This window comes from Nelumbo lutea, chromosome 1 (assembly GCF_056320005.1).
Source record: "Nelumbo lutea isolate HS-2025 chromosome 1, American lotus-T2T, whole genome shotgun sequence".
Taxonomy (NCBI): Eukaryota; Viridiplantae; Streptophyta; class Magnoliopsida; order Proteales; family Nelumbonaceae; genus Nelumbo; species Nelumbo lutea.
The window spans coordinates 41,054,584-41,126,672 of record NC_142684.1 but is presented as its reverse complement, the minus strand read 5'-3'; the positions used below and the strand labels follow the sequence as shown (position 1 = coordinate 41,126,672).

General features: G+C 40.7%; 1 protein-coding gene across 1 annotated transcript; it reads right to left on the bottom strand.

Moving 5' to 3' along the window:
• Nucleotides 1–26,649: 26,649 nt before the first annotated feature.
• On the bottom strand, nt 26,650–60,707 carry LOC148874380 (MICOS complex subunit MIC10-like). The gene is made up of 3 exons (XM_088961971.1): nt 60,293–60,707; nt 29,323–29,465; nt 26,650–26,909 (listed from the first exon to the last, which is right to left on the bottom strand). The coding sequence occupies exons 1-3, from the start codon at nt 60,420–60,422 to the stop codon at nt 26,895–26,897; spliced, it is 288 nt and encodes a 95-aa protein (XP_088818097.1). The 5' UTR covers nt 60,423–60,707; the 3' UTR covers nt 26,650–26,894.
• Nucleotides 60,708–72,089: the final 11,382 nt, after the last annotated feature.

Here is a 72,089-nt window from a genome sequence, read left to right as displayed (position 1 = left end):
CACACCCAATGAAGGATCTAAAGACTACTCTCACTGAAGATGGTGTAGTGTAGGATGGAGCAAAATCAATAGTGTTCTTCTCCAAAAACCTATTCCTTCGCAAGAAATAGCAGGATGGCACGTGAGCACAACTTCCTATCAGTCCCGTCACAAGGAACAAATATCAAGATCGAATCTTGATTTCTCCCAATGAAGAGGAGGTTGAACTGGCAGGTGAAGCAACGGCAGGAAAGAGGCGACAAGAGAGTATTTTCGTAGGGTATGCTGAATACTCTTCTTCTGTGATTTCAACTCTAAAGACTTGCAATGATCTGATGATCTTGTGATCTCATCTAAAGGCTGCTGCCCCAGAAGGGATAGGATATCCATCACAAGGACGCCCAAATCTTGTGGAATGGACTGGGCGAATTTCAAAAATTTCTCCCATCTTTACAGGGAATCAAATTCCCTATTTTAGAAAAACATATTTTTCAATGATCAATCTAGAACCGTTAACCAAACCAGATCTGAACCAAAAGGAGTAGGAGGGAGGATGTACCTGATACAGAGAAATAATATCTCCCAATGGAGGTGTTCACGCCCAAGGAAGGATCCAATGACTGCTCCCACTGAAGATAGCGCAGTGTAGGATGGAGCAGAATCAGTAATGTTATTCGAAAGAACTTGACCCTTCGCAAGAATCAACTGGATGGCTTGGAGGTACAACTCCAATCAATCTTTCCACAAAAGATTGATATCAATATCAGATCTTGATTTCTCCCAAGAACTGGAGATCAAATTGGAGATAATGGCGGCGGCAGGAAGGAGGCAGCAAGAGAGATTTCGTAGGGTGCAAAATTCATTCTTCTTGTGATTTCAGCTCTGAAGACAAGAGTTTTTTTGTTGCATATCTAAAGGCTGCCGCCCCCCTCCTCCTTTTATAGATTTAAAGGGACCAGTTCCTAATCCTATTAGGAGCTGCTGATCCAAATTATATTTGGATTAGAAGTCCCTTTAAGTGATAAGGAAGAACCCTTATCTTATCTGCAGATCAGATCAACCATCTCCTAATCTAATTAGGAGGCTTCCATATCTAAATTTTATTTAGGTCTTGGACTCTCTAAGTGGATAGGGTCTAGGCCCAATCCTATGAGCTGATCCACCTCAGAATTCACCCCTTTTAACTGATTAATCAAATCAACCCAGTTCCAAATGGGCTTAAGGCCCAATTAAGGTTATGTACTCACTCAGTCTTCCAAACTACTGCCCAGTTAGGCTTTCTTGTATGGCATGGGACCCAAATATTGATCTACACATCAGCCACCTGGGTTCAGCCCAGCCTTTGTTACAAGGCCTGGCCGAATACATTGTTATGGACATTGCACCCCCTGAAACCCATCTTATGGGCTCTATGGGCCCAACACTTACCCTAAGTGGTCCCTGGGCCAAGCCACCTTGTAAAACCCAGGGACTGTGGGCAGATGCAAAATTAGCCCATCAGGTATTATCCTCAATGGTCTTACACTTAACCTCTCAGCCAATAATGATAATATACTGTCCGACAAGAGATGACCTCTCCCTTGGCTGCAAGGAACAATGTTGCACCCTCTGCTTACATGGATCCCAGGAATTAAAACCTTTTGCAAATCATTTCAAAACCATAATATATTTACTTTGATATCTCATATAAAATATATTTTGCAAAACAAATCTCAACGATGAAAATCGGTTGCCGACAGTCTTCATTTCCATCAGTGAGAGTGCATCCCCGATCATTACCTTTGTCCAACAAAGGGGCTAATCCTGTCACTATGTTCACCCACTTAGATGAATTCTCAAATTGTCCCAACATACCAAGGTTTTGACCCCCGCTAAGGATCTCACTGATTGGTATATCAAAGACAGCCCAATCTGACACCTAGTGCAATATCATAATCGAGTCTAGGGGTCGGGTGCAATACTGGAAACCTGGTCCAGTTCATAGATTCAATTAATCCTACACTGTATGTGCTTAGGGTCTCACCCTGGCAACTAAGAAAGGCCACCCCAACCGACTTGGTGGCACCACAGTGTCAGCCTTGTCAGGATAGGTCATCCCAGACTGACCCACTAGCTGTGAACATTCTAAACTAACACGAGTCTCATTAAGTGTCCAGTTTAAGGGTATTACACAGAAACATACTGAGGGAACATGAATCAAATATGCACTTTTATTCATTTACAATAAACTCATAAAGTACATCATTATGATTGAAGCTAAGGGCATACAAAACTGTATAACAGCCCCTTCCTTCTTTTGTAACCTTAAAGGATTAGCTACTAATCCCATTAGGAGTTGCTGATCCAATTCATATTTGGATCAGACATCCCTTCAGGTGAAAAGAATAAGCCCTTATCGTATCTGCAGATTAGATCAGCCTTCTCCTAATCTTATTAGGTGGTTTCTAGATCCAAATCATATTTAGATCTAGACTCTCTGAGTGGATAGGGTTAAGACCCTATCCTATCTGCTAATCCATCTTAGAATTCGCCCCATGTTTAACTAATTAAATAGCCCAGTTAAAAATGGGCTTTAGGCCCATTAAGGTCCAATGCTCACTTATCTTTCCTAACTGCTGCCCAGTTGGGCTTCCTTGTATGGCTTGGGACTCAAGCATTGATCTACACATCAGCCACATGGGTTCAACCCTGCCTTTGTCACAAGGCTTGGCCGAATACACTGTTATGGACAGTGCACCCCTGAAACCCATCAAATGGGCTCTATAGGCCCAACACTTACCCTAAGTGGTACCTGGGCCAAGCCACCTTGTAACACCCAGGGACTGTGGGCAGATGCAAGATTAGCCCACCAGGTATTATCCTCAATGGTCTTACACTCAACCTCTTAGCCCATAATGATCGAACACTGTCCGACAAGAGAGGACCTCTCCCTCGGCTACAAGGAACAGTGCTGCACCCTCTGCTTATAGGGATGCCGGGAATTAAAACCTTTTGCAAACATTTTAGAAACCATAATGTATCTATACTTTTATATCTCATATAAAATATATTTTGCAAGACAAATCTCAACGATTGAAATCGGCTGTCGGTAATCTTGGTTTCCATCAGAGAGAGTGCATCCCCGATCATTACCTTTGTCTGACAAAGGGGCTGATTCTGTCACTATGATCACCCACTTAGATGAATTCTCAGACTGTCCCAACATACCTAGGTTTTGACCCCCGCTAAGGATCTCACTGATTGGTACGTCAAAGATAGCCCAATCCGACACCTAGTGTAGTTTCATAATCGAGTCTAGGGTTGGGTGTAACTTTCCAGTTTTGCCCATTAATCTCCAAGGTCCAAGGCAATACTGGAAATCTGGTCTGGTTCAAAGATTCAATTGATCCTACACTATATGTGCCTTGGGTCCCACCCTGGCAAATGAGACAGGCAACCCCAACCGAATTGGTGGCACATCAATGTCAGCCTTATCAGGATAGGTCTCCCCAGACCGAGCCATTAGTTGTGAACATTCTAAACTAACACGAGTCTCATTAAGTGTCCAGTTTAAGGGTATTACACAGAAACATACCAAGGGAACATGAATCAAATATGTACTTTTATTCATTTACAATAAACTCATAATGTACATCATTCTGATTGAAGCTAAGGGCATACAAAATTGTCCAACAGTATTGATTGAAATAAGCTGGTTTCATGCCGAAAAGTATTGATAGAAATGGTTTTTCACTAATATTTAATTTCTAGAAATTACAAAAGATTGGCAAAATTTATTTTGTGGAAATGGGATTGGATGGAATCGAAAGGGAACATGATAGCTATAAATATAACCCTAGCAAGTGCACTAGTTATCAGGTAGTATAAAAATACCGTTCCTATGAGGATTTAACAAAATAAGTATTAGAACTATAGCCTTCCCTAATTATTTGGACAATCCTTTTGGTTCAGATCTGGTTCAGTTTAAGGTTCAAGATTGATCCTTGAAAATATGATTTTCTAAATAAGGAATGTGATTCCTAGTTGAAGGGAGAGAAAAATTTTTGAAATTCGCCCCTTATTCCACAATCTTTGAGCGTCCATGGGATGGATCTCTCATCCTTTCAAAGGATTCCCAGGGAGCTCGGCCGACAGGACACTCCGATGCTTAAGTTAGAACTCGGTGGAGAACTGAGCGAGTTGCAATGAAAAATGAGGGCTAAGAGTGAAGATGCGCAATTACCTTTTTCCTTGCGAGTTGGAGCCCTTATATACTAATGCCCTGTCAAATCGGGTGTAACCGCCTCTGATCCTCCGTCGCAGTCGTTATTTGCCAGGGCTGAGCAGGTGGGCGCAGGTAACCGTCATAGGATGCGGCCCTGTTAGGCAGGAGACATTTTTCGGAGCTAGCATGCATGACGCCACGTGATGAGAGACGTGCGCACAGTCCTCTGGATTGGCAAGTGCTGTGCCATCAAACAAGGGACATGGGAGCAGTCTGATGGGCATGGTCTTGTCAGATAAGAAGCTTCCCGAAACTCTTGGATTGCTCAATAGCAAGCTACTTGGTAGTGATCTGCCTTGTAGTGAGTTGCCTTGTAGCAAGCTGCCTGGTAGCGAGCTGCCTTGTAGCGAGCTGCCTGGTAGCGAGCTGCCTGGTAGCGAGCTGTTAGGCTGGGTTTTAGCGAGCTCATTACGCCAAGTTGTACCTAGGTTGTCATGCTGAGTTGTCACTTACGTTGAGTCATGTCCACGTGTCGCCTAGTCAGGGGGTTGGGTCAATTCACCCTCCATCAATTATCAAAGGATGAAGCTTTTTCCGATCAAGCTAGCAGAACTTAAAAGTTGAACAGAGAGAAAAAGAGAGACTTCGATACATGCCTATAAATAGCATTAAGGAAAATACTAATAAGAAACGTCACTTTGTTTCTCCTTCTCTTGTGATTCGTCCTCTATATCCTTCTTCCTCTTCTTCTCTTATTCTGCCTTCCCTTATTCAATGTCAGATCAGCTCCAACCCCTCAAGATTTTTCATCGAATCAGTTTCCAAAATTCTTACACGAATTTCAGAGATTCCAACATTTTGGAATGTCATTGAAGTAGAATAGCTTGCTCGCTGCTAACCAAGCTTGGAGGAAATGCTCGTTCGTCGTTTAACTTTATTTTCTTGAATATTTTTAGATTTTTTTTTTAATTTTAATCTCCAACCTTTAATTACTAATACATTATTCTATTTTTGATGGTATTAACTTTTTCTTCGACTTCGGTCTAGATTGAAGTTAGCACAGGTAGCTATTAGCTGGTGTTAACTTTTTCTTCAACACCCCAAAAAAAAGCCTACAAAACCACTTTTGCCTTGCTATAATCATTCAAGTTCAGATCCATTTCTTTTCTCCATAACTGACGTGCTTTAGGCAGACAACTATGATTTCAGGCTCTGAGAGGAATTGAAACTCGGTGGTGGAGGAGCTGGTTGGGGTGGGTCTGGACAGACAACTAAATGAGACTCATGTTAGTTTATAATGTTCACAGCCAGTGGGTGGGTCTGGGGAGACCTATCCTGACAAGGCTGACACTATGGTGCCACCAAGTTGGTTGGGGTGGCTTGTCTCAGCTGTCGGGGTGAGACCCTAGGCACATACAGTGTAGGATTAATTGAATCTTTGAACTGGACCAGATTTCCAATATTGCCCTGGACCTTGGAGATTGATGGGCAAAACTGGAAAGTTACACCTGACCCCTATACTCGATTATGATACTGCACTAGGTGTCAGATTGGGCTGTCTTTTATAGACCAATCAGTGAGATCCTTAGCGGGGGTCAAAACTTGGGTATGTTAGGACAGTCTAAGAATTTATCTCAGTGGGTGATCATAATGACAGGATCAGCCCCTTTGTCTGACAAAGGTAATGATCGGGGTGAAAGAATGGTAGGATCCATTTAATGGACGCCAAGAATGGTGCGGAATGGAAGGCAAATTTCAAAAAAAAATTCTTACCTTCTTTCAACTGGGAATCATATTCCCTAAATTTATAATACATTATTCAAGGATTCTACTTGAACCATAAACAAACCAAATCAGAACCAAAAGGAAACAGAAAGGATTATACCGGATTCAGAGAAATAATATCTCACTGATTTGTATGCCCTAGCTTCAATGAAAATTGATGTACTTTATGAGTTTATTGTGATTGAATAAAAGTGCATATTTGATTCATGTTCCCTTGGTATGTTTCTGTGTAATACCCTTCAACTGGACACTTAATGATACTCGTGTTAGTTTAGAATGTTCACAACCAGTGGGTCGGTCTAGGGAGACCTATCCTGACAAGGCTGACACTGTGGTGCCACCAAGTCGGTTGGGGTGGCTTGTCTTAGCTACCGAGGTGAGACCCTAGGCACATATAGTGTGGGATTAATTAAATCTTTGAACTGGACCAGATTTCCAGTATTGCCCTGGACCTTGGAGATTGATGGATAAAAGTGAAAAGTTACACCTGACCCCTAGACTCGATTATCATACTGCACTAGGTGTTGGATCGGGGTGTCTTTGATGTACCAATCAGTGAGATCCTTAGCGGGGTTAAAACCTAGGTATGTTGGGACAATCCGAGAATTCATCTGAGTGGGTGATCATAGTGACATGATCAGCCTCATTGTCGGACAAAGGTAATGATCGGGGATGCATTCTCACTATTGGAAACCAAGACTGCCGGCAGCCGATTTCAACCGTTGAGATTTGTTTTGCAAAGTATATTTTATATGAGATATAAAAGTATATATCTGGTTTATAAAATGTTTGCAAAAAGGTTTTAATTCCCAGGATCCATATAAGTAGAGAGTGCAACACTGTTCCTTGTAGCCAGGGAGAGGTCTTCTCTTGTCGGGCAGTGTATGATCATTAAGGGCTGAGAGGTTAAGTGTAAGACCATTGAGGATAATACCTGATGGGCTAATTTTGCATCTGCCCATAGTCCCTAGGTGTTACAAGGTGGTTCAGCCCGGGGACCACTTAGGGTAAGTGTTGGGCCCATAGAGCCCATTCGATGGATTTCAGAGGGTGCACTATTTTTAACAGTGTATTCGACCAAGCCTTGTAACAAAGGCTGGGTCGAACCCATGTGGTCGATGTGTAGATCAATGCTTGGGTCCCATGCCATACAATGAAGCCCAACTGGGCAGCAGTTAGGAAGGTTAAGTGACCACATAAGCTTAATGGGCCTAAAGCCCATTTCGAACTGGGCTATTTTTTTAGTTAATTAATGGAACTGAGATGGATTAGCAGATAGGATAGGGTCTTAATCCTATCCAATCAGAGAGTCTAGATCTGAATGTGATTCGGATCTAGAAACCTCCTAATGGGATTATGAGAAAGCTAATCTAATCTACAGATAAGATAAGGGTTTATCCTTATCACTAGAAGGAGGGGGCGGCAGCCTTTGGGTGGAATACATCAGCTCCTTTTTAGTGCTGAAATCAAGAAGAGAGAATTCTGCACCCTGCGAATACTCTCTTGCCGCCTCCCTATTCTTGCCGTCCTATTTGCCTGTATGATCTCTAGTTGTGGGAGAAGTCAAGATTGGATCTTGACATCAGTTCTTTGAGAAAGGATTGAAAGGAAGCTGTGCTGACGTACCATTCTATTGATTCTTGCGAAGGACAGAGTTCTTGGGGAAGAACACTGCTGATTCTGCTCCATCCAGCACTGCGCCATCTTCAGTGGGAGTAGTCTTTGGATCATTCTTTAGGCGTGAACACCTTCGTTGGGAGATATTACTTCTCCGTATCTGGACACTCACCGTGGACACTCACCATCAGGAAATAGTTTTTGATGAGGAGAGCTCAGGAGTACTAGGAGATGTTCCACAAGTTCCAGGTAGTGACCAACCTAGAAGGTGCACCCGGGTATCCAGACCACAAGTCCGATATGGTTATGACCAGGATACCTACCTGGTGGAAGCCTTGACTAGTGAAGAGGATCCCGATGACAGGATTGAGACCTATAAAGCTCGCTTGGTGGGGAAAGAGTATACTCAGAAAGAAGGCATCGATTATGAGGAAACCTTTTCGCCCGTGGCCATGCTTAAATCCATTAGGATCTTGCTAGCTGTAGCAGCATTCCATAACTATGAGATTTGGCAAATGGATGTCAAAACCGCGTTCCTGAATGGAGATCTTAGTGAAGATATCTATATGCAGCAGCCGCAAGGCTTCATTGCTGCTGGTCAGGAACATATGGTATGTTAACTTAACAGATCCATATATGGACTTAAGCAGGCTTCTCAGAGTTGGAACATCTGTTTTGATTCTGCTGTCAAAACATTTGACTTTGAGCAGAATCCGGATGAGCCCTTTGTTTACAAGAAGTCCTGTGGGGGTAAGATTACTTTTTTTAATCTTGTACGTGGACGATATCCTACTCATTGGGAATGATGTAGGAATGTTGACTTCGGTCAAGGTATGGTTGTCATAGCAATTCTCCATGAAAGATCTTGGAGAAGCTTCATACATATTGGGTCTTCGACTCTATAGAGATAGATCAAAGTGGATAATTGGATTATCACAGGCTGCTTACATTGACAAAATTGTCAAAAGGTACAGCATGGAAAACTCCAGGAAAGGAAATGTTCATTTCAGACATGGAGTAACTCTCTCCAAGAAGATGTCTCCCAAGACTTCTGAGGAGATTGAGGGCATGAGAGACGTTCCCTATGCCTCAACTGTAGGGAGCATCATGTATGCCATGTTGTGCACTTGCCCGGACATAGCTCAGGCGGTGAGTGTGGTAAGCAGATTCCAAGCTAACCTAGGGCAGGAGCATTGGACTGTTGTGAAGAACATACTTAAATACTTTCGAAGGACAAAAGAGTTTTGTCTGGTATTCGATGGTAGTTCACTACAAGTTATGGGGTATACAGATGCCGATTTCCTGTCGAATCCAGATGATAGAAAGTCTATGTCTGGATAAGTTTTCACGATAGGATCGTGTATTGTTTCCTGAATGTCAGCAGATAGGGGTCCTGAGTAGCAAATTAATAGTCCACAACCCAAGCCAAGCGCATTGCCATAAGTGAGGTTGCCTTATGAATGAAGGTGTTCATTCCTGAATTTGGAATTCAGTACATCACCCATTCCACTGTTGTATGACAACACTGGACCTATAGGAGGATGATATTAAGAGGTAGCATCAGCGGACAATGTGGTAGACCCATTGACTAAGCCACTGACACAGAAGGTGTTTGAGAACACGTGGAAAGTATGGTATTACGATTTGTACCAGATTGGACCTAAGTGCAAGTGGGAGTTGTTAGACAGTCTTGTATGCCCTTAGGTTCAATCGGATTTGATGTACTTTTGTTATTTAGTGGAAATAAATTAAAGTGTATGTTTGATTCATATTATTTGGTATAATTCTGCGTAAGACCCTAAAACTGGACACTTATAGAATCTTGTGTTAGCCCCATATTGGAAAGTTACTCCTGACCCCTAGACCTTGGAGACAGATGGGCAAACTAGAAAGTTACACTTAACCCCTAGACTCGATTATGACACATCACTAGGTGTCGGATCGGGTTATCTTTGATGTCTCAATAAGTGAGATCCTTAGTGGGGGTCAAAACCTGGATATGTTGGGGTAGTCTGAGAATTCATCTGAGTGAGTGAACATAGTGACAGGATCAGCCCCTTTGTCGGACAATGGTAATGATCGGGAATGTACTCTCTCTGATGGAAACCAAACTGCCGGCAGTTGATTTCAATCGTTGGAATTTTGTTTTGCAAAATTAATATGTATATGTATATGTACGGTTTCAAAAGATTTGCAAAAGGTTTTAATTCCCGGGATCCATGTGAATAGAGAGTACGACACTGTTCCTTGCTGCCGAGGGAGAGGTCTTCTCCGGTCAGGCAGTGCTTGATCAATAAGGGCTGAGAGGTTAAGTGTAAGACTATTTAGGATAATACCTGAGGGGCTAATCTTGCACCTGCCCACAGTCTGGGTTTTTATAAGATGGCTTGTCCCAGGGACCACTTAATGTAAGTGTTGGGCCCATAGGGTCCATGTGATGAGCTCAAGGGGGTCACTGAGTCTTTTAGTGAATTCGGCTAGGCCTTGTAACAAAGGCTGGGCCGAACCCATGTGGTTGGTGTGTAGATCAATGCTTGGGTCCCACGCCATACAAAGAAGCCCAACTGGGCAGCAGTTTGGAAACTGGTTAAACACTAAACATTTAATGGGCCAAAAGCCCATTTCGAGCTGGGCTGATATGATCACTAGTTCATGGGGCGAATCTGAGATTAATGTTAGTAAAAGGATTGGGTCTTTGACGTTATCTGCTCCAAGAGACCAAATTCAAAATAGATTTGAATATGGTAACCTCCTGATAAGATCAGGAGTTAACTAACTTAATCTGCTGATAGGATTAAGAGTAAGCCCTATCCAAATACTGATTTGGATTGGGATAACTCCAAAAATATTAGGAGATTTCTTAATCAAGAAGAAAGAGGAGAAAATCTTAGCAGAAATATCAGATTTCAAACTAAGGGGTTTGGGGCAGCAAGAAACACATCCTGCAATCTGAGATCAGATCTCTTACTGACTCCAAAGAGAAGAGACAGTTCTACCCTCTTCGTCCCTGGACTTCTCCTCCTTCAGCCGCCGCCACTCCCTGTTGGAAGATTGGATCTTTGAGCAACAGGAAGTCAAGAAAGCAGTTATTGACAATAGTCTTGCAAGAAAGACAAAAGGATTCGGTGTTCAAGGTTTCCAAAGGGTTCTTGTGAAGAATCCAGTGTATAGGACGCACCCTGCTGGTTCCGTTCCATCCACAGCTGTGTCATCTTCAGCAGGAGCGGATCTTGGTTACTTCTTTGTGCATAAACACCAACTTTGAGAGATATTATTTCTCTGAATCATGTATAATCCTTCCTGTTTCCTTTTGGTTCAGATCTGGTTTGTTTATGGTTCAAGTAGAATCCTCGAATAATGTATTATAAATTTAGGGAATATGATTCCCAATTGGAAGAAGGTAGGATTTTTTTTTTGAAATTCGTCCTCCATTCCGCACCCTTCTTGGTCCATTAGATGGATCCTACCATTCTTTCAGTAGTATCAGAGCCACATGTTCGAATCTTGAACCAAAAGAAAATCAGATCTGACCCTGAGCAGATGAACAAAAAATGTTCTACCAAGATCTGCGCTAATTGCTTTCTTTTTTTTTTAAGAAATGGTTTCTTGTTAAGGGCATTTGATCTGAAATTAATTTTGTTAAATCAAAAAATTTATTTAGAATTGTTCTTTATTTATTTTTGATTTAATGGACTGTTCGAACCTGGAGATCGCAGTGCAGATTTGGCGCAGATAGTTTGCACACCCTTTTTCTTCCTTTTATTATTATTCTATCTGTAAATAATTTTTTTTTATTTTTTTAGACTGAATGTATAGGATCTGGTCAAGAATGTAATTAATTAATAGAAATAGGATTTCTTTTTTTTTTTTTTATTTTCTTGATTAAAGAAGAAGAAAGAAGATGGCGGCACTGGATATTTGCAGATGGAGAAATCGCATACTGCGATTTACAGTTTATGAAACTGTAACTTTTGTGATTAACTTCTGTTTTGCAGGTGGTACGAACAGTCCATATTTTTGATTTGTGATTGTCTAAAATAAAAAATTATTGATTTCAGATCTCTCTTGAATTAATTCTTGAATTGAAAATCAGTTTTGGACCATTTCGGACTAGATTGGACCAAAACTGTTTGGGCCGAATCTAAGATTCAATGGGGGCTGTTTTTTAGTCCATATTTTTCACACTGATTATTCCAAATCTGATGTTCAATTTTTTTAGTCCATATTTCTCACACTGATTATTCCAAATTCGACCCACCTATAAAGCGCAGTTTTAAAGGGTTAAAACTGCAAAAGCCCATTGTTGTGAGAATAACTGTATGGGCCGAACTGCTAACTACAATTTAGCCCATACACCTAGTAAACATTAATTGTTAATGCTTTAAGTTTTAAATGGGCCATTCAATGGGCTTTACAACAGTTAATTGATTGGATCATTTCTTCTTTTACATGTGATGTTTAGTTGTATGATGTGCTGCGACCATGGGCCATAAGCACTTGGCCCATGTTAATTCGTTAGTGGCTCTTGCGCACACCATGGCTGAATGCACATCATTGCCATGGTGTCCCTTAAGGCCATTGGATGACTCCTCTCCACTTGGTGGGCCCCATAACCCTGAAAAGGGATGCGTACGGAACCCCTAGCCGATTGAGGCCCACCAAAATTTTGGCTTTATGAAAGTCAGTGGGAGCCACTTTGGTTTGACCTAAATTAGAACTAGGGCGTAATTTTGTTCCCTCGAGCAAATATGAGTGCGTGTGATAGGGAGATCCATTTGATGTGAAGGGTTGAGAGATCCATCAAATGGACGCCCAAAGATTGCAGAATAAGGGGCGAATTTCAAAAAATTTTTCTCTCCATTCAACTGGGAATCACATATTATTCTCAATGGTCTTACACTTAACCTCTCAGCCCATAATGATCATACATTGCTCGACAAGAGAGGACCTCTCCCTCGGCTGCAAGAAACAATGTTGCACTCTCCACTTATATGAATCCCGGGAATTAAAACCCTTTTGCAAACATTTTAGAAACTATAATATATATACTTTTTGAAAGAATGGTAGGATCCATCTAATGGACGCCATAAAGGTTGCGGAATGGGTGGGCGAATTTCAAAAATTTCCTACCTTCTCCCAACTGGGAATCATATTTCCTAAATTTAGAATACAATATTCAAGGATCCTACTTGAACAATAATCAAACCAGATCTGTACCAAAAGATAAATGGGAGGAATATACCTGATCCGGAGAAGCAGTATCTCCCAAAGTTGGTGTTCACGCCCAAAGAATGCACCAAGATCCGTTCCTGCTGAAGATGACACAGCTGTGGATGGAACAGAACCAACAGGGTGCGTCCTACACACTGGATCCTTCACAAGAATCCTCTGGAAACACTAAACACTGAATCCTTTTAGTCTTTGTTGCAAGACTAATGTCAAGAACAGATTTCTTGACTTTCCTTTTCTGCAAAGATCTAATCTTGCAAAAAAAAAATGGCGGCGGCAGGAGGAGAACTCTAAAGGCGAAAAGGCTGAATTGCCTTTTTCTTTTCTGGAGTATGAATGAGATCCTATCTCAATTCGCAGGAGATATCCTATATCTCTTCAAGGTGGTTCAAAATCTGATATATCTCTTTCTTGGTTAGGGTTTCTCCTCCTTTTTTCTTGATTAAGAATCCTCCTAATTAGGAGTTATCCCAATCCAAATCAGTATTTGGATAGGGGATAATCTTAATCCTATCTGCAGATAAAGTTAGCTTACTCCTGATCTTATCAGGAGGTTACCAGATTCAAATCTAATTTGAATTTGGTCTCCGAGAGTGGATAAGGCTAAAGGCCCAATCCTTTTACTAACATTAATCTCAGATTCGCCCCAAGGATGGGTGATCATATCAGCCCACCTCGAAATGGGCTTCTGGCCCATTAAGTGTTCAGTGCCTAATTATATTCCAATCTGCTACCCAGTTGGGCTTCTTTGTATGGCGTGGGACCCAAGCATTGATCTACACACCAGCCACATGGGTTCGGCCAAGCCTTTAATACAAGGCCCAGCCGAATTCACTGAAAAACTCAATGAACTCCTTGAGTCCATCATATGGACCCTATGGGCCCAACACATACATTAAGTGGTCCCTGGGCCAAGCCATCTTATAAAAACCTAGGGACTGTGGGCAGGTGCAAGATTAGCCCATCAGGTATTATCATCAATGGTCTTACACTTAACCTCTCAGCCCTTAATGATCAAGCACTGCCCGACAAGAGAGGACCTCTCCCTCGGCTACAAGGAACAGTGCCGCACTCTCCTCTCACATGGATCCCGGGAATTAAAACCATTTGCAAACAATTTGAAACCGTACATTTATATATAAATATATTAATTTTGCAAAACAAAATTCCAACGATTGAAATCAACTGCCGGCAGTTTGGTTTCCATCAGAGAGAGTGCATTCCCGATCATTACCCTTTGTCCGACAAAGTGGCTGATTCTGCCACTATGATCACCCACTCAGATGAATTCTCAAACTGCCCCAACATACCCAGGTTTTGATCCCCGCTAAGGATCTCACTGATTGGCATATCAAAGACAGCCTGATCCAACACCTAGTGAAGTGTCATAATCGAGTCTAGGGGTCAGGTGTAACTTTCCAGTTTTTGCCCATCTATCTCCAAGGTCCAGGGCAATACTGGAAATCTGGTCCGGTTCAAGGATTCAAGTAATCCCACACTGCATGTGCCTCGGGTCTTACCCTGGTGGCTGAGACAGGCCATCCGAACACTTGTGGCACACTAGTATCAGCCTTGGCAGGATAAATCTCCACAGAGTTATCCAACGACTGTGAACATTTAAAACTAACACGAGTCTTTATAAATGTTCAGGTTTAGTCCACTAAATAACAAAAGCACATCAAATCAGATTGAAGCTAAGGGCATAAAAAATCTGTCTAACAGTTTTATATCTCATATAAAATATATTTTGCAAAACAAATTTCAACGGTTGAAATCGGTTGTCAGCAGTCTTGGTTTCCAACAGTGAGAGTGCATCCCCGATCATTACCTTTGTCCGACAAAGGAGCTGATCCTGTCACTATGATCACCCACTCAGATGAACTCTCGGATTGTCCCAACATACCCAGGTTTTGACCCCCGCTAAGGATCTCACTGATTGGTACATCAAAGACACCCCGATCCGACACTTAGTGCAGTATCATAATCGAGTTTAGGGGTCGGGTGTAACTTTTCAGTTTTGCCCATCAATTTCCAAGGTCTAGGGCAATACTGGAAATCTGGTCCGGTTCAAGGGTTCAAGCAATCTCATACTGCATGTGCCTTGGGTCTTACCCTGATGGCCGAAACAAGCCATCCCAACACTTGGTGGCACATCAGTATCAGCCTTGGCAGGATAAATCTCCCCAGAGTTATCCAATGGCTGTGAACATTTAAAACTAAGACAAGTTTCTATAAGTGTCCAGTTTTAGGGTCTTACACAGAATTATACCATACAATATGAATCAAACATGCACTTTAATTTATTTCCACTAAATAACAAAAGTACATCAAATCCGATTGAAGCTAAGGGCATACAAGACTGTCTAACACGGGGATGCACTCTCACTAATGGAAACCAAGACTACCGCCAGCTGATTTCAATTGTTGAGATTTGTTTTGCAAAATATATTTTATATGAGATATAAAAGTATATATATTATGGTTTCTAAAAGGTTTTCAAAAGGTTTTAATTCCCAGGATCCTTACTTGAGAGAGTGCAACACTGTTCCTTGCATCCGAGGGAGAGGTCCTCTCTTGTTGGGCAATGTATGATCATTATGGTCTGAGAGGTTAAGTGTAAGACCACTGAGGATAATACCTAATGGGTTAATCTTGCATCTACCCACAGTCCCTGGGTGTTACAAATTGGCTTGGCCCAAGGAACACTTAGGGTAAGTGTTGGGCCCATAGAGCACATGAGATAGATTTCAGGGGGTGCACTGTCCATAACAGTGTATTCGGCCAGGCTTTGCAACAAAAGATGGGCCGAACCCTTGTGGCTGATGTGTAAATCAATGTTTGGGTCACACGCTATACAAGGAAGCCCAACTAGGCAGCAATTAGGAAGGTTAAGTGAGCACATAAGCCTAATGGGCCTAAAGCCCATTTCGAACTAGGCTATTTAATTAGTTAAAAATGGTGCGAATTCTGAGATGGATTAGTAGATAGGATATGGCCTTGACCCTATCCGCTCAGAGAGTCCAGATCTGAATGTGATTCAAATCTAGAAACCTCCTAATAAGATTAGGAGAAAGATAATCTAATCTGCAGATAAGACAAGGGTTTATCCCTATCACCTAAAGAGAGATCTTATCCAAATATGATTTGGATAAGCAACTCCTAATTAGATTAGGAGCTAATCTTTTGGGTTAACAAAAGCAGGAAGGGGCGGAAGCCTTTAGAAAATATCACATTCAGATCCTCTTAAGTGTTGAAATCAAGAAGAAAGAATTAAGCATCTCAGTAGAATTATTTTCTTGCTGCCTACCTGTTCTTGCCGCCCTGTTTTGCCAGTTCGATCTCCAGTTGTGGGAGAAGTCAAGATTTGATCTTGACATCAGTTTTTTTAGAAAGAACTGATAGGAAGTTGTGCTCACGTGCCATCCAGTTGATTCTTGCGAAGGGTCAAGTTCTTTTGGAAGAACACTACTGATTCTACTCCATCCTGCACTGCGCCATTTTCAGTGGGAGCAGATTTTGGATCCTTCCTTAGGCGTGAACACCTCCGTTGGGAGATACTGCTTCTCCGTATCAAGTATAATCCCTCCCTACTCCTTTTGGTTCAGATCTGGTTCAGTTTTTGGTTCAAGATAGATCCTTGAAAATATGATTTTCTAAATAGGGAATTTGATTCCCGGTTGAAGGGAGAGAAAAATTTTTGAAATTCGCCCCCTTATTCCGCAATCTTTGGGCGTCCATGTGATGAATAACCTATCCCTTCACAAAGTCAAGAAGAGTGAACTACAACTCGCTCCCAAATCTTACGGGCAACATTACTGCTGAAAAACCCAGTCGCCTCTACGGCATGAACAACACAACTGCTTCAGACCCAGTCGCCTCTTTGGCATGGGCAAAGTCAAGAACAGCAGACTATGAGTCGTTTCCAAATCCTACGGGCCACACTACTGCTTAAGACCCAGTCGCTTCACCAGCATGGGAAAAATCAACAAAAGTGGACTATAAGTTGCCCCCATACCCTAAGGGCTACAGTACTGAACTGACAGAGACCTCCGCACCTTACAGGCAACTCACCACATACAGGCAGCTCACAGTACTGAACTGGTAGCTCCCAGAGTCAAAGAAATTGGATGTACTCCCTTCGCCGAGTTACTCTCAGCTCGGGAGTGGGGGGCTAAGGATGAGGGCGGATTTGGCCCTCCAGTGAAATTATGACACTTGGCACCTCATGCTAACTAAATGCAGCCTCTTAACAACTAGGGACCTCGCCACTTAGGGGCAACTCAGCACTTACAGGCAGCTCGGCATAGGCAACTGGCTACTTCACAGGCAGTCGGGCGTCTTACGAAGAGCTTGCCACTTAGGGGCAGCTTGGTACTTACAAGCAGCTCGGCATAGGTAGCTCGCCACTTAGGGGCAACTCGGCACCTACAGGCAGCTCGCCACTTACAAACAGCTCGGCACTTATAGGCAGCTTGCCATAGGCAACTGGCCACTCCACAGGTAGTCTGACGTCTTACGAAGAGCTCGCCACATAGGGGCAGCTCGGCACTTACCGGTACCTCGGCATAAGTAGCTCGCCACTTAGGAGCAGCTCGACGTATCGCAAGAAGATTTCCTACCTGACAACCGTACCTACCAGATCTGGAGACTACACCTAGGTCTCTAGCCAGAAGGCGTCATGCCTGTCAACTCTGACAATGCCTTATGTCTGACAAGGCCGTACCCTGAAACGGTTACCTGCGCCCACCAGCTCAGCCCTAGCAAGTAACGGCAGCAGTAGAGAGTCAAAGGCTGTTACTCCAAATCTGTCAGGACACCGCTATATAAGAGCTCTGACCCCTAGAGGGGAGGAAGATCAAAAATGGAGGTAACCCATGCTCTCTAGCTCTCTCATTTCTCTAATATCATCTTCAAACTCTCTACTATCAGAGTGCTAACTTAGCCATCGGAGTGGCCCTGCCGGGTAAACACCCTCGGGTCCTCTTATTCAGTTCTCGCAGGTTCATCGACTCCCGCCGACTACAAGGAGGAGCAGATCATCTCATGCAGATGGCAGTCGGGTTGCACTACACTAGGAGGCTCACCAACAAGGCAACGCACCCAGCAGCCCATCCAAGTAGCTCAATACCAGGGAGCTCGTCACCAAGTAGCTCACCACCAAGGAGCTCATCACTAGGTAACTCACCACCAAGGAGCTCGTCACCAAGTAGCTCACCACAAGGGACCTCGTCACCAAGTAGCTCACCACCAAGGAGCTCATCACTAGGTAGCTCACCCCCAAGGAGCTCGCCATTGGATAACTCACCACCAGGGAGTTCGTCACCAGGTAGCTCACCACCAGGGAGCTCGTCACCAAGTAGCTCACCACCAGGGAGCTCGTCACCAGATAGCTCACCACCAGGGACCTAGTCACAAAGTAGCACACCACCAGGGAGCTCATCACCAAGTAGCTCACCACCAGGCAGTTCGCCACTAGGGAGCTCCATCATCCTCTAAGTCATAGGCCACCTGGAAGCAAGTCAAATGACAAAGTACTTAGCAAAAAATTGATACATCACGAAAAAAAATTGGTACATGACCAGAAACGGTTACATCAATTGGCGTCGTCTGTGGGAACACGCTACAAAAAACTATGTTCTCATCCTACGAAAGCTAAGTTCTCACCCTACAAACGCTAAGTTATCATCCTACAAAAAGCTAAGTCCTCTCCTCCCAAAAAGATAAGTCCTCACTTTTTAGAAACTGAAGCTCTCGCTTTATAGTTTCCATTTGGTATGAACTCAAAGACTATGCAGGGAGGTAACAGGATAAGTAGCTCTACCAACTTTACTTTCAATTCAGATAAAACCTCGTCAGTCCTCTTCGTGAGGTCCCCCTACAAAGATGAGTTCTTCGTGCCTTCCGCAAAGTTGGCAGCCAACAGACTGCACAGACGCCCTTGCTGGTCGAGCCTTCCAAGGCTCCCATGTGAGTTGGCGACCTAAAGTTAGTAGCGCTGCCTACAAAGGTTGAGCTCCTAATAGCTTCTTGTAGGAGTAGGTGACCGGCAATACGAGGCTGACACAGCACAATTATAGCTCAAAGGCACCCACCTGGTCAGCTCGGTACCCCACAGGTAGCTCGACACCTAGCCAGTTCGGCGCCTCACAGGTAGGTCAGCACCTGGTCAGTTTGGCACCTCACAGGTAGTTCGGCACCTGGTCAGCTCGGCACCTCACAGGCAACTCGGCACCCGGTCAGCCCGACACCTCACAAGTAGCTCGACACCTGGTCAGCTCGGCACTTCATAGACAGCTCGGCACCTGGTTAGCCCGACACCACATAAGTCCCAGTTGCCCCTTCAGCATGGGCAAAGTTAAGAAGAGTGGACTACAAGTCGCTCCCAAAGCCTATGGGCAACATTACAGCTGAAAAACCCAGTCGCCTCTACGGCATGGGCAACACAACTGCATAAGACCCAGTCGCCTCTTTGGCATGGGCAAAATCAAGAAGAGTGGACTACGAGTCGCTCCCAAATCCTACAGGCCACATTACTGCTTAAGACCCAATCGCTTCTTCAGCATGGGCAAAATCAACAAAAGTGGACTATAAGTTCCCCCTAAAGCCTAAGGGCTACAGTACTGAACTGGCAGAGACCTCATCACCTTACAGGCAGCTCGCCACTTACAGGCAGCTCCCAGAGCCTAAGAAATTGGATCAGCACTTAGTAACTCATCGACTTACGGGCCAAGAGGAGAAATCTACTCCATTCACCGAGTTACTCTCAGCTTGGGAGTGGGGGGCAAATGTTGAGGGCGGATTTGGCCCTCTAGTGAAATTATGACACCTGGCACCTCATGCCAACTAAGTGCGGCCTCTTGACAAATAGGTACCTCGCCACTTAGGGGCAACTCGGCATAGGCAATTGACTACTTCACAGGCAACCTAGCGTCTTACGAAGAGCTCACCACTCAGGGGCAGTTTGGCACTTATAGGCAGCTCGACATAGGTAGCTCGCCACTTAGGCGCAGCTCAGCACTTACAGGCAGCTCGGCATAGGCAACTAGCTACTCCACAGGCAGCCTGGCGTCTTACAAAGAGCTCGCCACTTAGGGGTAGATTGGCACTTAAAGGCAGCTCGGCCTAGGTAGCTCGCCACTTAGGGGCAGCTCATCATAGGTAGCTTGCCACTTAGGGGCAGCTCGCCATTTACAGACAACTCGCCACTTACAAGTAGCTCACCATAGGCAACTGGCCACTCCACAGGCAGCCTGGCGTCTTACGAAGAGCTCGCCACTTAGGAGCAGCTCAGCACTTACAGGCAGCTCGGCATAGGTTAGCTCGCCACTTAGGGGCAGCTCAGCATATCGCTAGAAGATTTTCTACTTGACAACCGTACCTGCTAGATCTGGAAACTGCACCCATGTCTCTAGCCTAGTGGCATCGTGCCTGTCAACTCTAACAACGCCTCATGTCTGACAGGGCCGTACCCTGCAATGATTACCTGCGCCCACCAACTCAGCCCTGGCAAGTGACGGTTGCGGCAGAGGGTCAGAAGAAGGTTACACCAGATCTGTCAGAACACCACTATATAAGAGCTCTGACCTCCTAAAGGGGAGGAGGATGAAAAATGGAGGTAACCCATGCTCTCTAGCTCTCTCATTTCTCTAATATCATCTTCAAACTCTCTACTATTAGAGTGCTAACTTAGCCATCGGAGTGGCCCCGTCGGGTAAACACCCCCGGGTCCTCTTAGTCATTTCTCATAGGTTCATTGGCTCTCGCCGACTACAAGGAGGAGCATATCATCTCATGCAGACGATTGTCGAGTTGCACTACACTAGGAAGCTCGCCAACAAGGCAGCGCACCCAACAACTCATTCAAGTAGCTCACCACCAAGGAGTTCATCACCAAATAGCTCACCACCAAGGAGCTCATCACCAGGTTGCTCACCACCAAGGAGCTCGTCACCACGTAACTCACCACCAGGGAAGCTCATCGCCAGGTAGCTCACCACTAGGGAGCTCGTCACCAAGTAGCTCACCACAAGGGAGATCGTCACCAAGTAGCTCACCACCAGGGAGCTCGTCACCGGGTAGCTCACCACCAGGGAGATCGTCACCAAGTAGTTCACCACCAGGGAGCTCGTCACCAAGTAGCTCACCACCAGGGAGTTCGCCACCAAGTAGCTCACCACTAGGCAGTTCGCCACCAGGGAGCTCCATCATCCTTGGAGTCACAATCCACCTGGAAGTAGGTCAAATGAAGAAGTACTTAGCAAAAAAATTAATACATCACGAAAAAAAAAATTGGTACGTGACCAGAAACGGTTATATCAATTGGCGCCACCTGTGGGAACACGCTACAAAAAGCTAAGTTCTCATCCTACAAAAGCTAAGTTCTCATCCTACAAAAAGCTAAGTCTTCTCCTCCCAGAAAGCTAAGTCCTCACTTTTTCGAAACTAAAGCTCCCACTTTATAGTTTCCATTTTGTATGAACTCAACGACTATGTAGGGAGCAAACAGGCTAAGTAGCTCTACCCAACTTTACTTTCAATTCTGATAAAACCTCGTCAGTCCTCTTCGTGAGGTCCCCCCTACAAAGATGAGCTCTTCGTGGCTTCCGCGGAGTTGGCAGCCAACAGACTGCACAGGCATCCTTGCTGGTCGAGCCTTCCAACTCTCCCGTGTGAGCTGGCGACCTAAAGTTAGTAGTGCTGCCCCCGAAAGTTGAGCTCCTAGTAGCTTCTTGTAGGAGTAGGTGACCGGCATTATGAGGCTGATGCAGTGCAATCATAGCTCAAAGGCACCCACATGGTTAACTCGGTACCTCACAGGTAGCTCAGCACCTGGCCAGCTCCGCGCCTCACAAGTTGGTCAGCACCTGGTCAGTTCGGCACTTGGTCAGCTCGGCACCTCACAGGCAGCTCGGCACCTGGTCAGCCCGGCACCTCACAAGTAGCTCAGTACCTGGTCAGCTCGACATCCAATCAGCCCGACACAACACAGGTAGCTCGGCACCTCATAGGCAGCTCGGCACCTAGTTAACTCGACACCACATAAATCCCAATCGCCTCTTCGGCATGGGCAAAGTCAAGAATAGTGGACTACAAGTCACTCCCAATGCCTACGACAACATTACTAATGAAAAACCCAGTCACCTCTACGGGATGGGCAACACAACTACGTAAGACCCAGTCGCCTCTTTGGCATGGGCAAAGTCAAGAACAGTGGACTACGAGTCACTCCCAAAGCCTATGGGCCACATTTCTGTTTAAGACCCAGTCGCATCTTTAGCACGGGCAAAATCAGCAAAAGTGGATTATAAGTTGCCCCTAGAGCCGAAGGGCTACAGTACTGAACTGGCGAAGACCTCCTCACCTTTCCGGCAGCTCGCCACTTGCAGGCAGCTCCCAAAGCCTAAGAAATTGGATCAGCGCTTACTAGCTCTTCGACTTACGGGTCAGAAGGAGAAATCTACTCCCTTCGTCGAGTTACTCTCAACTCGGGAGTGGGGGGCAAATGATGAGGGCGGATTTGGCCCTCTAGTGAAACTATGACACCTGGCACCTCACGCCAACTAAGTGCAGCCTCTTGACAACTAGATAGCTCACCACTTAGGGGCAGCTAGGCACTTACGAGCAGCTCGGCATAGGCAACTGGCCACTCCACAAGCAGCCTGGCATCTTACGAAGAGCTCGCCACTTAGGGGTAGCTCAGCACTTACAGGCAGCTCGGCATAGGTAGCTCGCCACTTAGGGGCAGCTCGGCACCTACAGGCAGCTCACCACTTACAGACAGCTCACCACTTACAAGCAGCTTGGCATAGAAAACTGGCCACTCCACAGGTAGTCTGGCGTCTTACGAAGAGCTCACCACTTAGGGGCAGCTCGGCATAGGTAGCTTGCCACATAGGGGCAGCTCGGTGTATCGCAAGAAGATTTCCTACTAGACAACCGTACCTGCCAGATCTGGAGACTACACCCACGTCTCTGGCCAGGCGGCATCGTGCCTGTCAACTCTGACAACGCCTCATGTCGGACAGGGTCGTACTCTGCAATGGTTACCTGCGCCCACCAGCTCAGCCCTGGCAAGTAACGGCTGCAACAGAGAGTCAGAGGCGGTTACGCCAGATCTGTCAAGACACCGCTATATAAGAGCTTCAACCCCCTAGAGGGGAGGAGGATCAAAAACGGTGGTAACCCATGCTCCCTAGCTCTCTCATTTCTCTAATATCGTCTTCAAGCTCTCTACTATCAAAGTGCTAACTTAGCCATCGGAGTGGCCCCGTCGGGTAAACACCCCTGGGTCTATTAGGAGGCTCGCCAACAAGGCAGCGCACCCAAAAACTCATCCAAGTAGCTCACCACCAGAGCGCTCGTCACCAGGTAGCTCACCACCAAGGAGCTCGTCACCAAGTAACTCAATACCATGGAGCTCATCACCAGGTAGCTCACCACTAGGGAGCTCGCCACCAAGTAAATCACCACCACCAGGGAGCTTGTCACCAAGTAGCTCACCACAAGGGAGTTCGCCACTAAGTAGCTCACCACTAGGCTGTACGCCACCAGGGAGCTCCATCATCCTCTAAGTCACAAGCCACCTGGAAGCAGGTCAAACGACGAAATACTTAGCCAAAAATTGATACACTGCAAAAAAAAAAATATTGGTACGTGACCAAAAAAGGTTACATCATGAACAATATAATTTAACGACTTGATATCACTACTTCAATTGGGAGTTGAGTTTCTACTATTCCATGTGTAGCTACAGCATTGGAGGAAAGACTGTGCAATCCAATAGGTGGCTCAAAATCCCTTCTTGCAACATTTCACACACACATTGTTGAACCCAATTCCTCAATCTTTTCTTGCAACATATTAAGCACACATCATAGATCCAAACCCCTCAATCTTTTATTTTGACTTCCTAGAGGCCAAATAATGTGCACATAAGATATACCTATTTTCCAGGACCCCTCTTACTTTTTTTCTTTTGAAACCTGATTAGGCAATTTCATTAATTATTCAGGGAAGATTCCTTCTGCATACAAGAAGAGAGATAAGATGGAATCACAGTCCAAGTACGAGTCCGATGGATAGATGGACTAAACCGTGCAATACAATGTGTTGCTTTGTTTACAGATCTAGGAATGAATCTCAGAGGTAGAGGAGATGTGAGAGATAAAAAGGACTCTGCAGTAGGCTAATAACTAACGATTTTTTCATGGAGGATTTGATGTTTTTCTAAAGAGCCTGAATAACACAAAGAGCATCACCCTCCAGTATAACAAATTAAAGTTGAAGCTCCAATGCAAGTATAGGTTTCAGTCTCTACTCTAGTGATGAGCAATTTGCAAAACGACATGCTCTCGTATGCACAAGCTGATCGAGATGATCTCAAATAATGAGAACTGCACTCCACGTGGCTAACGTTGCACCATCAAAATTAATCTTGAAAACATTGACAGGACAACAATGCCACATGCATGGTGAAGAAGTGGATATGACCGGCCTACTAGCAGAATTGTGCCTCTTAGGAGATGATTGTTTCTTGGGATGAAACCATCGTCACCTCAACGGCAGGAATAGATGATTGAACCGATATAGTGGCATTTTCTATAGCAGCCTTACAATGACACTTCAAAATGACCCAAGCTATAATTATGCATTTAACAAAAAGGGACATATATTCACTCGGATTGCACAAAGTCTATCATCCTATGCCCAGAGAGCTAGTTAGGCCCGTTCGTTTTTAGAGAAGTTACCTATCCAGTAAATGCATTTACCCAAATAAGTATATTTACCTATATTCTTTTATTTTTCAGGCAAATAAGACAAATGACTATTTTAACCATAAAAACTCATCATTAAATGGGACAATTTTCTCCCATCCAAGTGTGGACAGCTTTCTACCATATGGGAAAGTTATTTGTCCACCTAAGAGGTGGGTATCACTAATCCATATGAGTGATAATATCCAGGGAAAATAAATTTTCAATGAACCCCACATAAATCTTAAAAAATATATATAGACATATTGGTCAATGGGAACCAAAATCACAGTGACCAACTTTACCCCCTCACAAAATATAAAAAACAAATAAGGGTATGGTATCTTAGTGCTATCAAAACATAAACCCATATTGGTACCAAAACGTATGGCTCTTGATGTGGAACAATTAAATAAGACAAGGTCTAAAGTTTCCTCTTCAGCGTTGCATCTTGGATATAGGCAAGTACCATATGATGTCATATAGACAATTCCAAGTAAAATAAAATATCATAGGCAGAACATTTTTTGCTTGCCACAACTTGGACCATGTAACAACACCAAAAGTCGGTGCTATGGGTACCTCCTGTAGGCTCCGGCAGTGGTTAGTTGTCCATTATGAGAATAAAGTCCAGATCAATTTATCATCTTCCACAGTAGGGTCTAAGGGGATATAAATATGGTGGATAGCATAATCTTATTCCATTGAAAAATACAATTGTGGAGAATCAATCAATAAATGGGAAACCCGAAGGTTGTGGTTGACATTTGATGTTGGTTGCAGGTGTACACCATGTTGGAGATCGTCCAAAAAGACTTTCCATTAGGAATCGCAAGACTTGGAACCATAGATTAATGCTATGGTTTTAAACATAGATCCCAGGAGGCCCATCTTCCCAATTTAGTCAAATGATTGGTGACGATTCTAAATCTGTCCAAGTGAACTGTTTTTCAAAGTTTAGGGTCAAATACATGAATTATGTTTAGCCAATCCATTCTATTTAAGGCCAATATATGACATCATATAATTAAAATTTAGGGCATGTTCATTTCCTCTTAACTCTTATCCCTGAAGATGAATCTTTTAACTTTAAAAGAAAATTGGTTGTTTGTTTCCTCTTATCTCTTATTTCTTAAAGTGCAATCATACAATTTTTTGTTTTTCAATGATACCCCCAAAAGGACAAGCAAAAACTCTCATATATGGGATTAAAATGAATATTTGATCATTTTCAGAATTCAAAATTCAAAACATTCTTTGCATTAGAAATAAAAGTTCACCAATACCAATATACCTCTTAATGTAATTATTGCACTTTCAGATGTCATACTTCAAAGCAGACAAACAAGTCCTTAATTTGTATTGGTAAGTTCAAACTATGACCCATGAATGGTTCACTAGTTTGACTATCTTTTTTACTCTAACATGCCCATCATTTTGTCTCTATGTCAACAATGGGTCATTGAATTTGACCAACTGAGTCAATGGCAAGTTGTGAATATAGATTCCATCTTTCTATTTGATTTTCTTGATTAAATTTAACCAATCAACTCCAGTGGATCCACAGTTCAATAGAGGAATTTATGTCAGATGTATTGTTCATAAGAGTGGCAACAAGACAGGTTTGAAGAGGGTTTTATAAATTCTAAACCCTACCCACCTTTCTAAACCTCCTGACATTTTACCTGCACCAAAACTCATAATGGGTTGGAATTTTGAAAATTCAAACCCTCCTCACACATGCAAATGCAAAACTCTCTCCAACCCTACCCTCGCATTCAAGGGTCCACATCTAATTTCCTATTATTTCTTGTTATATATAAGCATTAAATAACTAAAATAAATGAACAAACAGCAAAATTTCCAATTACTTGATTAAGATATGTAAATAACACAAACTATAATTACCCACCGGGTAGGGTAGGGTAGAAACTAGAAATTGCCATTCCTAATTGTTCATTTTAAACAATTCAGAATCATGACCGCTGCTCATATTCTCCCAAATTACATCCTTTCTACCTTTTCCAGATAATATCCAGAGTCATTCTAAATTTGAAAGTTGTATGTCTAACAGGCAAAGAATGCAAAACAAACTTTTACTTCCCACCTGTTTTCCACACTAATTATCCAGATCCACAAGCAAAAGCTATGGTGTGTAAAACGTGTCCAGGCATATTCAGTGAAAGGTTAATCCATCGAGAGTACCCACGTCACAACATCAATAAGCATTACAAGAGAAAAGAAGCAACAATATTATTAACTTACAAAAATGCCATTAAGAATTAAAAACCCAAACAGCTTCAGAGTTCCTCCAATAGCCACTTTACTCAGTCCTGCTCATGCTGGAAAGAAGAAAAGATAATTAATAACCTGTCAATGCAGTCAATATCCCAAAGCAGGAAAAAGTTGTGGGTATGATGACTTTTTTCAGTACCCTTATATAGCACATTATCATCTAGAAGCACAATATCAAATGTATCTCCCTGGTTGCTTCAAAAATGTCCAGTAAATAGTCCACCTAGCTTGGTGGTTATTATCCAATTGGAAATGTTGTATATGTGCATATGCATGAACGAATACTCAAATACATATATTGTTTTAAATCGTAAGTATTAGATGGAGGTATCTTTCTGTCCTTGTACTCATTATTAACACTCTTAAGAAAAGACTACCGAGTTGGAGCTACCAGTCACTGATATTAATCAATAATCTTTGATCTCTCTTTGCTCTCTTTTCTCATTCTCTAGAACTGATCTATGAAGAAAACACTTCATCATGGAATTATTCAATTTGTCATAGAATCTGTTTGATAATCTACTTTCTCTGTTCTCTCTTTTATTTTCATCTTTGTTTACTTAATCTGAGAACCATATTGTGCTCATTAATTACACCAGAAAACCTGTTTTTCTTCTTTATTGCTTGGTGGTATGACCAATATTAATTCTTTGTGGGTGGCTCAGTTTCCTATGAGGATTATTTAAGGGATTCCACAGCGTAGATCTAAGCTGTTCAGATCACATGATGATTGCTTTGTGGAGTTATATTTGTGTGGAAAAATCATTCAAGGGAAACATAACTGGCTCATTCCTATGTGGGATATTTTCTTTCTTTTCTTTTCTTTTTTTTTTTTCTTTTTTTGAATCTGGAGATATCAGAACAAGGAGACAATTTTCCTGATTGAATCTAGAAGCATTTCCGGAATATATAACAAACCTGTCTTCATTCCCTGGTTTGCATGGACTTAATCTGTTCACAGCAGTATTACCATCTGTAATTACTGATAACAGCGGGCAGTAAGGTCAGTTGCTATTTGTGGGTGTGTTCCCTTGTTTCACTTTTATTAGTGGTCACATATTGGTGAATAATGAGTACTGATGACACCCACACCAGGATTCTTCAGGAATTTATTCTAATTCAAGTCAAGAAGAAATGATTTAAGCACTCATAATTTAACAAATAGATAGGGCACTACATAACAGAATGGCAAAATAGGATTCATGGATATGGCACTCTATGACTCCATAAAGTTGTGACAAGGATTAGAAGACGATGATGGTGATGATGATTCTAATTCAAGTGGAGGTGTAGAGAACTTGAATATACAGCATCTATTACACCATTGTATGAATTGAACCATGTAGAATAGCCAAAATCTGTAGGATTGTTTGTAGTGTTAGTTCCAGGCAAGAAAGAGGAAAAACAAGAGAAGAAACAGATTGGTGGGGTGTGGTTCAGTGAGTGCCACACCCAGTGTGAGTGGATAATCCTGTTCTTACAAGAATATGTAAAATACAACAGTATACAAGGGCTGTAATATACATGATGCAAAAGAAAGATAAAATTACAATATTAACCCCCATCTTTCTACACTCCCCGTCAAACCAATGCTGGGGCAGAAGCATCAGTTTGTCCATAAGAAAGTTGTCTAGCACAGGTAATAACTGAAGGCCAAAAAAAGACATGGGGAAGAGTGATGTGGCCCACAATGAGGAGATCTCTGATGAAGTGGCAATCCACTTCATTGCACTTATATTGTTAGCAAAGAGAAGAATGGGAGACAAGTGATCAGGTTAGAGGAAATCTTCATTGCACTTTATAGTTAGCAAAGAGAAAAATAGGATCTGAGTGATCAATGGCAAGATCATGAAGTAAGGTCTTAGGTCAAATAATTTCACTACAGACAAAGGACATGACACGGTATTCAGCTTCAGTCGAAGACTTTGATACAGTCTGTTGCTTCTTGCATTTTCAATAAACAAAAGAATCACCAAGGAAAATACACCAACCAGTAGTGTGACGCCTAATATCAAGCCACCCTGCCCAGTCAGCATCAACATAAGCAGTCAACTAAGTGGAGGAAAAGGAGAAGAGCCCACGAGACAAGGTTCCCCTGACATATCTAATGATACAAAGAACTGCTAAAAAGTGAGGCTGCTGAAGTGCAAGAAGAAACTGACTATCAAAACTTCGTAGGATATGTCTGAACGGGTCATGGTGAGATAGATAAGACTGCAGAAAAGCTTCAACCTATTTGGAGTCAGTAAGATTGGCCATTGAGCTACATATAAACTGACCAAGACAGACATGCATATTTAATCAGCTTGCACATTTTAAACGTTAGCATGTATTTTAAACCAAAGTTTACATGAAAAGAAAACATGCAGCTAGAACATTAACTCCAAACTTTTTGTTTCAAGTCTCTTAACATATAACAAATGGTACAACTAATTCATCCATTATCCATATTAACCTTACCTGAGAAGCAGTAGCCACAGAAATTTTAGGTGCTACCAACTTTGGTGGAGAATTTTCATATTTAAGAGAGCACTCATTATATGCTGATCCAAGACCTACACCAGCACCAAATGCTACAGATGCCCAGCGTGTGACAGGACTCCCTGGTTTGAGAAGCAATGATAAATTGATTAGCTCACCATGAAAATACCTATAAGAGCAGACTCATGTGATTTTAAAATCAAATAATAAACACATAAGTAGGATGCCATAATAAAATGTTTTATGTTCTGGAATGTTAAATTGTAATCGGCCAAAGTATAAGTGCTATTACTAAATCCAGCATTTATGATTCAAATTTAAGAACACTAAATTTCTTTCTTAGGATGATATAAAGCAGCAATACTGAATTAAATTTGATGTTGATGCAAAAGAGAAAATAATATAACTGATTTTGCTTCTTAAACCAGAAAGTACACAAATAAAATTAGTTCTCTGAGTTAACATTGCCTGCAACCAATGTTGCAGAACAACTCAGCAACTCCAAGTGATTATTGAGCATGCCAGTGTGGTGAAAAAGACAAAATATCACATCAAACCAGTACCTGATTCACACACTGGCGTGTTCAAAAATCACTGGGGGTCATTGAGCTGTTCTGTGACGCTGGTCGCAGGTAATCTTTTCTCTAGTTGCCCCATTGAAGATACAGCCAATAAATGATTATTGTACATTAACATGCGCCTGCTGTATTGTATCACTTTCTGCATTTACTTTTCAGTCCCTTTATTTTCTATATTTCCATTTTAATCTCTGCATATGGATGTCTCTTTGTTTGCCCTCACATAAAGGTCTTTTTGCAATTATGTGCAACTTATTTTAAATTGCTTTGGGGCTGATGAATAAAATAGATACCACTTATATGCTTCTCTGGTTCTCATTCTCTTTTCTTTCAACCAGATTCAAGTCTGAGAGTGGCCACTTTGTGCAAAACAATGCCTGGGAATTCTGACCATATGGAGGAATGAGGAAATTGAATGTCTGGAAGAATTGATTGTCCAGTATTCAATCTCCCTAAAAATTAAAAGAAAGTCGGACGGAAGAGAATGGGCTTTAACAAATGTTTATGGCCCTAATTCTTACAAAGAAAGAGAAGCTTTCTGGGAGGAATTATGTGCTATCAAGGGATTGTGGGATAGCCTGTGGTGTGGGGGGGGCGATTTTAATGTCATCAGATATTTGGGGGAATCAAACAACCCAAACCAGGGATTTACTACTAGCATGAGGAAGTTCAATAAGCTAATAGATTCTTTGGAATTAAGAGAAGCCCCTGCTTCAGGTAGATTATACTTGGTCAAACTTTCAATTCCCCCAACCTGCTCCAAACTAGACAGATTCCTCATATCTCCTGAGTGGGAAGAAATGCAGGGATCCTTGATAGCGAGAGGCTTACCTAGAGTTTTCTCAGACCACTGGCCTATTTGTATTGAGAAAGAAATCCCAGGGGGAGGCCCTTCTCCTTTCAGATTTGAGAACATGTGGTTCGAAGACCCTACTTCTAAGACTAGGCTAAAGGAGTGGTGGGAGGCACTCGAACCTTTAGGGCAGTTGAAAATGGTAGGTTTCTCTAGAAAATTGAAGAGGCTAAAAGAAAAAATAAAAGAATGGAATAAAGCCCATTTTGGAAGGGTAGAGGAAATAAAAGATAACTTGGTGAAAAGGATTGAGGAGCTAGATAGGAAAGAGGCTCTCAGAGTCGTTTCAGAAGAAGAAAGAGGGGAAAAATGGAATCAAAAGCAAAAACTAGAAGAGATAGTAAGAAAGGAGGAGATTTGTTGGAGACAGAAATCAAGGTGTCAGTGGTTTGCAAAGGGGGATGGAAACACTAAGTTTTTTCATTATCTTGCAATTGGAAGGAGAAAGAACTTAATCCTGAGTGTGGAGGAAGAGGAACAAGTGGTAAGAGAAAGTCAGGGGATTACAAGGATTTTTGTAAATCATTTTAAAGAAATTTTCTTAAGCCCACACGGAGTGTTGCCAAAATTGCCAGAGATGGAAGGGGATGTTCTGTCAGAAGAACAATCTCATGCCTAGAAAGGAGATTTTCTCTGCAAGAAATCAAGGAAGCTATTTTTTCAATGGACATATCTAAAGCCCCTGGGCCAAATGGCTTCTCCATGGCCTTCTATCAAGAGCGTTGGGATATGGTGAAATCAAACATCCTACAAGTCTTTAATGAATTTTTTTTCCAAAGGGGAGGTATCACGAGGAGCAAATGCCACATTTATCACTTTGATTCCAAAGAAGAGGGAGGCCAAAACTTCTAAAGACTTTAGACCAATAAGTCTCATTGGGAATGTTTACAAAATTCTGTCAAAGGTTTTAGCAGAAAGACTAAAAAAGGTGTTACCCTCGATCATCTCTCCTTTTCAAGGAGCTTTTGTAGAAGGAAGGCAGATTGTGGATCAAATCTTGGTGGCTAATGAATGCATTGGGGAAAGAAGAAAGGGTAGAGAAAAGGAGTTGGTTTGCCTTCTAAAAGTTTTAGAAAGAATCAGATTCGGAGATAGATGGAGGACTTGGATCAAAGGATGTTTAAGTTCAGCCCACTACCCAATCATTATCAATGGCACAGCAAAGGATTTCTATCCGACCAGGAGAGGAATTAGGCAAGGTGACCCCCTATCCCCATTCTTGTTTACCCTAGTGGCAGAAGTGTTAAGTAGAATGGTGGCAAAAGCCGATGCTCAAGGCCTCATCAGAGGGTGGAGGATAGGTAGAAACCGAGTGATTGTTACCCATCTCCAATTTGCAGATGACACCATATTTTTTTGTGAAGGAAACAATGAGGAGTTGGTGGAAAATTTGAGGGTGATGTTGAATAATTTTGTGGGAGTAACAGGGATGAGGATAAATTGGACCAAAAGTGGAATTGTAGGGGTCAATTTGGAGGAAGGAAAACTAATAAGATTTGAGGAGATCTTGGGGTGTGAGATCAGAAGCTGGCTTATTAGTTACCTAGGTTTACCCTCAGGAGGAAATCCCAAGTCAATTGGTTTCTGGAAACCAGTGTTAGAAAGGTTTGATAGGAAGTTAGCCCTTTGGAAGAGGAATTACATTTCTTTGGGTGGAAGATTAACCTTGATTAGAGACACATTGGCAAACCTCCCCACCTATTTCCTTTCAACCTTTAGAATCCCTTCTAAGGTAGCAAGGTGCTTAGAGAAGTATATGAGAGATTTCCCATGGGACCCAGGAGAGGAAGGGAAGAATCACTTGATCAAGTGGGAGTAGGTTAGTAAATCCAAGGAACAAGGGGGTTTGGGAATTGGGAACACAGCTTTACTAGGTAAGTGGCTTTGGAGGTTTCCCTTTGAGGGCAACAGAATGTGGCACAAAGCGATTGAGAGTATTCATGGGGTGGCTGGAAATGGCTAGGATGCAAAAGTTTCCCCTTGAAGGGAATGAGAGATCCATCCCATGGACGCCCAAAGATTGCGGAATAAGGGGCGAATTTCAAAATTTTTTTCTCTCCCTTCAACTAGGAATCACATTCCCTATTTAGAAAATCATATTTTCAAGGATCAATCTTGAACCTTAAACTGAACCAGATCTGAACCAAAAGGAATGGGAGAGAATAATACCTGATACGGAGAATTAATATCTCCCAACGAAGGTGTTCACGCCCAAGACAGGATCCAAAGACTGCTCCCACTGAAAAAGGCGCAGTGCAGGATGGAGCAGAATCAGCAGTGTTCTTCCCAAGAACTCTGTCCTTCGCAAGAAACAGTAGAATGGAACGTGAGCACAGCTTCCTTTTCAATCCTTTCTCAAAGAACTGATGTCAAGATCCAATCTTGACTTCTCCCACAGCTGGAGATCGAACTAGCAAACAGGGCGGCAAGAGCAAGGAGGCGGCAAGAGAGTATTCGCAGGGTGCAGAATTCTCTCTTCTTGATTTCAGCACTAAAGAGGATCTGATGTGTTTCTTGTTCTCTCTCAAGGCTGCCGCCCCCTCCTTCGTTTGTTAACATAAAAGATCAGCTCCTAATCCCATTAGGAGGCGCTTATCCAAATCATATTTGGATCAGTCTTCTCTTCTAGTGATAAGGATAAACCCTTATCTTATCTGCAGATTAGATTAGCTTTATCCTAATCCCATTAGGAGGTTTCTAGATCTGAATCACATTCAGATCTGGACTCTCTGAGTGGATAGGATTAAGACCCTATCCTATCTGCTAATCCATCTCAGAATTCGCCCCTTTAATTAACTAAACAAATAGCCCAATTCGAAATGGGCTTTAGGCCCATTAAGCTTATGTGCTCACTCAACCTTCCTAATTGCTGCCCAGTTGGGCTTCCTTGAATGGCGTGGGACCCAAGCATTGATCTACACATCAGCCACATGGGTTCGGCCCAGCCTTTGTTACAAGGCCTGGTCGAATACACTGTTAAAAACAGTGCACCCCCTGAAACCCATCGAATAGGCTCTATGGGCTCAACACTAACCCTAAGTGGTCCCTGGGCCAAACCACCTTGTAACATCCAGGGACTGTGGGCAGATGCAAAATTAGCCCATCAGGTATTATCCTCAATGGTCTTACACTTAACCTCTCAGACCTTAATGATCATACACTGCCCGACAAGAGAGGACCTCTCTCTCGGCTGCAAGGAATAATGTTGCACTCTCCACTTATATGGATCCCGGGAATTAAAACCCTTTTGCAAACATTTTAGAAACCATAATATATATATACTTTTGTATCTCATATAAAATATACTTTGCAAAACAAATCTCAACGGTTGAAATCAGCTGCTGGTAGTCTTGGTTTCCAACAGTGAGAGCGCATCCCCGATAATTACCTTTGTCCGACAAAGGGGCTGATTCTGTCACTATGATCACCCACTCAGATGAATTCTCAGATTATCACAACATACCCAGGTTTTGACCCCCGCTAAGGATCTCACTGATTGGTACATCAAAGACACCCCGATCCGACACCTAGTGCAGTATCATAATCGAGTATAGGGGTCGGGTGTAACTTTCCAGTTTTCCCATCAATCTCCAAGGTCCAGAGCAATACTGGAAATCTGGTCCAATTCAAAGATTCAATTAATCCCACACTGTATGTGCCTAGGGTCTCACCCCGGTAGCTGAGACAAGCCACCCCAACCGACTTGGTGGCATCATAGTGTCACCCTTGTCAGGATAAGCCTCCCCAGACCGACCCACTAGCTGTGAACATTCTAAACTAACACGAGTCTCAATAAGTGTCCAGTTTAAGGGTATTACACAGAAACATACCGAGGGAACATGAATCAAATATGCACTTTTATTCATTTACAATAAACTCATAAAGTACATCAATTTTGATTGAAGCTAAGGGCATACAAAACTGTCTAACAGCTCCCACTTGCACTTAGATCCAATCAGGTAGTAGCCGGAGTCCCATGCTTTCCACGTGTTTCTCAAACACTTTCTGTGTCAGTGGCTTAGTCAATGGGTCTACCACATTCTCCGCTGATGCTACCTCTTACTATCATCCTCCCGTAGGTCCAGTGTTGTCATACAACAATGGAATGGGTGATGTGCTGAATTCCAAATTCATGAATGAACACCTTCATTCATAAGGCAGCATCACTTACGGTAATGCGTTCGGCTTGGGTTGTGGACTATTAATTTGCAACTTAGGACCCCTGTTTGCTGACACTCAAGAAACAACACACGATCCTATCGTGAAAACATATCCAGATGTAGACTTTCTATCATTTGGGTCTGACTGGAAATCGGCATCTGTATACCCTTGGATCTTTAGTGAGCTACCGTCGAATACTAGACAAAACTCTTGTCCTTCGAAGGTACTTAAGTATGTTTTCACAGCAGTCCAATGCTCCTGCCCTGGGTTGGCTTGAAATCCGCTTACTACACTCACTGCTTGAGCTATGTCAGGACGAGTGCACAGCATGGCATACATGATGCTCCCCACGGCAGAGGCATAGGGAACGTCTTTCATGCCATCAATCTCCTCATAAGTCTTGGGAGACATCTTCTTGGAGAGAGTGACTCCATGCCTGAAAGGAACATTTCCTTTCTTGGAGTTTTCCATGCTGTATCTTTTGACTATTTTGTCAATGTAGGCAGATTGGGATAATCCTATTATCCGTTTCGATCTATCTCTATAGAGTCGAATACCCAGTATATAAGAGGCTTCTCCAAGATCTTTCATGGAGAATTGCTATGATAACCATACTTTCACCGTAGTTAACATACCTACATCATTCCCAATGAGTAGAATGTCATCTACATACAGAACCAGAAGGTAACCTTATCTCCACTGTACTTCCTGTAGACATAGGGTTCATCCGGATTCTGCTCGAAGTCAAACGATTTGACGGCAGTCAAAACGGATGTTCCAACTTCTAGAAACTTGCTTAAGTTCATAAATGGATTTATTAAGTTTACATACCATGTTTTCCTGACCTGCAGCAATGAAGCCTTGCGACTGCTGCATATAGATATCTTCAGTAAGATCTCCATTCAGGAATGCAGTTTTGACATCCATTTGCCAAATCTCATAATCATGGTATGCTGCTACAGCTAGCAAGATCCTAATGGATTTAAGCATGGCCACAGGTGAAAAGGTTTCCTCATAATCGATGCCCTCTTTCTGAGTGTACCCTTTCGCCACCAGACGAGCCTTGAAGGTCTCAAACTTACCATCGGGGCCCTTCTTCCTCTTGTAAATCCATTTGCAACCGATTGCTTTTACCCCGGAGAGCGGACCTACTAGAGTCCAGACTCCATTGGTCTCCATTGAGTCCATCTCTGCTCTCATGGCCTCCACCCACTTCTGGGAATCTATGTCCAACATAGCTTCCGTGTAAGTCACGGGATCCTCCTCACTAGTCAAGGTTTCCACCAGGTAACCATCCTGATCATAACCATAACGGACTGGTGGCCTGGATACCCGAGTGGATCTTCTAAGTTGGTCACTACCTGGAACTTGTGGGACATCTCCCACTGCTCCTGAGCTCTCCTCATCATGAACAACTTCCTGACGATGGGTGTCCAGGATATAGTCGGTTTCCAAGAATTGCGCATTACGACTGCAGAACACTTTCTGCTCACTTTGGTCATAGAATAGGTAAACTACAGAGCCTCTTGGGTAGCCTACAAATAGGCAACGGCTGGTCTTAGTTTCCAACTTGTCTGCATTCGTTCTTTTAACGTGTGCTGGACAACCCCAAATCTTCAAGTGTCTGACACTTGGTTTCTTTCCGGTCCAAAGTTCATATGGAGTATTCGGAACCGATTTGGTTGGAACCCGATTCAGCACATAAATCGCAGCCTCTAATGCGTAACCCCAAAAGGATGTGGGTAACTCTGAGTGTATGAGAAGCGACCAGACCATATCCAATAAAGTCCTATTCCTCCTCTGAAACACCGTTAAATTGTGGTGTAGCAGGAGGAGCTAATTGTAATACTATCCCATTGTCCTTTAAATAGTCCTTGAATTCGTCAAAGAGATACTCGCCACCTCGATCTGATCGAAGGGCCTCAATTTCTCTCCCTAACTATTTCTCGACCTCTTGTCCAAACTCTTTGAACTTTTCAAAGGATTCAGACTTGTGTCTCATTAGGTACACGTAACCGTATCGTGAAAAATCATCTGTGAAGGGGATGAAATACACGTGTTGATTTCGTGTCTTAACACTCAGGGAACCACATACATCAGTATGTATTAGGTCAAGTGTGCCCGTACATCTTTCAGGCTTACCGTTAAATGGTCGTTTCGTCATCTTGCCTTGTAGGCAAAGCTCACAAGTGGGAAGATCTTCTACAGTTAAAAAATCCAAAGGACCATCATTTACCAACATTGTGATTCGGTCAACACCGATGTGGCCAAGTCGATAATGCCACAGACACGTGGGATTAACTGTATCACGAGCTCTCTTCTTAGGGATTTCAGCTGACGTAGCTTCGGTTATGTTAGTTTCTAGAGAAAGATGTAGAACATAGAGACCATTCTCCAGTTCCCCGTATGCGATGAATCTGTTGTTTCTTTTAATAGTAATCGTATTACTAAAAAAGACAAAATAACCATCTACACACAGTTTTGAGACAGAAATCAAATTTCTCCTTAAATTTTGCACATAAAGACAATCTTTCAGTACAATTGTTCCTTCTCTAAAAATTAATTCCACGGTTCCTATGGCCGCGGCTGCAATAGTTGCAGTAGTCCCCAAGAAGAGTGACTTCTCCTTCACTCAGTCTTCTGCTTACCTTGAACCCCTGCAGTGAGTTACAAGCATGAGTTGAAGCCCCGGAGTCAATACACCAGGATGCAAAAGCTACCAACAAATTGGTTTCTATAACACAAGTTTCGAAATTACCTTTCTTGGATTCCAGGTAGGCAGGACAGTTCCTTTTCCAGTGGCCGGTCTTCTTGCAGAAGTGACAGGCATCTGATGCTTTGTCTTTCTTCTGCTTCTTGCTCTTAGCGGCTTTCTTCTGAGGCTTCTTTGCCTTCCTCTTTCTCTTGCCTGTCTTGCCAGTTTCAACAAGCATGGCTACAGGCTCATCCTTTCTAATCAGTTCTTCAGCTCTTTGCAACATATTGCTGAGCTCTTGTAAGCTGACATTCAGCTTGTTCATGTTATAATTCATGATGAACGGATTAAAAGGAGGCAAAGAGTTAAGGATAGCATCTATCTGGGTTGCAAGGTCCAGCCCGGATCCAAGAGCCTCCAGTTCGTTGATGTATCCCATCATCCGAAAACAATGGTCGTGAACTTGTTGACCCTTGGACATTTGTGCGGTCATAAACTGTTTCAAGACCTTTTGTCGAGTAGAACGATTCTGCTCTTCATACATTGTCCTGAGACTGTCCAATATGTCTTTGGCAAGTTCGATCTAATCGAACTGCCTCTGTATCGGGTTGTCTAAGGAGAAAAGGATGTAACACCGGGCAAGGGAGTTTTTCTCCTCCCATTCTTCATAGTCTCTCCTTCGGGCCTCAGAAGCCCTATCACCCGGACGCTCCGGGGCAGGATTCTTTGCCACTTTGTCCAGCTTTTCAGAAGCTAGGACCAGCATAAGGTTCTTGTACCAGTCAGCATAGTTTGGGCCCTTCAACTTGTTGTCATCAAGTTGTTTTGCAAAAGATCCATTTGCCATTTTCTGATAAAAGAGCAAACATCAGTCCACAACCTAATTTGATTCATGTTCATTTCATAGATATGGATTTTAATCTACGATCCATTTCCATTTATTCGTCTCTGAGATTTCCCTCCTCTCTCAGTGACGGAGACTACGGATTGTCTCTGAAAATGTGGAAATCACATAGGGTGCATGGAGCCAACTGTTTCAACTGCATAACCCCACCACCTTTCTGTGAAAGATCACATCCACTCATCATATGAGTTTTCCCTTTGGCATCTGTCAGACAAGGTTCATAGCCGTTTTCAGGTAAACATTTCTGTCCAGTGAGTGCTTACCCATCATATTCGTGAACACCAAGGTACCGTGAGAGAGTTCCCATTTTCTGGCGAAGCCCCTCCCACATCGGTCAATGATGCCCCTATCATCTTATGAAACACTCAGACAAGCCCAACAGCAAATGGATAGCCCATTTTCTGGTGCGTTTCCTCATTACTGAAGGACCCATCCTCATGCTAATGATGGAAGGCCTTTAGAGAGTTCATCATATGAATCTCCCTATCACATGCACTCATATTAGCTGGAGGGAACAAAATTACGCCCTAGTTTGATTTAGGTCAAACCAAAGTGGCTCCCACTGACTTTCATAAAGCCAGATTTCGATGGGCCTTAAATCGGCTAGGGTTCCGCACGCAACCTCTTGATGAGGTGTGGGGTCCACCACACAGATCGAATACCTATACATTGAGTCTAGAAAATAAATAAAAAAATTATTTACAGACCCAAAATAAATCAAGAACTGCAAAATCGCAGGTTCCCTGCGCAAACCAAGAATTCGATCTCCTCTTGTACGAACAGCCCATAAATCAAGAAAATTATAAAGAACAATTCTAAATAATAATCAAATTTATTTAAAATTAATTTCAGATTATTTGCCCATCTGATTTGGGAACAAATTTCCCAAAAAACAAATCTGCGCAAATTGGGTAGAACACCTTCTCCCTAATTGCGCAGGTTCAGATCTGAAACAGAATGGTTCAAGATTTGAACCTGAGGCTCTGATATCACTGAAAGGGAATGAGAGATCCAACCCATGAACGCCCAAAGATTGCGGAATAAGGGGCGAATTTCAAAAAATTTTTCTCTCCCTTCAACTGGGAATCACATTCCCTATTTAGAAAATCATATTTTCAAAGATCAATCTTGAACCTTAAACTGAACCAGATCTGAACCAAAAGGAATGGAAGAGAATAATACCTGATACGGAGAATTAATATCTCCCAACGAATGTGTTCACGCCCAAGGAAGGATCCAAAGACTACTCCCACTGAAAATGGCGCAATGTAGGATGGAGCAGAATCAGCAGTGTTCTTCCCATGAACTCTGTCCTTCGCAAGAAACAGTAGGATGGAACGTGAGCATAGCTTCATTTTCAATCCTTTCTCAAAGAACTGATGTCAAGATCCAATCTTGACTTCTTCAACAGCTAGAGATCGAACTGGCAAACAGGGCGGCAAGAGCAAGGAGGCGGCAAGAGAGTATTCGCAGGGTGCAGAATTCTCTCTTCTTGATTTCAGCACTAAAGAGGATCTGATGTGTTTCTTGTTCTCTCTCAAGGCTGCCACCCCCTTCTTCTTTTGTTAACATAAAAGATCAGCTCCTAATCCCATTAGGAGGTGCTTATCCAAATCATATTTGGATCAGTCTTCTCTTCTAGTGATAAGGATAAACCCTTATCTTATCTGTAGATTAGATTAGCTTTATCCTAATCCCATTAGGAGGTTTCTAGATCTGAATGTGATTCAGATCTGGACTCTCTGAGTGGATAGGATTAAGACCCTATCCTATCTGCTAATCCATCTCAGAATTCGCCCCTTTAATTAACTAAACAAATAGCCCAGTTCGAAATGGGCTTTAGGCCCATTATGCTTATGTGCTCACTCAACCTTCCTAACTGCTGCCCAATTGGGCTTCCTTGAATGGAGTGGGACCCAAACATTGATCAACACATCAGCCACATGGGTTCGGCCCAGCCTTTGTTACAAGGCCTAGTCGAATACACTGTTAAAGACAGTGCACCCCCTGAAACCCATCGAATGGGCTCTATGGGCCCAACACTTACCCTAATTGGTCCCTGGGCCAAGCCACCTTGTAACACCCAGGGACTGTGGGCAGATGCAAAATTAGCCCATCAGGTATTATCCTCAATGGTCTTACACTTAACCTCTCAGCACTTAATGATCATACACTGCCCGACACGAGAGGACCTCTCCCTCGGCTGCAAGGAACAGTGTTGCACTCTCCACTTATATGGATCCCGTGAATTAAAACCCTTTTGCAAACATTTTAGAAACCATAATATATATATACTTTTGTATCTCATATAAAATATACTTTGCAAAACAAATCTCAACGGTTGAAATCGGCTGCCGATAGTCTTGGTTTCCAACAGTGAGAGCGCATCCCCGATCATTACCTTTGTCCGACAAAAGGGCTGATTCTGTCACTATGATCACCCACTCAGATGAATTCTCAGATTGTCCCAACATACCCAGGTTTTGACCCCCGCTAAGGATCTCACTGATTGGTACATCAAAGACACCCCGATCCGACACCTAGTGCAGTATCATAATCGAGTATAGGGGTCGGGTGTAACTTTCCAGTTTTGCCCATCAATCTCCAAGGTCCAGGGCAATACTGGAAATCTGGTCCAGTTCAAAGATTCAATTAATCCCACACTGTTTGTGCCTAGGGTCTCACCCCGGTAGCTAAGACAAGCCACCCCAACCGACTTGGTGGCACCACAGTGTCACCCTTGTCAGGATAGGTCTCCCCAGACCGACCCACTAGCTGTGAACATTCTAAACTAACACGAGTCTCAATAAGTGTCCAGTTTAAGGGTATTACACAGAAACATACCAAGGGAACATGAATCAAATATGCACTTTTATTCATTTACAATAAACTCATAAAGTACATCAATTTTGATTGAAGCTAAGGGCATACAAAACTGTCTAACACCCCTAATAGGTCTTTGGCTTCTCCTTGGAAAGCAATTCATGAAATCTACCCTACTTTCCTCAATTCCATCTGGTTTGATGTGGGACAAGGTAATAGAAATCTGTTTTGGGAAGATTTATGGGTAGGGGAAACCCCACTAAAAGACCAATTCCCTTATCTCTTTGCACTATCTAACCTTATGGGGGAAGCTATATCCATGTTGGGATCACCATGTCCAACTGGTGTGAATTGGAATTTGGGCTTTAGAAGGGGACTAAGGGAGAATGAGTGTGAATTCTTAATCCGTTTGTTGGATCTCTTAGGGCAGATCCACTTGGACCCTTCGTTGGAAGACTCTGGGTTCTCCAGACGGCCTCTTTTCTTGCTCCTCTTTCTTCAAAGTACTTGTTTCCTCCAACCCCCTAGGTGGGATTTTCCCTATGAAAGAAATTTGGTGCAACCCTATTCCCCCGAAGATCCAAGCTTTCTGCTAGGAAGTATTCCTTGGTAAGGTAAACACTTGTGATATGCTGCAGAAAAGAAGGCCATATATTTGCCTTTCTCCTCATGTGTGTTCACTGTGTAAGGAAAGTGGTGAGGCTCTTTCTCATTTAATGATATCATGTTCTTTTGTGCATCAAATTTGGGAATTCTTTTGTACTCTCTTTGGCGGTAGGTGGGTTCCCCCTCAAGATATGGCATGACTTTTCAACCATGATTTCTTGAGACAAAGAAAGAAAAGAGGGATGGCAATGTGGAAAGCAACAAAGGCAGCAATTTGCTGGGTAACATGGGAGGAGAGGAACAACAGAATTTTCTTGGAAAAAAGTAGAACAATAGAGAAAGTGATTGATAGTATCAAGGTAAAAGTAGCTCATTGGGTGAAACCCTTGGACTGGTCAGAAGTAGCACAATCTTCAAGAGTAAGAGATAAAGTAAAGTTGGAGTGGAAACCATGTTGAGGGCCCGCAAATAGGATCTCGTCACAAGTCGGTCCACGAGGAAAACCTCCCGTTTTCCCTTGTTCCTCCCTACTCTTGATGAACCTATCTTGGCGCCTTGGTGATTTGTTCAAGAGATCACCAACTCTCCTAACTCACTTCTTGACTGAATATTTGATGCCTTCATTCAATAATAATGTCTCCTTAAATAGAAGATTACAAGAGTCCTACTCCTAGGGGGACTCCTTGCTGAATAGGGAGACCTCCTGCTCTATCTTCATAAGATAGGACTGATAGGATAAGATAAGTCACTCTTAATCCTAATCTGATAAGATAAGACAACCTAATCTACTAATCTTAATAAGATAAGATAAGAACAAGCAAAATAGTCTAATCTAATCTGCCGAATGGATAAGACTAGTGTCGCCAAATTGGGTAGGACGAGAACATTGGATCACTACTGCTGCTGATTCTTGGATTCTTGGATTTCTATATAGTTACCATACTGTAGTGCCACAACCATAACTTTATGTCCACGTCGAGCCAAGGCCTTCGGTAAAGCCCCAGCAACATCGCCAAGCCCACCTGTCTTCATCAAAGGAGCGCATTCTACAGGTTTTACTATAATGTTCGTGACATCGTCCCCGACCAAAGGAGGAGACTTTACAGTTTCATCCTCCGTGCGCTGATCCTTGAAAATAACTGCGGCTATAGGGGCAGCGATCTATTGTTCGATGCATGCCTCTGCCCAGTCCGGACGGCGTCTATTGGTGTTGGCGATTCCCTCCGAACTCATTTCTTTGTTGGAGAGGAATGCTTCCAACAGGCGTCACATCTCCCGGACGTCTTCCCTGACATCACGAACCTCCATGCTAGTTTCTGCAAGTTGGTGTTCCAATTCGTGGACCTTGGAAGATAGTTGCTCCATATCGCCCATGACGTTTTGCTCTGATACCAATTTGTTATGGTCCCGCGCGTAGAATCTCGTCACAGGTCGGTCCACGGTGCGAAAGCCCTGCTTTCCCTTGCGTGCAGACCCTATTGCGAAAACTGAATGGATGATTTATCCAAGAGACCACCCGAACTCTCCCTTGGGGTGATTTGTCCAAGAGACCACCCGAACTCTCCTCACTCTTTTCTTGGCTAGAAAACTGAATGCCTTTAATTCAATTCGTAGCTCTTTAAATAAGAGATTACATAAGGAAAATCCTAATTAAACTCTAACTCTAACTTGAACTCAAACTCCCAATTACCTATTCCTAATGGTAACACAACTCTTACTTAAGATAAGGATAAGGATAACATAAGATAAGATATAAGGAATAAGATAGGGATAAGAGATAAGGAATAGTGTAGCTGGCAGCGAGTTAGCAAGCATAGCTGATGTGGTAAGATAAGTGTGGACCCACCTTGATGAGTTGTCATGTGGGTCTCGCGGTGTTGCTGTGTGCGGTGCGTGTTGCTGCCTAGTCCTGCGCGCTGTCGGGCGGTGCATGCTACTGTGCGCACTACTGTGCGTGCCGCCATGCGCGCTGTTGTGTTGCGTTGTCGGGTGGCGCCTGCTGCTGTGAGGCCTGTTGTGCGTGCTGCCATGCGCGCTGCTGTGCTGTGCTGCCGGGCGGTGCATGCCGCTGCCTATGACTGTGCCGCAGTGCACTGCCAGGTGGTGTGTTCATAACACCGTGGTGGGTTCGAAAGGAAATCTTCTTCACGTCTCTGGGAGCCATTCGGACCTACCCGAACCTGAGGTCCAACTTGGAGACGTACTGAGCACCATGCAGCTCGTCCAACAGTTCGTCCACAACAGGAATAGGAAACTTATCCTTGACCGTCTGGCTATTGAGCTCTCTGTAGTCAACACAGAACCTCCAAGTTCCATCCTGTTTCGCCACCAACAGAATCGGCGAAGAGATGGGGGAGTGGCTATTGCGTATGATCCCTTGTTTCATCATCTCGGCACATTGTTTTTCTATTTCGTCCTTCTGTAGGTGAGGGTAGCGATATAGCCAGACGACTGGTTTTGAACCCGCCACCAAAAGGGATTCGATGAACACATGCTCGGGGAGGGAGTCTCTTGGGTTCCTGGAATACGTCTGAAAATTCGGCGAGGAATCTTTTCATGGTTGTCGTATGTGTTGTTTCTGTCTGAAGCACATGAATTTAAATGGGTCCGAAGAAGTGCAAATGGGCTAGCTGATAGATTAGCAAAACAAGGGGCATTGAGATAGCAATTATTTTGGGCTACACTGTAATGAGGGGTGAATAAAGTGATTAAAGAGGATCAACAGTCCCATCATCAAGTTGTATAAAATGCTTACAATCTGAGTTTTGATAAAATACATATTTACTGATCAAAAAAAAAGGTTAGGACCATATATCCAGTCTACCCCTCCCAAGACCCCAGATAGCTGGGATCAACATTGGGTAATGACCGTTGGTTCTCTTCCCTCTCAAGGAACCAGCCTAGCATAGACAAGGTTCAGGCAAGCAACATGTACAGGCAGTCCTTACTAAATTAGCAACTGAAAGGTTTAGCAGCAGATTGAAGCAAGCAAGACCAAGTATAACCAAGCAATAAGCAAGGGCTAAAGTTATGTTTGAGGTTGAAGACTGTGCAGGCAGTCCTTTCTAGAAACCATTACCTAATTGGGATGTACAGCAAGCATAGTACACACAAGGATGGACCTTGCAAGATTGCTGAAAGATCAACTAAAATTCCCCACCCACATCAAAACTTGGAATATCTTCAATGTGAAGCACCCTTATTCCACATTGAGATGATTCTTCTAAAGATGGTAGTGGGAACTAGACGCAAATTTCTATCATCTACAGACTGATGTAAGCAATCTCATTAATGGATAAAGAAACATCAAGAAGCAACCCTAGAAGGGCTGGTCATAAACAGTATTTGAGAAGTGCAAGGCACAAGAAAAAGACATGGGCCTTTTAGCACCTGAGGCACAAAGTACATGCCATTTCAAAGAAAGGTGCAAATTTTTGAAAAAAATCAAATAATCAAAAAACAGTAATACATAAAAATAAAAAGTTGAGTTAAAAAAATCAAATTGTGTAGGAAGACAAGAAGTAATGGTGGCATATTGGGATGTGCAGTTGACGACATGGAGAAGACCTCTAAAGATCGAAGCAAAGAAGTTCCTCTTCAAAAGCTTCAGGGTGATGGGGAAGATGGCTTAACGATTAGAGAGATGAAAATGGCCATGGTATTCCTGGTAGAGGGAGAGGTGATTACTTGGTTCAAGACTTTCATTGAGAATGCTCTTCAAGTGAGCTGGAAGCTGGAATGTAAAGAATCAACAGAGGAAAATGGTATGAGGTATTTGGCAGAAAGAAGAAAGAATGCTAAAGGTAGGTATTTAGGGCTTATGGAATACTTTGGAGAAGGAAAAAAGCAAATAGTGTGCTTCCCTGAAGGAAAATTTGTGACTGGTTGCGAAGAGGTCTCATGTGCCTTGAATGATTTCATTGTCTGGAGGGAAGGTTTGCAAGGTATTAGAATGCAATCTGAAGAGAAGACACAGGAGGCTGGTAAAGAACCTGTAGAGAGGAAGAAGTTGCAGCCAAAAGAAGTAGCAGGGATGCTGGTTATGGGACAAGAGGCGAAGGACTGTAGAATAGTCTTCAATGCAACCAAGACTGACTGGGAGAAAAAATTTATTGTAACTTCCATAGTTCCACCAACTGATTGAAAGAGAGTTGCTGATTAGCTGTTAAGGAGTTTAAAGTTAGAACTGTACTATCATTTTATCTCCCTTCAAGAAGTGTAAGGCCCTTTTAGAGCTAGCAGGGGAGGAGATTGAGCTCCATGATGCGTGCTTTCAAATGGCTTTATGCACTGTGACTCTCTCAAAGTGAACTCCTTTGTCTAACTCCAAAGATTTGAAGTTAGATGCTTTTTTTGAGCTCCATGCTGTGTGCTTTCACCTTTGGACTTTAGAAGTGTTTGGTTCCATGGCATCTCTGTGCTAGGCTCTATTAGTTTTTTTTTTTTTTTTTTTGAAGATCTTTCAGCTGCAAGTTGTGGAAACCCCACAACTACCCTTCATATTATTTTTTAGACCATTTTACCCTCTTCTTCATTGAGCCTCTAACACTGTCTTCCTATGGAGAACCAACAATGGAGTTGGAGAGACAGTCAAACGCTTCTTCACCATTATGAGAGTTCTCTTTATTGTTAGATGGAATGCTACTTGCTGCTTGATCTGTTGTTTGGTTATCACGTCAAACAATAGCAATCGAAAGAGTGTTCTAAAAACAGCAATGGAGAGAAAATGGTAACTCTTCCTTTCAGAACAATGAGAAGCAACTTCTTCCACATGCCTAGGGTTAGAAATTAGTAACTAGTTCCTTTTTTTGATAAATTTAGTAACTAGTTCCTTTAAAGGGATTGTTCATCTCATATGGGTGGTAGATTTGCGGACTTCACCATAACGTTGGAACAAAGAATAAGCAAGAAAGATGCTTCTGAGACACTGCTACTCATAGTTTTCAAGGCACCAAGGCGAAGCTAGGCGACAGGGGGGCACCTTGTCGCCTAGGCAATGGATTTTTTTAAGTAAAATCATATATCCTAGGATAGTTCCCTAGGTTCAATAACCATCTTTCCTTGATAATTATTCATATTTTTCATAAGAGAAGTATAAATTTCATGTTTAAGCCTAGAAAATCAACATTTTACGAGAAGAAAAAGAACAAAGGAAAGAAAAATCAAAAAATATAGGGGCTGAACCCCTACTTTTGTTATAGGAAAGAAAAAAAGAAAAGGTGGAAGAAGAAGATGTGGAAGAAAAAAAAATGTGTTGATTAGACAAAATTTTAAGCACTTCCCTTGCTTATTGGTTCAGGTTTTGAAATTTTTTAGGGTTCAATCAAGGATCGAAATTTCGATACGATACGCCCTGTATCGGGTGTATTGTATTGTATCTTTGGGGTCCCGATACCTGTTTACAGGTGTTTTCGATGACCCATTTTTTAAATAATATATATATATTTAAAAATGAAATTGAAAACCAAAGAAATAAAAGAAATAGGGGGAGTATCGTTATAAGTACAGTCTTACAGAATACAGATACACCTATGCCAATACACAGAGGTGTATCAATACTTTGAACCATGGGTTCAATACAACAGTTAGCACTTTTTGCATTGATTAAACCCTAACAAAATAAGAAAATAATAAAAAGAAATTAGTATATAAACACATAAAATGAATATTCTAGTTTAATAATATCTAGTTTATAATTATAATGTCAAAAAATTAAAAATATAAAAGTATTTTAAAACCTAGTGCACAAAACTGCTTGGTGACTAGGCAAGGCGAGCCTCCAAGGGCACCCGCCTAGGCGTCGCCATGACAACTATGCTGCTACTACCCAACAAAGGAATTACAGATAAACAAAAAGCTCAAATATGGTACAATTTTAGAGCCACAAAGACACTTCTCACTCACTAAAGGCCCCATAATGTACAACTATGCCCTTTCGAACACCTGGAAAGTTAAGGCTATGTTTGGATAGACTTTAGGTACTTTCATGCTTTTGAAAGTACAAAAGTACAAAAGACATTATACCACATTTGTTTTAAGTGCTTTCTACTTTTGATTTCATACTTTTATAAAGGAGGGGGGATGGGCTACCTCTCATTGTATAACCCTTCAAAAGATATCAAAAAAGAAAAAAGAAAAACACCAAAAGCGCAAAATAGGCTTTTCATACTTTGTGATTTTGGCTCAAATGTACTTTTGGCTTCATGTGAAGCAATGTCACCATAGTTTTCAAGGCACCAAGGCGAGACTAGGCGACCGGGGGCCTTGTTGCTTAGGAGATGGATTTTTGCAAGTAAAACCATATATCCTAGTGTAGTTCCCTATGTTCCATAACCATCTTTCCTTAATAATTATCTTTAATTTTCATAAGAGAAGTACAAATTTCTTGGTTAAGTCTAGAAAATCAACATTTTATGAGAAGAAAAAGAACAAAGGAAATAAAATTCTAAAAAATATATATATAGGGGTTAAACCCCTACTTTTGTTATGGCAAAAGAAGAAAAGAAAAGGTAGAAGAAGAAGATGTGGAAGAAGAAAATTTGTTGATTAGACAAAATTTTAAGTTCTTCCCTTGTTTATTGGTTCAGGTTTTGAAATCTTTGAGGATTCAATTAAGGATCGAAATTCCGATACAATATGCCCCGTATCGGGTGTATTGTATTGTACCTTTGGCGCCCCGATGCACATGTTTACAGATGTTTTCGGGAACCCATTTTTTAATATATATATATATATATATATATATATATATATATATATATAAAAATGAAATTGAAAACCAAAGAAATAAAAAATAGGGGGGGTATCGTTACAAGTACCAATACACCTATGCCAATACATAAAGGTGTATCAAAACTTTGAACCATGGGTTCAATACAGTAGTAGTTAGCAATTTTTGTGTTGATTAAGCCCTAGCAAATAAAAATAATAATAATAATAAATTAGTATATAAACACATAAAATGAGTATTCTAGTTTAATAACATCTATTTTGTAATTATAATGTCAACAAATTAAAAATATAAAAGTATTTTATAACACGGTGCACAAAACTGCTTAGCGACTAGGCAAGGCGAGCCTCAAGGGCATCTTGTCGCCTAGGCATCACCTTGACAACTATGAATTTCACATGTAATTGTTATGTGACTGCCACATGTCACCTTTGTACATATGATTATCACCTGGCAACCAAGTCTATTCCAGGCCATACAAGTGTCACTATCACATGACTGCCATGTGGCATCCATTATACATGTGTCATTGACACATGACACTGTATGTGATTCCCACATGTCACTATTATACATGTCTTTTTTTCATGAATTCACTATTATACATGTGTCACTAACACATTATTTTCTAATTATCATGTGTCACATCATACACGTGTCAATAACAAGTATCATTTTTTTGGCTGCCACACGTCACATAACATCAGAAGTTAGCACATCACTGTTATGTGACTACCACGTGGTACTATTACCGTCATTGACACATTATTCTTTTACTACTACGTGTCACATGCATGTGTCACTGACATGTCATTATTTTCTGATTGCCAAGTGTTGCATACATGTATAACTGGCGCATGTCATTATTTTCTAACTATCACATGTGACATAACGGCACAAATCGACACATATCACCATTATGTGACTATGTGTCACTATTGTACATGTGTCAATGACACATGCCATTATTTTATGGCTGCCATGTATCTCATAATGACATGAGTTGGCATGTGGCCATTACGTGACTACCACGTGTCAATATTATACTTGTGTCATTATTTTTTTACCACCACGTGTCACATAACAGCACAAGTTGACATGTGTCACCATTATGTGACTACCACATGTCACATGTCACTTACATGTATTTACTATTATGCCTTTGCCAAACGATAAATGGTGCTTTTATTTTGAAAAGCATACCTTACAAAATTTTTTATCTAAACGGATTTTAAAGTAAAAGTACCGAAACAAAAGTATTATATGTATTTTGTACTTTGACACTTTTAAAAGTATCAAAGTAAAAGTCTACGCAAACATAGCCTTAGTCTTTTACTTCCATTTCGCAATCTTTAGTTTAATCTACATTTGATATTTTAATCATTTTATGCTTTCATCAATAGGGAGGCACACACTTTGTATCTGATGGCTCTGACGTCTGGCAACTCCAAAACTTCCTCTTACAAAGATACCCATAAACTTCTCTTCTCCAACTCCATTCAAGGGATCCCAATTAGCAAACAATAAGTTCATTAGATCATTCTCTGAAAGAATATCCATCAAGAGCGCTATTGAGCATGTACAATTTGTTCCATGGGTCCAGGAGATTTCCAAAGAAGATGGGCTTGCAATAATATCTGTTATCACCCCAAAGAAACAACTCAAATAAGGCAATTTAAGCAATGCTTTTTGTTGCTCAACTAATGTTCTTGGCGATGATGATGAGTTTGTTTTGAAGGAAATTGATGCACTATACGAGTAACGGTCGACAGCACAATTTCAAAAGTAGCAATTGTAACAACATTCCTTGGGAAGCCAATCCAATGAGAATAGAGCAGATAATCAAAGCAACAAGAAAGAAAAACAGGATGCTTGTAGCAATCGTTTTGTGGGGATGCAATACAATGAGAAAGTTGGTAGGAAAGTTCTACACAGACAGACAAACAGAGATAGAGAGAGAGAGAGAAAGGGGTGAGCTTTGTTTGCCCTGCTAGTTTGCATCCAGAGTACAAAGGTAGAGGAAGATGAACAATGAAAAAAGGGAATCTAAACATGGGCATTTTTGTAAATTTATCCTCACCGTAACACCAGTTTAACCAACTTCGTCTTGAGTGTTGAATTCTGAAAGTATAGGGTACCTTGATGTAGCAAACGAAATTTGAGGCCCATAAGTGTCACTACCCCCAAGGTACAGGAAATTCCCGTCTATAATTTTCCATTATTTTATTATCCAAAAAAATCACCGACTATGGATTACTCAAAAAAAAAAATTTTTGAAAAGGTCAGGTAATTTATTAAAATAAGAACCAGTACAAAGGAGCCTAGGCCATTAGAGGCTGCCTACAGCCACCACAAATTAGAGATACAACTAGTTCTGAGATCTAAACAACAGACTCAAATTCTGATTTTTAAACAACTCCGATGCCGACACCCAGGACAGAAGTTTTTGTACCATTTCCTCTGAAGATTTAGCTTTGCCCTGAAAAATTCTGTTATTTCTTTCAATCCAGATAGTCCAAAGCACAGCAGCCAGGATAGTCTTCCAAACCAAGATACCTTTCTTGCTGAGACCCTCAATCTGCCAACACCAACAGCAGATCCTTCACAGAAATTGGCATTACCCAGCTGATTTCCAAAGCTTGGAGAAATTGCCTCCAAATATAATTCGAGACTAGGCAATGTAATGCCAGATGTTCAGTAGTTTTACTACCCCACCAAATAAGCCACATGACATATCCGAAATCTGAATGCCACGTTTCACTAGATTAACTTTGGATAGACATTTATTTAAAGCCATTGTCCAGAGCAAAAACTTCACTTTAGAAGGACTGAATGAGCTCCAAATCTGCCTAGCCGGAAAGTTTTCCTGACCTGAACTTATCAACTTACTGGACATAGACTTAACAGAAAACATGCCATCAACTTCCCATTTCCATCTCCAAGCATCCTCCATGTTTGAGTCAATCCTCTGGTTCTGGAGCAAGCCCAATAGAATTGCAGACTCCTCAATTTCCCAGTCAAAGAGGCGCCTCCTACAAGTTAGGTTCCAACTGAAAGAGTTACCATCCACATTGAAATTCTCAGCCACCGAGGAGTCCTGATTAACAGAAATTTTATACAAGAGAGGAAAGGCATCTTTCAAACACACTTCAGAACACCAAGAGTCTTTCCAAAATTTGATTCTTTCCCCATTTCCCAAGTTGTAACCGATTCCTTCCTCAAATAAACTAGTGTTCTTCATTATACCTGTCCAAATGGAACTTATCCCTCTTGAAATAGGAGAATTGGATCTCCAATCACCCCAATCCACTCCATATTTGTCCACAATCAGCTTTCTCCACCAAGCATTTCTTTCATTTGCAAATCTCCAAAGCCATTTACACAGGAGGGCAAAATTGAATTTCTTCAATTTTCTTACTCCCAACCCTCCAACTTCCTTAGGAAGACACACTTGATCCCAGTTTACAACATGAACCTTCTTCTCCTCCTCCCAACCTCTCCAGAGAAAGCTTTTCTGTAGTTGCTCCACTCTGTTAGCCACTTTGGAAGAAATAGGAAATAGGGAGAGGTAGTAAGTAGGTAAATTAGACTAGTGTTCTTCATTATACCTGTCCAAATGGAACTTATCCCTCTTGAAATAGGAGAATTGGATCTCCAATCACCCCAATCCACTCCATATTTGTCCACAATCAGCTTTCTCCACCAAGCATTTCTTTCATTTGCAAATCTCCAAAGCCATTTACACAGGAGGGCAAAATTGAATTTCTTCAATTTTCTTATTCCAACCCTCCAACTTCCTTAGGAAGACACACTTGATCCCAGTTTACAACATGAACCTTCTTCTCCTCCTCCCAACCTCTCCAGAGAAAGCTTTTCTGTAGTTGCTCCACTCTGTTAGCCACTTTGGAAGAAATAGGAAACAGGGAGAGGTAGTAAGTAGGTAAATTAGAAAGAGTACTCTTAATCAAAATCACTCTCCCCCCAAAAGAAAGGTATTTAACTTTCCAGGAAGCCAATTTCTTCTCCATTCTTTCAACCACTAGATTCCAACTCTGAGAGGAAGTATATTTAGCTCCCGGAAGGAACCCCAAGTACTTAACCGGAAGATGGGTAGTCTGACAAGCCATAACTTCTGCACAAACTTCTAGATTTGTAACAAGACCTACAAGGATAATCTGAGATTTACTCAAATTAACCTTAATGCCAGACACCACCTCAAACCAACTCAAAATTCCAAGCACCACCTCCAGTTGATTAGGAGAAGTATCAACAAAGCATAAGGTGTCATCAACAAATTGAAGAATAGACTTTTTCTTTCCCCAGAGCAATCGCAAAGCCCTCCCAAAGCCCATTCTCAGCAGCCTTCTTACTAAAGAGAGAGAAAATTTCCATGACACAAATGAAGAGTAGGGGAGAGAGAGGGTCACCTTGCCTCAAACCTCTTGAACTTCCAAAAAACCCTGTCATTTGCCCGTTAATTAAGATGGAGAACTTAGGAGTCTTAATACAAACTCTGATCCAGTTTCTCCAAAGCTGCCCAAAATTCATTTTCTCCAAAACCATATCCAAGCAGTGCTAGTTAACATGATCATAAGCTTTTTCAATATCCAGTTTACACAGAACACCTGAGGTCCCCTCTCTTCTTCTAGACTCCAACAGTTCATTAGCAATGAGAACAGAGTCAACCATCTGTCCACCCAGGACAAAAGCACTTTGGTTACAAGAGATAACACACACTTCAATCTTTCAGCCAAAACCTTAGCCAAGATTTTGTAGAAGCTGTGCAAGAGACTAATGGGCCTGAAGTCCTTTATATTGATAGCCCCCTCAATTTTTGGAATAAGAGTGATGAAATTTGCATTTAGACTTCTCTGAAAGGAGGCATTAGTGTGAAATGCCTGAAACACCTGCATCAGATCACTCCTCACAACATCCCAACATTTTAAATAGAAAAGATTAGAGAACCCACCAAGACCCGGTGATTTATCATTTTCTAGCTTCTTTACTGCACCCTTAATTTCCTCTTCTGAGAATGGTCTCTCTAACCAGATTTTATGCTCCTCATTTAACTTATTAAATTGGATCTCGGAGGGAAAAGGTCTCTGAACCCACTTCTCTTTATAAAGGTTCTTATAGAAAGAAGTAGCTACAGATTTGACTTCAGAACTAGACTCACCACACCTGTCCTCCCACACCAGCTTGCTGATTGAAGAGAACCTAGCACGAGCATTTGCCATTTTGTGAAAGAACTTTGTATTTTTATCCCCCTCTTTAAGCCAAATGGATTTAGCTCTTTGTCTCCACTTCCTCTCTTCCTCAACTGCCATCTTATCATATCTGATTTTTGCAATTGACCTCTTAAGTCTCAGATCTTCAGACAACGGACCCGCCTCTTCAGCTCTATCAATCTCTACAATGGTGCTCAACAAAGCCTTCTTATCAATAACCCACTTCATATTCTTCTCCTTACTCCAATTTTTTAATTTACCCTTGATAGCCTTTACTTTTGATGCCATAACAAAAGAACCAGAGCCCTCCACTTGCAACTCATTCCACACAGAGCTGATTAAGGGGATAAGACTTTCCTCCTCAAACCAAGCATTTTTTAACTTAAACAGGGATTTGACTGTCTCACGGAGACCACAAACAAGCTGAATAGGGCTATGATCGGACATCGGTCTAGGAAGGGTAAGCTGTCTGAAATCAAGAAAGAATTCATCCCAATTTGAAGAAACCAAGAATCTGTCCTGCCTAACCAGGGTCAGAACAGATTGGTTATTGGTCCAAGTGAATCTATTACCCTGAATTGGGACATCCATTAATTCCATACTGTTTATGAAGTCAGCAAAATGTTCATCGAACCAGTTCTTCTACCCTCTGTATTCTTCTCATCCACTGAAATAGTTGCATTAAAATCACCCCCAATTACCCAAGGACAGTTCTGAGGGTCTCTCAAATCTGATAATTCCGCCCAAAAAGCCACCCGAAAGATAGCATCAACAGGACCATAAACGTTTGTGACTTGAATAAGTTTTCCATCTTGTAGTTTCAGTCTCAGAGTGATTGAGAAATTACCAATTCTGCAAGAAACCAAAGAACAGAAAGTAGGGTCCCAAAGGCTCACAATTCCACCAGCACTCCCCAAGGCAGACAAGGCCTTCCATCTGACCTGACCCTCCCCCCAAACACTTCGAATTGTAGCAGCAGCAACCCACTCCAGCTTAGTTTCTTGGAGCAAGACAATCTTAGATTTTGATTGCTTCAAAGAATCACATACCATCCTCCTCCTCCTTCCCGATCCCAGTCCTCTAACATTCCAGGAAAGAATTTTCACTTCCATAAGAAAAACTAAAGAAAAGGACCCACACTTCACATCTTCTTAGACCCCCTTGATCCCAATTTTCTCTCTCCATAAGCACTCTTTGTTCAATTCCTTCCAAAAAAATAAAAAGTGCAGCTTGTGATTCATGATATCATCCAATGGAAGGGGGAAATGTTATGACTCTTGCCAGCGGCCTCGGTACATCTAGGACCCTTCTCTCACTCTTGCCAGCCTAGCTCCCAAACCTTTTATACTAGGACTTGCATCCACTAGTGTGACTTGCGACCTTTTGTTTTGTGTTTTCTATCTCCCTTTTCTTTCTTTTTTTTCTTTTAGGTTGCCGTTGCTGCTATTGGTGTCTTTATCTTGTTATTAGGTTTTTTTCTGTTCTTTGCTTCTTTCAATGAAAACTACCTTTTCTTACCCCCCCAAAATAAATAAATAAAGCCATTTCCCTAGACCACTGCATAACTAATGATACACCCAGTCACTTTGAAGAAGCATTAAGGGTCCAATTGCTCGCCTGCCAGTGTCTCATGGACACTAAGGAAATTAGACCTGTTAGTATCATGTTGCCAGCAGTCCAGTATAGTTAGCCATTTCAATCCATTTCTGACATCTCTCAATGAGTCAATTATTCAGCAGAGGGTAAATCTGACCAGATGTTGAGGTGAAACATATAATGGCATTAAGCCAACTATAGAGATATTTGGCATAGCTTCCATTTTAGTCACTGCCATTTCCAATAAGAGAGCATGGTAAAGCATGGTGTTATGGCATGGTATTTTGGAATAACCCCTAGGGAGCAACTATTGTGAAAAGAAAGGAAGGGGTAAATCAGTGGAAGAGGGTAGAGGAGGAAGGCTCTAAAGTGAAGGAAAAAGGAAGGTGTGGAGGGTCTCGTTCTACAATCGAGTTGATGAAAATCATTAGCTGGAATTTGAGGGGTCTAGGAAGTGCGAGAAAAAGGAGGGTGATAAAAGATCTGTTGAAGAAGGAAAGGCCCGGCATTGTATTAACACAAGAAATCAAACTAGCTGATCTAGACAAAAAAATTGATTAGAAGTGTGTGGAAAGCAAGAGGTGTGAGTTGGTGCTCAACACCCTCTTGGGGAGCCTCTGGGCGGATAATTACTCTTTGGAGAGAGGATGTGGTAGAACCATTAGAAGAGCTGATAAGTAATTTTTTTGTATCACTAAACTTCAGGATGGTGGAGGATGGTCTCATATGGGTGTTAACCAATGTGTATGGGCCAAATAATTATAGAGAGCAGAATGAACTATGGGAAGAACTCTATGGAATTTAAGGACTATGGAAAGGCCCTTGGTGTTGGGGGAGATTTCAATGTAATAAAGTTTATAAATGAGTCAAATAATCCCCAACAATCTATCACAACCAGCATGAGGAGGTTCAATGAATTTATCAACAGTTGTAATTTGAAAGAGTTCCCTATGCTACAAACTCACTTCACTTGGTCCAATTTCCAGGAGAATCCATCTTGTTCAAAACTGTATAGATTCCTCTTCAATGAAAGTTGGGAAGCACACTAGAGGGGTTTGGTGGCTAGAGCTCTGCCTAGAGTAAAGGATAGGTAATCCATCATATGGACGCCCAAAGATTGCGAACTAAGGGGGCGAATTTCAAAAATTTTTCCTTCCCTTCAACTGGAAATCGAATTCCTTATTTAGAAAATCATATTTTCAATGATCATTCTTGAACCATAAACTGAACCAGATCTGAACAAAAAGGAGTAGGGAGAGATAATACCTGATACAGAGAAATAATATCTCTCAATGGAGGTGTTCACGCCCAAGGTAGGATCCAAAATCTGCTCCCACTGAAGATGGCGCAGTGCAAGGTGGAGCAGAATCAGCAGTATTCTTCCAAAAGAACTTGATCCTTCTCAAGAATCACCTGAACGGCTTGTGAATACAACTCCCACCAATCTTTTCTCCAAAAGATTGGAATCAAGATCCAATCTTGATTTCTCCCAAGGAATGGAAATCGAACTACTGTAGACGGCGGCTGCAGAAAGGAGGCGGCAAGAGAGTATTTGCAGGGTACAGATTTCTCTCTTCTATGATCTCAGCTCTAAAGACAAGACTGTTGCTGGTGATTGTGTCTAAAGGCTGCCGCCCCCTCTTCCTTTTATAGACTTAAAGGGATCAGCTCCTAATCCCATTAGGAGTTACTAACCCAAATCATATCTGGATTAGAAATCCCTTTAAGATAAGGGTTATCCCTTATCTTATCTGTAGATTAGATCAGCCATCTCCTAATCTAATTAGGAAGTTTCAAGATCTAAATCTCATTTAGATCTTGGACTCTCTGAGTGGATAGGGTGTGGGCCCAATTCTATCAGCTGATCTTATCTCAGAATTCGCCCCTTAATGACTAATCAAATTAGCCCAGTTCAAAATGGGCTAGAGGCCCATTTAGGGTTATGTATTCATTTAGCCTTCCAAACTACTGCCCAGTTGGGCTTCCTTGTATGGCGTGGGACCCTAACATTGATCAACACATCAGCCACATGGGTTCAACCCAGCCTTTGTTACAAAGCCTGGCCGAATACACTATTATAGACAGTGCACCCCCTGAAACCCATCAGATGGGCTCTATGGGCCCAACACTTACCCTAAGTGGTCCCTAGGCCAAGCCACCTTGTAACACCCAAGGACTGTGGGCAGATGCAAAATTAGCCCATCAGGTATTATCATCAATGGTCTTACACTTAACCTCTCAGCCCATAATGATCATACACTGCCCGACAAGAGAGGACCTCTCCCTCGACTGCAAGGAACAGTGTTGCACTCTCCACTTATATGGATCCCGGGAATTAAAACCCTTTTGCAAACATTTTAGAAACCATAATATATATATACTTTTGTATCTCATATAAAATATACTTTGCAAAACAAATCTCAACAGTTGAAATCGGCTGCAGGCAGTCTTGGTTTCCAACAGTGAGAATGCATCCCCGATCATTACCTTTGTCCAACAAAGGGGCTGATCCTGTCACTATGATCACCCACTCAGATGAATTCTCAGATTGTCCCAACATACCCAGGGCACCCCGATCCGACACCTAGTGCAGTATCATAATCGAGTCTAGGTGTGTGTAACTTTCCAGTTTTGCCCATCAATCTCCAAGGTCCAGGGCAATACTAGAAATCTGGTCCAGTTCAAAGATTCAATTAATCCCACACTGTATGTGCCTACAAAAGAGGAGACCAAATTGGTGCATATCCCCTATTTGGTGTGTTCTTTGTAAATCTCAGAATGAAGACTGTCACCACTTACTGATCTCTTGCTCCTTTGCTACAGCTTTATGGAATTGGAGTCTTATGTTGTTTGAGTGTAGGTGGAACCTACCATCTGATACTAGCTTGTTGTTTAGTCCGTCTATCTTTGAATGACACACAAAGAGAGGGAGAATTATGTGGAAGTGCATAAGAGCAGCTTTGTTATGGACTGTTTGGGAAGAAAGGAACACCAAAATCTTTTGTGAAAAAGAAAGGAGCTTCTCGGGAATTAAAGAATGTATTCTGACAAGGGCAGTTCAGTGGTTGAAAACTCTAAAGCTCTTTAATGCATACTCTTTTGATGACCTATGGAAAAGCTGGTTAGCAGTGGCTAATGCTTCTACCATGAAGGACAGACATGGGGTTGAATGGATGCCACCAAGGGAGGAGTTTATCAAGCTGAACTTTGATGGAAGTTGCCGAGGTAATCCAAGACCTTCAGGCATAGGAGGAGTGCTGAGAAACAAAGGTAGTAGCATTATATCTTTGTACTTAGGTCCTGTGGGTGTGGGAGACTCTTTAAGGGCCAAATTACTTGCTGTTGTACATGGAATCCAGCTTGCAAATCAGCTAGGCATAGAGCATCTGATCATTGAAGAGGATTCCCAGGTGATAGTGGGTTGACTGAAGGATCCGAACACTATGATTTGGGGTTCTAGAGATCTTCTCAAAAAGGTTAAATGGTTAACAAGGAATATGACAATCAGAGTTCAGTGGGTAGGCAGATTAGCAAACTCTATGGCTGATTCACTTGCAAAACAAGGGATTCTCCGAGATACTTTATTTTGTGCTTCTGTGTAATTTCTTTTGTACTTATAATTCTATAACTAGATTTAAAGGAAATGTCGCATCTCATGCCTTTCCATGGGTTGCATGTAACTCTCACTTGCTGGTTTAATAAATCTTACTCATTTACCAAAAGAAAAATTACTTCCTAGATAAACTCATTTATTAATAACTGTTTTATGTGTTTTCGTTTCCACTTTTCCTGAGGAAACTTCAAGTCACCAAGCGAAATAGGATGGATGTTGCAATAAGAAAAATTACTTCCTGGATAAACTCATTTATTAATAACTGTTTTATGTGTTTTCGTTTCCACTTTTCCTGAGGAAACTTCCAGTCACCAAGCGAAATAGGATGGATGTTGCAATACCCCCGCCCCCTTGAAACCTTCTTCAAAATGATGATTTCAGAATCAGTTCCCTTGTATGAAATCATCTCATCTGACCATTGCAATACTGATTTTGTGGAACAAGCATCAGCAAATGCAATGGCATGGCTACTTCATATTGATACAGTGGTGTCAACGTAAACAGAAGCCATGCCAAGCATCCTCTTAGTTCAGAAGAAACAAATAGAAGGCCTTCTATATCCTAAACAATCATCACACGTTTGCACTAAATTGCATAATGGAAAAAAAAAAAAAAGGCCAAGTTAACAGGGGAAAAACTGTCTTTTCAATTCCAGCCTCCCAGATTGCATATAACTGCATAAATTGTATATGGATAATAAAATTAATGTATTTGTCTTCAGAAACAGTATAATGGATCCAGAACAGCTTGTTGGAAAATTTGCATGTTAATCATAAGGAGAAATCTTCAATAATTCATAAGGGAATATAAAATGTGTTTCGTATTATGAGAAACTGATAATAACCCCATAGTCACTAGAACCAACACGTTGATAAACTCTCACTCTCAAAGTCTGATTACAATGATAAACCATTGGAAGGGCTATTATATAAAACCAAATTTCACCATAAACCGAATGGGAAAAAAATGTAAATAAATAGCCAAACAAGTATAATCATCGTATATATGAAACCTAGAGAATAAACAACATGAATCCATATGCAGAAATATCAAACACTACAGAATCTATATCCTAAAAAAATATTTCAGTTACTGAATTCTTGAAATGTAAGATTTCGAAGAAAGGATAAGAGGGAATAAAAGGAAAGAATAGGGAACTCACTGAAGAAAAGAAGGCCACCAAAAGCTCCAGCCAAGGAAGAATAGAAAAACCGACGGAGAGTGAGATCGAGGCAAGCATCCCATTTCGCGTTTAAGTCGAACTGTGGAGGAATTTGCTTGTTTTCCGCCATCGGAAGCCCGAACCTCACTTCTATGCTTATTTCGCACTTCTAGGTCTAAAGGGAGGCTGCCAAGTTTGGGATGGTTAAATGAATCCAGTGACAGCAACTTGAGAGGGTCCAACCCGATCCCGGACCGGTCCGGTCCGAACGTTTACACACACAGACAAACTATGGGTTGCCCTCAACCAAAAACGCCGGGCTTTTTATTTTTTTGGGTTGGGCCTGCGCCCATCTCCTAGGTAGATCAAGTTGGCCCTAACTAAAGCCCGAACCCCAGCCATGTTAACAGTTCGAAAAAGATCTTTATTATATCTTTATACTATATTATATAGTGGTATAGGCCATATGCCACGTCAGCATCCCTCTCTTATTCTTTCACTGTAGTCCCATTCCATCTCTCTCATTTTTCTAATCACTTAGCTAATCCCCTTCTTAAAATTTTTCCCAATCTATCTTTTTCACCTAAAATTCCTCCTAAAACATCTCTTATCTATAGTTCTATACTAGCGAGGACTTGTCATTATATTTTAATTCTTAATTTTTAAATAATTAATAATTATTTATATACTTTTAATAATTTTTTACAGTGTAAAAATAACAATAATTAATTTCAGTTAGATTAATAATCTAATCTCTAATAAGTAACAATATTTTTGTTTTGGTATTTAAAGATATTTACCACAATAATGAGCCACTCTCCAAAGTTAATGGTTGTGGGAATAGAATCTATGTCTATGTTGGAATGAACCAACTAACTTATCAATTGAGCCACCCCTCAATTGGTTAATAAATAACAATAGTTTAATCAACAACACTCATTCAAAATTTCTATGCAAAAGACATAATTATTGAAAAATAACTTTATAACAAAATACAATAAATATTGGAAATATATTAAATTAATCACAAAATAGTGTAATCTCCAATAATAGTTTAATCTTTAATAAATACTAATTAATAAATAATAACAAAATTACATACCTACTAAAAATAAATTTATAACAAATACAATAAACTAAATTTTAAAAAATTAATTAACAATAGTTTAATCTCTAATAACTATTGAAATATTGCATTAAATAACAAAATTAAAAAATATTTATACATAATTATTGAAATTATATTTAACACAAAAATACAATAAATAATTACTAAAAGTACAATAAATACTAATTTTAGTATATATAAATATATAATAGATATAGATAAGCATTTTTTGTTATTAATCAATATTAATTTTGTAAAAAATATTCTCTAGAATTATTAATTGATATAAGGGAAACGGTGTTTTTATTATAAGTACAATAATAATTGTAATTATTATTCTATCTTTAATATATATTAGTCTTTAAATTATTTATATTTTCATGTCAAATTTTATTAGATATGTAATAATTAATTTTCAGCCTTAATAATCATTTTAAAGTTGTTACATGACTTTGTTATTTAATCTATTTTTTATTATTTAAATATTATTTAGTTATTAAATTTTTTATATTTAAAAAACTTAGTTATCAAAACAATTTTTCGGATACATAATTTTTCAACTAGTGTGTAGAGGTGTAAAGTGCGGGTCAGACCGAGCCATGCTTTCCTCACCTAGGATACTTCGGGGGTTGGCCTGACATGGCCCATAGGCCTGGACCGTGTTGGCTGCGAGCCGTGTAGTGGGCCTGGCTCGTGTCAAGCTGGGCTATGGGTCGGGCTTTTGGCCTAGGCCGAATCGGGCTAAACTGTTTTTTTTTTTATTTTTTTTTATTTTTTTGTTAAAATAATTTACTTTTCTTAATTCAATAATTCCTTTGAGCTTTGGGAATAAATTGGAAAAATAAAAAACCTAACAAAATACAAAATGGACAACAAATTGGAAAAAATAGGAATTTTATTTCTTGAATTTGAACTATACAATGGTTAGTGGACAATGGATGAATGAAATATAGAAAATGGAATAAAATATAAAAAATATAACACAATTATAAATTGAAAATAAAAAATTACATTATTAAAAAAAGAACTAATATAAATAAAATTGAAAAAATTACAGTAATTTTAAAAATTAAAAAATTATAGTAATTGAAATAATAAAATATTGAGTATACAAAAGAATAAAAAATATTTACTTCATCATTTTTCTTCAAGTTCCACCTCCATCGACATCTTCATCTAATCATCTCCTTGATTGTCATCATCTACTTCAAGTGAAACATCAAGTGTAATGTCATGCCCTCCTTTGTCTTGTAATCTATCTTCAGCATCCATCCAATCTTTAAGGTAGATGTACATCTCCGGACTTTCATCATTCATACAACTTTTCTTGTCGTCCAACACCCTAGTACCTGCACTAAAACAAGACTCTAATGGAACTGTAGACACCAAAGGGGTTAGTATATCACGTGCATGGCAATACTGGATAGTTTTTTTCATGTCCTTTCCATATGCTAAAATATCAAAATTATCCCATCCCTCGTTGTTGTAGGAATCAATTAAAGTAGAAACACTTGCTTGTAAATAAAAATTAAGTTCAATAAATGAACATGCTAATGAGCTGATAGTAGATTTTTGCCTCTTATGTAGTAGAGATCGAATATAATTTGTCTCCACTACTAGAAATGTAATTAGCTGTTTCAGAAGTAGAAGATTTCTTATGCCCACCCACTTGAGATTCATATACACTATACAATTCAAATAATAAATTATTAACTTCTTCTATTTTATTTCCAACTTCAATATTCATATTTTCACAATATGATTCAAGTAAATTGTTTAAATCGTCTTTCTTAATCCTGGGATCGAATATTATAGCTAAGCAATAATGGGGAGAAATTTTCACCCAATATTCTTTAAATTTATTTTCCATTATTTCAATAATACTTTGAAATTGTGGATTTTTCCTATATTTTGTAAAACATTCACTAATTATAAATAATTGATTAACTAAAAAACAACTAGTTGAATAATAAACACCTAAAAAATCATTAGTTGCATCATAAAAAATTTGTAAAAAAGTCTTTTATACAAATTGCCATTTCCCAATCTTCCTCAAGTATAGGATCATGTGGAATTTCCGTATTATAAAAATCACTAAGAATTTGATTGCAAGAAATACAACTTTCTAACACAGAATAGGTAGAATTCCATCTATGTTGAACATATGATACAAAATATTTATATTTTAAACCATAATTTTGACATGAATACTATAATTTTTGTTTTCTTGGTCCTGGACTTTTAATATTTATTATGAAATTTCTAATTTTAGAAATATGAAGGAAAATAATATTTAAAGCATCTTGAATACATAAATTTAAAATTTGACATTGACATCGAATATGAAATAATTTACCATCTAAAAATGGTTTTAATTGAGATTTTAAAATATTTATTGCTGAATCATTATTACTAGCATTATCAAAACTAATAGAGAAAGTTTATTTTCAATTCCATAAATTTGTTAAGTATTTAAAATACTTGCAACAATAATTGGGCCAATGTGGCCATTCAAGCCTAGTAAAACTTAAAATCTTTTATGTAATGTCCATTTTTCATCAATAAAATGATCGATAATACAAATATAACTTATGTTAAATCTACATGTCCAAATATTAGAAGTAATTGCAATTTTAAAATTAAGCTTTGATCAAAGAGAAATTAAAATTTGTTTATATGAATAAAAATTTTTTAAAGCATCTATTCTAATAGTATTTCTAGAAACCTTTTTAAATTGTGGATTTATAGATCTACATAAAAAAAATTCAAGTTTATTATCTTCTGCTAATAAAAATGGATGTTCAGTATGCACAATATATTTTGCAAAATCCTTCCTCATTTTTTTCTTGGGAATATTTAAAAGTATCAAAAATCTCACTTTCTGTTTGTGCTTATGATGTTTTCTTTCCCATCTTCTTCTTTCACCAAATAGCATTTCAAATTTCTGCCCAAGTGGCCAATACCACCACTGTTAATATAGTTAAAGTCACTCCTACATTTTTGAAAAACATCTATTTTTCCCTTCCCTCAACCTCTTTTATTTTAAATTTTGTCCAAACTGGGATAATCAACCTAGTGTTATCCTTTTTCTTTTCCCTGCCTTTAGTAGCAATTATAGGGGTGGAACGCTGGCAATATCAGTAGGATCCAGATCAGCGCTAACACTATCATATTGCGACCAAACGTCAACATCGTCAACATTAACGATGTTAGGGAATTGGTGTCGAGAATGGGAGGAGGAGCCGACCATTTTTTAATTGAAAATAAATAAAAATTAATTTAATTGCACTTACCCGGATTGCTGATTTGGAATTTCAACTTGATTTCAACTATTGAAGCCTCCAAGTCTCCTAAATTGCTAACTTGAGATACCCGAGCAAGCATTCTTCTTGTTGAAACTTGAATCAAATTGTGAATTGGAGAGTAGAGAGAATATGAGGGTATATGTGAGAGTATGATGTATGAAAAGAGATTGAGATTTGAGAGAGTATAAAAGACTAAGAGAGTATGAGAATTGGTGTGATGAGAATGGTGGATGATAATGCTATTTATAGGAATCAAAAATAATTTAATTTCCTAAGATACCCTAAAAACCAACTATTTTTTAGTTGTTGGGAGGGGTATTTTGGTTATTATAGTCATTTATCACTGTACCTAAATACCCCCTAAACTAACTATTATATAGTTGCTGGGGGGCATTATTGTCATTGTATCTCCACCAAAGTCAAAATACATAAATACCCCCTATTTAGCTGTTTACAACTGTTGGGGGTATTTTTGTAAACCCCCCAAAGTTGAAACTAGACGTGGGGGGGAGGGGTCTCCAATGACTAGTTCTTCGGACAGGGCAAGCGCGGCCCGTTCTGGGCTTGCAAGCCAAGCCGTGCTAATCTGCGGGTTATGAGTAGCATGGCACGATAGCGCGGGGCTGTGCCGGCTTGGCCTGCGGACCTAAAACCCCAAGCCCAGCATGCTTTGTTAGGCAATGACACGACTAGACCTGATTTACACCTCTATTAGTGTGAGCTCTGGAAATCTCATGGTTGGCTCAAAGAATGAGTCACCACCCATTTTTTAAATGAAATGGACCATCATTTTTTATGAGGGGTGATTTGGCCCGACCAGCTAAACAACGGACACATGGATGTGACCTGCTGATTGGACTATAACTCAGCATTTTTCTGCCACATTAACATTCTCTATCACTTCGGTGAGTCAGGCCACCTTGGGTGTTGTTAGACAGTTTTGTATGCACTTAGCTTCAATCAAAATGATGTACTTTATGAGTTAATTGTAAATGAATAAAAGTGCATATTTGATTCATGTTCCTTTGGTATGTTTCTGTGTAATACACTTAAACTGACACTTATTGAGACTCATGTTAGTTTAGAATGTTCACAGCCAGTGGGTCGGTCTAAGGAGACCTATCCTGACAAGGCTTACACTGTGGTGCCACCAAGTCGGTTGGGGTGGCTTGTCTCAGCTACCGGTGTGAGACCCTAGGCACATACAGTGTGGGATTAATTGAATCTTTGAACTAGACCAGATTTCCAGTATTGCCCTGGACCTTGGAGATTGATGGGCAAAACTGAAAAGTTACACCTGACACTTAGACTCGATTATGATACTGCACTAGGTGTCAGATCGGGCTATCTTTGATGTACCAATCAGTGAGATCCTTAGCGGGGGTCAAAACCTGGGTATGTTGGGACAATCTAAGAATTCATCTGAGTGGGTGATCATAGTGACAGGATCAACCCCTTTGTCGGACAAAGGTAATGATCGGGGATGCACTCTCACTGTTGGAAACCAAGACTGCCAGCAACCGATTTCAACTGTTGAGATTTGTTTTGCAAAGTATATTTTATATGAGATACAAAAGTATATATATATTATGGTTTCTAAAATGTTTGCAAAAGGGTTTTAATTCCCGGGATCCATATAAGTGGAGAGTGCAACACTGTTCCTTGCAGTCGAGGGAGAGGTCCTCTCTTATCGGGCAGTGTATGATCATTAAGGGCTGAGAGGTTAAGTGTAAGACCATTGAGGATAATACCTGATGGGCTAATTTTGCATCTGCCCACAATCCCTGGGTGTTACAAGGTGGCTTGGCCCAGGGACCAATTAGGGTAAGTGTTGGGCCCATAGAGCCCATTCGATGGGTTTCAGGGGGTGCATTGTCTTTAACAGTGTATTCGACCAGGCCTTGTAACAAAGGCTGGGCCGAACCCATGTGGCTGATGTGTAGATTAATGCTTGGGTCTCACGCCATACAAGGAAGCCCAACTGGGCAGTAGTTAGGAAGGTTAAGTGAGCATATAAGGTTAATGGGCCTAAAGCCCATTTCGAACTAGGCAATTTATTTAGTTAATTAAAGGGGTGAATTCTGAGATGGATTAGCAGATAGGATAGGGTCTTAATCCTATCCATTTAGAGAGTCCAGATCTGAATGTGATTCAGATCTAGAAACCTCCTAATGGGATTAGGATAAAGCTAATCTAATCTGCAGATAAGATGGAGATCCAATAGAATTTGAAAATATCAAGTTCTAGAACTGGTGTGACGAGATGGAGATCCAATAGAATTTCACATCGGTAGCACACCCCAAGCGAATAGATAGGCCAAGGTGATGAGCTGCTAAAACCATACCTTCACCGTAGTCAACATCCTACATCATTCCCAATGAGTAGAATGTTGTTTACATACAGAACCAGTAACCTAACTTTATCTCCCATTGATTTTTTTGTAAACACAGGGCTCTTCCAGATTCTCCTCAAAGTTAAACTATTTGACGGTAGAGTCAAATCGGATGTTCCAACTTCTTCAATCTTGCTTAAGTCCATAAATGGATTGGTTCAGCTTACACACCACATGTTCCTGACCAACAACAATAAAGCCTTGCAGTTGTAGTATATAGATATATTCAGTAAAATCTCCATTCAAGAACGTAGTTTTGACATCCATATGCCAAATTTCATAGTCATAGTGTGCTACTACAACTAGTAGGATCCGTATGGATTTAAGCATAGCCACTAGCAAAAAGGTTTCCTCATAATCGATTGCCTCTTTTTGAGTATATCCTTTCGCTACAAGACGATCTTTGTAGGTCTCAACTTTCCCATCGGGGCCCTTCTTCCTCTTGTAAATCCATTTGCAACTAATTGCTTTCACCCCAAGGGGTGGTCTACGAGAGTCTAGACTCCATTGGTTTCCATTAAGTCCATTTCGGCCCTCTTGGAATCTACTCACTTCAAGAAATCTACGTTCAACATAGCTTCCGCATAAGTCTGGGGATCTTCCTCACTGATCGTGGTTTCTATCAAGTAATTTCTTGATCATAACCGTAAGGAACTGGAGGCCTATAAACCTGGGTAGATCTTCTAAGTTGGGTGTTATCTGAAACCTGTGGGACATCACCCACTACTCCTGAGCTCTCTCCTCATCAAGAACAATTTCCTGACGAGGATTGTCCAGGATGTAATATTCTTCCAAGAAGTTGGAATTTCAACTACAAAACACTTTTTGTTCTCTTTGGTCATGAATAGGTACCCTACAGAGCTTTTGGAGTAATCAACAAATAGGTAAAGACTGGTCTTGGATTCCAATTTGTTAGCACTTGTTCTTTTAACATGTGCTGGATAACCCCACATTTTCAAGTGTTTTACACTTGGTTTCTTACCTGTCCAGAACTCATAGGGAGTCTTAGGAATAGATTTGATTGAAACCCAGTTCAACACGTATATCATAGTCTCCAATGTGTATCTCCAAAAGGATATAGATAGTTCTAAGTGAACAAGGAGTGATCAAACCATATCTAATAGAATCCAGATTCTCATCTCCGATACACCGTTTAATTGTGGTATAGTAGGAGGAGTGATGAGAATGAAAAATATCATATTTTTCTCCCTTAATATTTAGTCTTTTATATCTATTTTATGCCCAAATGCACTCATTATTCTTATATTTTGGTTTAGGGCACAAAAGGAGGCACTAGGTGAAAAACAAGGCTAATCGGGTAATTTTATACAGTTTTGGCGCCGTGTGGTTGATTAAGCATAATTATCTCATCCGGACTCTAATTGAGATGATTCAAGATGTGTTGGAAAGATAAGAAAAATTTATATGACTTTCATGTTTTGAGTTTTGATAGATTCGGACTGAATCAAGGTCAAAATCGGGCCTGAATTCTCTATAACTGCATTGGTGGCGTGTTGAAGACATTCCTTAGCCTTGAAGCTTTCATCTGCGAATTAACCACTCTCCTACTCACACAAGAACTTTGTTTTATCTTATTTTTGAGTCTTTTCTGGATAAGTCAGACTTGTAGATTGACTACCTAGAGAAATTTTAGGAGATTTTATAGGCTTCTTTTTGGGGGAAGTAGAGAGAAGGAAGAAGAAGAAGAACAAAATCAAGAAGAAAATAGATTTGGAACCTCTCTTCTCCTCTCTTCTCTTCTCTTTGCCCCTCTTCTCTATTCTTTGATTTTCTTGGAGTTTTCACCATGACCATGCATGGCTAAACTCTAGTACTTGGTCGAAAGAAGTAGAAGCCTCATAATCCATCAAACTGTGAGATCTAATTTAGTTTTTATTGTTTGATTCATGCTTTGGATATCAGATGTTATTCTATGTTTATGTCTATGATTGTTTCGTTTGATTAGTAGGAATGCCTATTAGTTTATTATTCGTTACAATCTATTGCTAGATTAGATATCAAATCCGTAATTGTTTGATCCCTCTAATCTGCGAAGCAACTAGGGTTTAATGATTTTTTGCGTAAGAAATTGTTAGATCTTAGGAAGAACACTCGACTGAATTAAATGCAACATCTTGTGCTTGTGCTGTTTAGCTTTATCGATCTCTAATGCTTAATACTATTGCTGGATTAAATCTTTAATGCTTGTTTAAGGGTTGTTCAATAGTAAGGGCTAATAGGATCGCTTGTTTTCTGATTAACTGATATTAGAAAGATGCAGGAAAATAATTCCTACGATGAATATTCAAAGTTTGAATTGATTTATCTTTGCATCGATGAGCAGTAGTGAAATTCTAATGGTGGATGTTATCCTAGACTAAGATTCGTTCTTTTGGTTAATTTCAGCATTCTAAATTGCCTTGCTTCCCATTTAAATTTTGTTCTCTTTAATACTGGTTTTCTTTCTTTTAAATCTGGTTTTCGTTACATACCCCCCTCCATCTTTTATTCACGTAGCACATAATTCAGGTTAGATACTCTCTATGGGAACGATCCTTACTCGCACTACTGCATTTTATTTTCATGAGTATAGGTTTTATTTTTGGGTTCCTACGACAGCACGCCAAGGAGCCAACTATGATTTAATCCCTTTGTCCTTTAAGTAGTTCCTGAATTCGTTAGAGAGATATTCACCTCATTGATCTGATTAAAGGGACTTATTTTGCTTCCCTAACAGTTTCTCGACTTCTTGTCTGAATTCTTTAAACTTTTCAAATGATTCAGACTTATGTCTACACGTAAACATACCGAGAGTAATCATTCGTAAAGATTATAAAATAAACATGCTGGTTGTGTGTCCTAACATTCATGGGACCACATAAATCAGTATGTATCAGGTCAAGTATGCATGTAGAACTTTCAAGCTTTCCCGCAAATGGCCATTTCATCATCTTACCCTAAAGCCAAGGTTCACAAGTTGGAAGATCTTCTATAGTTAAAAAATCCAAAAGACCATCATTTACCAACCTTGTGATATGATCTATATTAATATGGCCAAGTCGGTAATGCCACAGGCATCATATCACATGATCTTTTCTTGGAGATAATTTTCAATGTAGTTTCATCTATGCTTGTTTCTAGAGAAGGACATAGGACATAGAGATTGTTCTCAAGTTCTCTGTGTGTAAAGAATTTGTTATTCAATTTAATATTAATTGTATCACTAAACAAAATAGAATGATCATCGTTGCACAATTTTGAAACATAAATCAAATTTTTTATCAAAGTGGGTACATAAAGACAATCTTTAAGTTTAATAATTCATTCTCTGAAAACTATATCTATAGTTCCTATGGTTGTATTTGCAACTATTGCAAAAGTCCCCAAATAAAGAGTTACCTCATTGTCAATCAACCTACTACTTTCTTTGAACCCCTGCAATGTATTACATGCATGAGTAGAAGCCCTAAAGTCAAAACACTAAGATGCAGAAGTGACCAACATATTGGTCTCTATAACAAAAGATTCAAAATTTCCTTCTTTGTTCTTGAATTGTAGATACTGAGGATAGTTCATCTTCTAGTGATCGGTCTGTTTGCAAAAGTGGCACGCATCCAATGCTTTGCCTTTCATATACTTTTTCGGCTTGCCCGCTTTCTTCTGAAGTCTCTTCTTGTCCTTCCTCTTTCTTTTTCCTAACTTGCCACCTTCAACAAGAATGGCTATCGGCTTATCCTTCTTGATCTGTTCTTCGGCCATCTACAACATATTGTTGATTTCCTGTAGGCTAACTTTTAGCTTATTCATGTTGTAGTTCATGACAAACTGACTGAAGAAGGGAGGCAAGGAGTTAAGGATGGCATCAGTTTTAGTGTCTTCATTCAACTGAGAACCAAGATCCTCCAGTTTGTTAATATACCCCATCATTTTCATGCAGTGGTCATGGACTTGTTGGCTCTCGGTTATTTAAGTGGTCTTCTCCACTTATTCTTGATATTTTTTTATGTACCTCAGAAGCCCTATCAATCGAACGTTCCAGAGCAGGATTCTTGAAAACCTTGTCCTATTTCTCGGACGTCAGAACTAGATAAAGGTTATGAAACCAATAACTTAGTGAATTGTCCGTTTGTCATTTTTAATAAAATGTCACATTGATTAGTGCATGACCTAAAATTGATTCATGTTTACATAGAAAGGTCTTTTATCAATGTTCCATCTCCATTTGTTCATCTCTGAGATTTCCTTCCTATCTTGGTGACGGAGACATGGTACATGTCTTTAGAAATGTGGGAAATCACATAGGTTCATGAAGCCAACTGTTTCAGCTACAAAACCCCACCACTTTCTGTGAATGATCATATCCACTCATCCAATGAGCTTTCCCTTTGGCCTCTATCAGACTAAGTTCATTGCCATTTCAGGTTAAAATTTCTATCTAGTAAATGCTGACCCATCATATCGTTGACCCCAAGTTACCGTGAAAGAGTCTTTCATTTTAGGACAGGCCTCTCCTAAATATGTCTATGATGCCCCTATCATCTAATGAAGCAATCCAACTGACTGGACCATCAAATGGATAGTCTAATTTTTTGGTGCATCTCCGCCTACCAATTCAACCCGCCTTCATGCTAATGACAGAAGGACTTTAGAGAATTCATCATATGATAATCCCTATCATTTGCACTTATATTACTCTAGAGGGAACAAGTTAAAATAGTCCCTAGGTCTGGTTTAGGTTATACCAAAATGGCTCTTACTGACTTTCATAAAGTCAGATTCAAATGGGCCCAAAACGGGCTAGGGTTTCGTGGGGTTCCTCTTGGGGAGGAAACTGATCAGGGGGCCAAGTACTTATGGCCCATGTATGAATCACTTTCAACGCATTACAAACATTTACATCCACAAATTGATCCAATCAATTAAAATTTGTAAAGATCCTAATTAATTTAAGTTAACACACAATCAACCCATTAGGCCCATGTATTATCAAAT

Excerpts from the sequence above, each read along its gene's own strand:
- LOC148874380 (XM_088961971.1), bottom strand. The coding sequence starts at position 60,422 with ATGGCGGAAAACAAGCAAATTCCTCCACAGTTCGACTTAAACGCGAAA. Across the intron at positions 29,466-60,292 it reads TGGTGGCCTTCTTTTCTTCA|GGAGTCCTGTCACACGCTGG; the intron begins GTGAGTTCCCTA and ends TTCTCAAACCAG.